The sequence below is a fragment of the Hyla sarda genome, chromosome 4 (assembly GCF_029499605.1).
Source record: "Hyla sarda isolate aHylSar1 chromosome 4, aHylSar1.hap1, whole genome shotgun sequence".
Taxonomy (NCBI): Eukaryota; Metazoa; Chordata; class Amphibia; order Anura; family Hylidae; genus Hyla; species Hyla sarda.
Window position 1 is genome coordinate 320,799,808 of NC_079192.1, and position 72,089 is coordinate 320,871,896.

The 72,089-nt window shown below is 41.5% G+C and overlaps 1 long non-coding RNA gene across 3 annotated transcripts; it reads left to right on the forward strand.

Annotated features, from left to right (window-relative positions):
* Positions 1-5,873: 5,873 nt before the first annotated feature.
* On the forward strand, positions 5,874-55,075 carry LOC130369545 (uncharacterized). Of its 3 annotated transcripts, XR_008892808.1 has the most exons (4): positions 5,874-6,136; positions 15,788-15,966; positions 52,939-53,070; positions 54,888-55,075. It is a non-coding gene; the product is annotated as an uncharacterized LOC130369545 (long non-coding RNA). The 3 variants fall into 3 exon arrangements; XR_008892809.1 differs by lacking the exons at positions 52,939-53,070; positions 54,888-55,075 and adding an exon at positions 20,192-20,284; XR_008892807.1 differs by lacking the exons at positions 52,939-53,070; positions 54,888-55,075 and adding an exon at positions 18,626-18,704 and having other exon boundaries at positions 5,877-6,136.
* Positions 55,076-72,089: the final 17,014 nt, after the last annotated feature.

Here is a 72,089-nt window from a genome sequence, read left to right on the forward strand (position 1 = left end):
TGTAACAAGCATTTTTCATAGACTTCCAAGGGACTTCAAACAACCCCACCCTTGCAAATGCGGGTGGGTAAGGGTTGATTTAACTATCCTATATTTTTTGTTGACATAAGTAACATGTGTACCAAGTTTGTCTGCAATATCTCCAGCTGTTCGAAAGTGATACTGGAACATACATACACACGCACGTTGGGGGAGATTTATCAAAACCTGTCCAGAGGAAAAGTTGCCCAGTTGCCCATAGCAACCGATCAGCTCGCTTCTTTCATTTTTAACAAGGCCTCTGCTAAATGAAATAAGCGATCTGATTGGTTGCTATGGGCAACTGGTCGACTTTTCCTTTGCACAAGATAGATAGATAAATAGATAGATAGATTTTACATTACATAGAGTACAGTGAAAAACTTTTAATGTTTTTGTTAAAAAAACAAACAGCATATGAACTTATTTTTATTCAGGGCTTGTTGATGTTAGTACCATTTTAAAGCACATAACATTTTTCAATTTCATCTTAGAGAAGGTGGAGGGAACTAAAAAAAAATACTGCTGCCGGCGGGGCTGCGGCTCACATCGTGGGACGTGCCCGCATGCAAATCCCAGACGGCACTCACCCCGGTCCTCTGCCACATCCTCTCCTGCCTCTCATCTCCGGCACGCGTGTGCCCGTCTCCTAGGGCGCACGCGCACCGGAGCTTTAAGTTTTAAAGGGCCAGTATGCCCTTAATTATGTGTTCACCTGTGTCTCCTCTATAAGTTCCTGCTCCTCCCCCACATCCCTGTCGGATCTTTGTTGCCTTGTTACTGTGTTTTGCCTTGCCTTGTTACTGACCTCCTGCTACGTTCCTGACCTTGCTCCTGTATCACCTGCCTACTGACCTCCTGCTTCCTTTCTGACCACGCACCAGTGCCGCCTGCCCAGACCTTCTGCTATCCTGACTATGAGTTGCTGTTCTCCTTCTGTACCTTGAATCTCCTCAGCCGCCTGTGGGGTCGAGTCGTGCCAGGGATAGCGACCTGGATGCCGCCTGCCGCAGCAGGTCCATCCCGCTTTGCGGTGGGCCCTGGTGAAAACCAGCGGCACTTATCTCATTAAGATAACCCCTTCTTTAATGACAGCTGCAGGTTCAGCCCATCTCTTGAAACTTGTCTTCACGTATGGTTGACCATGAAATTCCTCTTGCTTTGCAAAATCATTCAAACTGTTTCTTTGAATTTAATCCCTACATATTGAACTTTCTTTGACAATTTGTAGGTCCCCTATAAGTTCCCTACAAGTAGTTGATTTACCAGGGATGAACTTGTTTTTGTTTGGGTCCACAAATGAGTGAATGACTAAGACCATGTGCTTAGTGAAATATTAGCCAATAGACAACTCTGCCCCCCCCCCCCCAAACGAGCGTCAGCTGCCTCCTACCCCCTTCCAAAACCCTTCTATCTTCTGTGTCCCCTTCCTGCCACCTTTTGTCATCCAAGTTTCTACTCTCACAGAGTCCCTATTACTTTTACCAGGCTCTTTGCCTCATCTCCTAAAGTGACCCTAACAACTTTTGTCTTCCAGATTCCCGAGCCCCTTAGAACTTCTGTCACCTTCTGACCCCACCCACACAGAACCCTTGCCACCTGCTTCTGTTCCCATCCTCAAATTCTTCGCACCCCACATACAACCCCAGAGAACCCCTGCAACCTTGTGTTTTCCTTGTCCTCTGCTCCCTACATTAACCCAGAAGATGCCCCATTTCCTAATGAAGGCGCTTTAACCTTTTGCTCCTGATAAGTTTGACAATAAATGCAATGTCATGCTGCCTCTCTTCACCAGGGAAACTAGAGACCACTGACACCTATCTACTAAATCCAGCACACTGTTTTCTCCATTTGCTTCAGTGGAGAAATAGCTGAACACAACTCTTATTGGAGTGTATGGAAAATGTGCTACCAGAGAGGTAATACGTGAGTCCTAAGGATAGGCCAAAGATGTCAATAATAAAGACATGCCACAAGGGTAAGTTTTGGGGTCTAGATGTAAATGTAAACGGATGGGTTCTCTCAACCAAGAATACTTTAGATAGTGCCTCTTCCCCAAACCGTTCTGTCAAACAAGTTAGGATGAACTACCCTATTTGGAGGCCTCTATTCCCTTAGAAAGTCTTACACAACAAAGGTTAACTACAATATCAGTTTACCACATCTATTAGCTTATTGCTATTGTCCATGTTCATTTACTGTTGGTTAGTGGTTTCCTGTTTATCAAAGGTCACTGTATCCTCCAGTTTTCAAGCAGTATGCCACGTGTAACATTTCTCTTAACTTTGGCAAATCATATTTGATCTTGTTAGTATCAGCCTCTAATACCCCCACCTGGGCAGTTGGGCTTTCAATTAAACATTTTCTTGTAGCGTATGTAAAATGTCTTTTAATGGAGAGTGAGCTACCTTTTTATTAGAAAAATTCCCTTTCCACTATTTCTGTCTCATTCAATACCTGTATTTTTTATGTGGTGGTCATTGTTTAATAGTGTTTGGTCTTATAAATTGTCAAACAGTTATTATTTTAGTGAAATAAATTAAACCAAACATTCAGCTGACACAATTGAAACATTGGGGTTGACAAATTTATACTTTAAATCAAATTGACATTAGTAACATAACTTTCTTTTAAAATGGAGCAATCACAGGTTTGGCAAGTTGATCTAAACAAACCCTAAAATTGTCTTCCGACAAATCAGGCTGGTTTTACACTGCATAATATCCTGCTGGTTTGAGAGATTCCAACTGTGGGCAGCGCCGACTGAATCAGTTGGCGCTGCCCACAGTTGGAATCTCTTCATCTGGCCGGAGATTATGCAGTGTGAAATCGGCCTGATTTGTCGGAAGACAATTTTAGGGTTTGTATAGACGGCAGTGTCTGTGGAGCGGAGATCCACCAGAACATTGAACAAGTCCGCCTTGAAAACTCAGCCTTGAAACCAGGCTTTTAGGAACTAATCAGTTTCCTCTGGGTGTCCAGTGTTCTTGACTGCAAGAGTTTTAAAGTGTTACTGTCATTAAAAAACTTTTGATATGTCACACATACATGTCTAAGTCTTGATCGGTTGGGGTCTGTAATGGAGCCTGCCTCCTGGAATGAGTGCCGAGCTGTAACGTAAGTCACCCTGCCGCACACGTCACATGGCTGTGTCTTTGGATCGGTGAGGATCTCCGTAAAGCCTGCATGACATGACAAAAGTTTTTTTTAATGACATTAATGCTTTACATACTCCAACTGGAGTAGTTTTACAAAATGTATACAACCTGGAAGAGTTTATAAAGAAACACTATTAGCTGGCACTCCAGCGCACTTACAAAGAGGGACATTGGGGAGTCCTCCTGATAGTATAAGTCTGTGTGATACATACAGTATATGTTTAAGTAGTGGTAGACATTATGCTAGTGTTACTTTTATGAGAAAGTGGTTTCAGAGCTGTAATATGGAATTAACAGCTTCTAGGGCGTGTTCACACTTTCAGTCATTTAATTGCAACAAAGCCAGGAATAGATCAGAAGTGGAGGACGTGTATAATAGAAAGCTTGAGACTTCTCTTCCTTTCAAATCCATTACTAGCTATGTAGTAATGGATTACCTGAAAGTGTGAGCACACCCTTAAAGTAAAGGATAACTACTACATAGCTTCCAAACAAATGCATTTATACTAAAATATTTGATGCTTTTGGTGAAATTCAGATACTTTTCTCTCTGTATATATCTCTGTATATATATTTATGTAGATAAATACAGAGGCAAACATAAATGAGAAAGCAGTAGACCAAGAGGAAATGAGACATTAAAATTTGGAAATAGAGAGGAAATTATAAAAGCATAAAGCTGCCGTCCCTGAGGGAACAGCTGTGCATGCTAATCCCTCCTGGGCTTCTCCCGTCGGATTCCCCTTCCTTCCTCCTGTCCTCCTCTAATAGCTCCCCTGTTTCTCAAGGACAAAACTAGCCCTTTGTGCTTGGTCTCGGAACAACATTAAAAACAGGAATGGGGAAATTGTAAACAGGAGGCTTTTGGCCTACAAGCCAAGGCACACGCAGGCCTCTGAGGCCTACTGCATGCTAAGCAAAGAAACAGATCTTTGTTGCTGAAGGGATTAAGGCTTCAGGATTTCCAGGCACTGTTAAGGCATTCAGCTGGCCTGAAGTAAGGGCTTTGTAAAGAGATACCTGCATTATATATCTGCGAGCGGAAATCATTCATACTATTTATACAATCTGAGTAATGTGATATTGTCTGACTGCAGAGGGGCCTACCTCGCTCAAATGATCCATTTTGCAGCTAGAGATGCTTTTAACCCTTAAATAGTAGAGTTCCTCATGTTGATATGTAAAATAGTATATAGAAATACATATAGAAATGTGTATAGGCACAAAAATACTTAAAACATACAAAAATACTTAAACATACAACTTAATAATAAGTAATAATAATAATAATAAAAATGCATCATTTTATATTTGTTTCATCAGATTATATCCATTTATAATACGGATTATTGTTTTCATTCTTCAAATGACATATTTTTAGTAAATCCTTCCGTCAGTGCAGCTACTTGTCACCTAACTATGCACTTAACAATTGACTCCAGTGGAAGCTGCAGTGCACTGAATTAATCGAAATAAATTATTCCATTATTAGGGTATTCTAGTCATTAACACTTATCCCAATTTCCAAGATAGGGCCTGAGTTTATTTTTTGAGGGGAGTATGACTGTTGGGGCTCTCCGTGAGCAGGGGGGTCCTAAATCTCCTGTCTGAATGGAGCAGCTATTGTACATTTGAATTCTTACTACATTCATTGTCTATGGGAGTTGCTGGAGATAGCTGAGCACTGTTCTTGGCTATCTCTGGCAGCTCCCATAGGCAAAAAATGGAGTGAAAGTGCACATCAACAATTGCTGCTCCATTCTGAAGGAAGACTATGGACCCCTGATCTTGACATTGTGAACAATCATACAGTTATCCCTTATCCTGTGGATGGAAAAAAGTGTTAAAGGAGTATTCCCATTTCAATTAATGTAGTTAAACCTGTAGGACAAGTAAAATATTTTTGCAAGTACATATATTTAGCAAATGTTGTATCCCAGAGCAGGAACACCTTCACTACTTGAACTCTGATTGGTTGGTGGTCTGTCTCTATTATAGGCCTGAGCCCTTGTCGTTCCGATATAAAATGTGTTTTTGGGTACATTCACACGTACAGGATCTGCTGCATATTTTGTGCAGCTGATTTTGCTACCCATTAACGTACCCTCAGTGTTATCAGCATACTGTCACTTTAACTGCTGTGAACAGGTTAGGCTGGGTTCACACTACGTTTTTTAAATACGGTTACCCTATACGTTTTCCGCTAAAAAACCTATGGCAAAAACCGTATGCAACCGTATGACTCCAAATAAGTTTTTTCCCCATATACGGTTCCAAAACGTATGTACGGTTCAATGCGTTTGCATCAGTTTAATAAAGTTACTATTGTTCTATTGAAATTCCTTCTGCGCATGTGTCAACTCCAAAAACGGATTAGAAAAACCGTGTGCAACCGTATTCTGAAATTCTGTGTACGGTTCTCATAGACAACAATGTTAAAAGAACCGCATACGGTTCGCATACGGTTTTCCAACCGGAGGCAAAAACGTGGTCGACAGCGTTTTTGCCTACGGTTGAAAAATCGGCAAAACCGTATCCGAGGCAAAACGGATGCAACCGTACACAACATTTGGAATACGGTTTACAATGCATTCTCTATACATACAGTTTCGGATACGGTCGTATACGTTGTTTTGCGGAAAACTTATACGGTTACCGTATTTGAAAATCGTAGTGTGAACCCAGCCTTATCTGTTTTCATCTGTCGGAGCTGGTGAATGGCCATGTCTCCCTCAGCCAAACATTGAACTCATACTTGTAGCTATCCTATCCCTCTGGAATAAGAAAGAAAATCTCAACTGTCAGTTAGTCACATGTTCTCTGCAGCCAATCAGAGAAGCCATCCTGTTTGCCGCCCTGCACCTCTGGGATAGGGAAGAAGTTCTAACAGTTGAGAGTCTGGCTTTGGTCAGTAAAGATGCAACAGCTCCTGTGTCCCTCTCCTCTTACCTCACAGAGGGGTTTGTATTTCCACACCCTGTTCACATACCTTAAAATGGGGATACACCCCAAACAACACCACTGCTGATCCAGACCAAGCTGAAGTCCTCTCTGTCAGACCCTGCTGCCGAGATAGGACCACAACTTAAGTGGCATCGTTAGGGAAGCTTTTGAATGAAGGGTTAGGTAATCCTCTGGGCCGCACCTATCCCTGTGACGACTAGCGTCTGGGGTCCCTTTGTCTGATCTCTCCAGTCATTGAGTTCCTGAATGCTGTGTGCAGGCTACCGTATTCATGCCCACCCCCTTGTGACATCACACCCCGTCATGTGACGTCACGTCCCACCCCGCCCCCTCAATGTAAGTCTATGGGAGGGGGCATGAACACGGTACTTTACGGTACTTTACTTTACCATCATGTTGGTCTGGTGGGAGAATGTTTAAAAGTCCTTGGCAATCTCTGCATTCTGAGAGTAACTTGATTAGGAGATGTACCGGAAGTCCCATAGACTTGCATGGGACCTGAAAGTAAAAACCCCACCCTTGCATAAGTGTTCATTTAACTCTACAACATTTATGTATTTATATATGCTGAAGATATATAGTAAGTTCACTTTTCAGCATGAAGAGGGCTGTGTACATTAGATTGCAAAGAAGAGTGGGAAAATATTACCACGTTAAGATGTACCATGATAATAGACTCCTACCCAAAAAGACTGACTGCTGTAATAAACAATGTATTAGTGCAAATAGAAGAAACAAAAGCGGACAGCAACTCACTTTTCCACAGTGTCTTTATTAAAAAGGCTGGGTGCATACAGCTAGTGCGTTCCAATAGAGCGACGTTTCGCGGTATACGCTTCTTCCGGCTCACCGGAAGAAGCGTATACCATGAAACGTCACTCTATTGGAACGCACTAGCTGTATGCACCCAGCCTTGTTAATAAAGACACCGTGGAAAAGTGAGTTGCCGTCCGCTTTTGTTTCTTCTATCTGCATTGGGACAGCTTTCTACTACCTTTGGGACTAAGCACCGCTCACGGATTCAAGGCTCTGGGCAGTAACGCACCCATAGGGGGAGTGGCAGAATTAGGTTGGACTTAAGAGAGGTAGTGCCACTGTCACTTTAAGCATTAATAACTCAGAGATGCTTTTACTTTTCATTCTGATTCCGAGAATTTATTTTTTCGTGACATATTCTACTTTATGTTAGTGGTAAATTTTTGTCGATACTTGCATCATTTCCTGGTGAAAAAATCCAAAATTTGATGATAAAATTGAACATTTTGCATTTTTCTAACTTTGAAGCTCCTTATAAGGAAAATAGAGATTCCAAATAAATTATATATTGATTCACATATACAATATGTCTACTTTATGTTTGCATCATAAAGTTGACATGTTTTTACTTTTGGACTCTTTTCTCTCGAGTAAGGAAATACCTCATATGTGTATGTAAAGTGTTTGGCGGGCACAGTAGAGGGTTCAGAAGGGTAGGAACAACAATGGGATTTTGGAGAGTGAATTTTGCTGAAATGGTTTTTGGGGGGCATGTCGCATTTAGAAAGCCCCTATTGTGCCAGAACAGCAAAAAATAAAATAAAAACACATGGCATACTATTTTGGAAACTACATCCCTCAAGGTACGTAACAAGGGGTCCAGTGAGCCCACAGGTGTTTGACGACCTTTTGTGAAAGATGGTTGTGTAAATGAAAAAAAAAGTGCAGTTTTTTCCCCAAATTTACCATTTTTACAAAGGGTAATAGGAGAAAATGCCCCCCAAAATTTGTAACCCCATGTTAGGGAAATACCCCATGTTAGGATGTAAAATGCTCTGTAGGCAAATTACAATGCTCAGAAGAGAAGGAGTCACATTTGGCTTTTGGAAAGAAAATTTTGCTGAAATGGTTTTTGGGGGGCATGTCGCATTTAGGAAGTGCCTATGGTGCCAGAACAGCCAAAAATAAAAAAAAATGAATGGCCTACTATTTTGGAGACTACACCCCTCAAGGAACGTAACAAGGGGTGCAGTGAGCCTTAACACGCCACAGCTGTTTGACGACTTTTTGTTAAATTCAGATGTGTAACTGAGAAAAAAAAATTTCACTAAAATGCTGGTCTTTCCCCAAATTTTACATTTTTAAAAGAGCTAATAGAAGAAATGGGGTTACAAATTTTGGGGGCATTTTCTCCTGAGTATGGAAATACCCCATATGTGGAGATCAAGTGCTCTGCTGGCGCACTACAATGCTCAGAAGAGGAGGAGCGCATTGAGCTTTTGGAGAGAGAATTTGTTTGGAATGGAAGTCAGGGGCCATGTGCATTTACAAAGCCCCCCGTTGTGCCAGAACAGTGGACCCCCACATGTGACCCCATTTTGGAAACTACACCCCTTACCGAATTTAATAAGGGGTGCAATGAGCATTTACATCCCACTGGCGTTTGACAGATCTTTGGAAACTACACTCCTCATGTAATGTAATAAGGGGTGCAGTGAGCATTCCGGCCCCACAGGTGTCTGACAGATTTTTGGAACAGTGGGCTGTTTTCACGGACCACTGTTCCAAAAATCTGTCAGACACCTGTGGGGCTGGAATGCTCACTGCACCCCTTATTACATTACATGAGGAGTGTAGTTTCCAAAATGGGGTCACATGTGGGGAGGGGGTCCATTGTTCTGGCACTGTGGGGGCTTTTTAAACACACGTGACCTTAAATTCCGGACAAATTTTCTCTCCAAAAGCCCAATGGCACTCCTTCTCTTCTGAGCATTGTAGTGCACCCACAGGGCATTTTACATCAGAACTGTTGTAAAATCAGCCACCCCTGTGCAAATCACCAATTTAGGCCTCAAATGTACATAGTGCGCTCTCACTCCTGAGCCTTGTTGTGCATCTGCAGAGCATTTTAAGTCCACATATGGGGTATTTCCGTAGAAATTGCGTTACAAATTTTGGGGTCTTTTTTTCCTTTTACCTCTTGCGAAAATAGAAAGTATGGGGCAACACCGGCATGTTAGTGTAATATTTTTATTCTTTTACACTCACAGGCTGGTATAGACCCCAACTTTTCCTTTTCATAAGAGGTAAAAGGAGAAAAAGCCTGCCAAAATTTGAAGTGCAATTGCTCCCGAGTACAAAAATACCCCATATGTGGCCCTAAACTGTTTCCTTGAAATACGACAGGGCTCCGAAGTGAGAGAACGCCATGCGCATTAGAGGACTAAATTAGGGATTGCATATGGGTGGACAAAGGGGTATTCTATGCCAGTGATTCCTAGACAGTGATTCCTAAACTCCCAGCATGCCTGGACAGTCAGTGGCTGTCCGGAAATGCTGGGAGTTGTTGTTTTGAACAGCTGGAGGCTCCGTTTTGGGAACACTGCCGTACGATACGTTTTCATTTTTATTGGGGGGGACATTGTAAGGGGGTGTATATTTAGTGTTTTACCCTTTATTATGTGTTAGTGTAGTGTAGTGATTTTAGGGTACATTCGCACTGGCGGGGGTTTACGGTGAGTTTCCCGCAGCTCAAACTTGAAGCAGGAAACTCACTGTAAACCCACCTGTGTGTATGTACCCTGTGAATGTACCCTGTACATTCACATGGGGGAAGGAAACCTTCAGCTGTTTCAAAACTACAACTCCCAGCATGCACTGACAGACCGTGTATGCTGGGAGTTGTTCTTTTGCACACTGGTTGGAAAACACTGGTTGGAAAACCTTCAGTTATGTTCTGTTACCTAACTCAGTATTTTCCAACCAGTGTGCCTCCAGCTCTTGCAAAACCACAACTCCCAGCATGTACTGATCGCCGAATGGCATGCTGGGAGATGTAGTTATACAAGAACTGGAGGTACGCAACTACAACTCTCAGAATGCCAAGACAGCTGTTTGGGCATGCTGGGAGTTGTAATTTTGCAAGATCTAGAGGGCCACAGTTTAGAGAGCACTGTACAGTGATCTCCAAACTGTAGCCCTCCAGCTGTTGCAAAAACGCAAATCCCAGCATGCCCAAACAGCAAACAACTGTCTGGGCATGCTGGGAGCTGTAGTTCTGCCTGCCGCCCACCATCAATCGCCGATGGTAAGTGAACCTCTGGCTCCGGTCACCGTCGGTTCCCCCGTTCTGCTCGGACTACTGTGGGTGGGCAGAACAGGGGAACTGAACTTAACCCCTTAAGGAGGCAGGGTTTTTCCGTTTTTGCATTTTCATTTCCTCATCACCTTCTAAAAATCATAACGCTTTAAATTTTGCACATAAAATTCCATATGAATTTCATTTTGTAAATTTTGGCGGCTTCCGTTTCTACGCAGTGCATTTTTCGGTAAAATTAACACCTTATCTTTATTCTGTAGGTCCATACAGTTAAAATGGTACCCTACTTATATAGGTTGGATATTGTCGTACTTCGGAAAAAAATCATAACTACATGCAGGAAAATTTATATGTTAAAAATTCTCATCTTCTAACCCCTATAACTTTTTTATGTTTCTGCGTAAGGGCCGGTATGAGGGCTCATTTTTTGCGCCGTGTTCTGAAGTTTTTATTGGTATAGTTTTTGTATTGATCGGACTTTTTGATCGCTTTTTATTCATTTTTTCATGATATAAAAAGTGACCAAAAATACACTATTTTGGACTTTGGAAATTTTTTGCGCACACGCCATTGACCGTGCGATTTAATTAACAATATATTTTTTATAGTTTGGACATTTTCACACGCGGCGATACCACATATGTTTTTTTTTATTTACACAGTTTTTTTTATGGAAAAATTCTAACTTTTATTAGGGAAGGGATTAAATGGCCTTTGTTAACTTTTTTTTTTCTTGCAGTGCTATAGCTCCCATAGAGAGCTATAGCACTGCACACACTGATCTCCTATGCTGATCCCTGCAAAGCCATAGCTTTGCACGGATCTGTCAGATAGGGTCTTGATTGCTCAAGCCTGTAGCTCAGGCTTGGAGCAATCAATCGACGATCGAACGTCGCGGAGTCAGGAAAGGAGACCTCCGCCTGCGTCCCAGCTGATCGGAACATCGCGATGTAATCCCGATGTCCCGATCAGCCCGACTGAGCTGCCGGGAAGTGTTTACTTCGTTTTCAGACGCGGCAGTCAACTTTGATTGCCGCATCAGAAGGGTTAACAGCGCACGGCACAACGATCGATGCTGCGCGCTTTTAGCCCAGGTTCCCGGCTATAATTAGCAGCCGGGACCGACCCAGTGTTTTAAACACCGGGACCGGGCGTAGGGCGTACCGGTACACCCTACGTCCTTAAGGAGTTAAACACCCCCCCGCCCCTGATTTGCTATTGGTCGGTCGCTTCTGACCGACCAATAGCAGGGATAGGAGGGGTGGCACCCCTGCCACCTCACTCCTATCCCTTCAGGAGGATTGTGGGTGTCTTGGACAACCCCGATCCCTCTTATTTTCTGGGTCAATGGGGATCCGTATGACCTGGAATCGCCGCAAATTGCCGGTGTGAATTCACCGGCAATTTGCGGCGATAGCCGACATGGAGGGGGGTCTCAGGACCTCTCTGGGCATTGGTACAGGATGCCTGCTGAAAGATATCAGTAGTCATCTCGGGCCCCGCCAGGCGGGGTTTGTTTTGCAACTGAATTGTTCATGTTATAGGTCACATTAAAAGTCGAAAACGCTATGGCATGATTTTTCTTTGTCTCATTCTTTAACATCACAAGAACCTGTTATTTTAAAAGGTGTATAAACATTTATAGCTATTGTGTATATGAATATGGGAATGTTTACTGGGAGAATGCAGTTATCAGGGTTTTTAATTAAAAATTTTGTAAAAAAAAATGTTTTTCTTTTTAAATGAGCTTTATTTAACTGGTCTAGGGTAGGGTAAGGTTTGGAGACAATCCTGCACGTCCCGGGCATGTCAGCATACTGGGCCTCCAACCTTACTGCACTCACAGGGCTGTGGGGTGAAAGCCCTGTGCGTCTGCTCATAGCAAAATGCACAGCGTAGCAGATTTCTCACAGCCTGAAATACATTGCGTAAGCACTATATATGACTATACCCTTACTCTTTCTAGTCCCACTATGGCACCTGACTGTTCGATCTTCTGATCGCTTTAGTAATACACTGCAATACTCCAGCACTGCACAGTCTACTACTGCATGTCAGTAATCAAAGGTTAATTATACTATCAGTGGTTGATCAATATGATGCTGATTATTTGGCTGGGATCAGAGTGGTCACAGCTGATACCCACTGTTGATTGTGCGGGCACAGCACCTGAGCCTGTGCCATCAATGTAATGTAACTGTACAATGGATACTAGGGCTAGCCACCAAGTTGAACAGAAAGGAACTAGGGACCTGCCACGCATATACGGAGGGCAGCCGCAGCAGCAGTAAGCTCAGCGAATGGCTTCAAACTTTGTAGTCAGAGAAATCATTATAAACGAGAAATTATATTATTTATAGTCTCTGTGAAGTTTAGCATGAAATGCTATTTCTTAGAAAGTGAAGGCACTGTTTTTGAATGTGATACCATGGAAATGTGTAACAAGGTTTAAATGAATCTGGAAAGCAGGTGAGAAATACTTTATGTTCAAAGAAGTAGAAACAAGTTAAAAGGCAAAATAAGTTCAGTTAAATATTGACTTTGTGATCTCTGCACAAAGTCCATGTCAAAGTGCAGACAAGTTTAAGATTTATTATATGTTATACTTCCACCCAGTAACTTTGTTACTGAACCTTTTGGTAAGCGGATTGCACATGCACAGTTCAGCAGACCATTTTTGTGAAACGGGAGATACTTTATCTGTTTTGAATAGGAATTTCTTATTTTTTAGCCATTCCATTTTCAAATAGAAAGCACCCTTACACAGTAGACTGACGAAAGGAGCAATGGCAGGAAAAGAGCAATCCACATTTCTCTGCCTGCCAAGCCTAGGAAGGCCTGTTCAGAATCTCCGAGCTGTAGTCATCTGGAATGATTTGAAGAAAATAAAAATGTTCACACAAAAAAAAAATCGAACTCTTTGCACCTTTCTGTTTTCACTCAGTTTGATACTAAACAGATTGAGATATACATGTGTAGATATACATAAAAGAAAAATCTAAACTTTGTCCTACGGACATTTCACATACTGTATTATAGGAGCCCTTGCAATCAAACAGGTTGACTTCTCTAAGCATCTTTGTGGCCAATGTATGTGGCTTCTCATTTTCTCAGCAAAATAGCCCTGTAGTAAAAACATTGTATTATATTGTGTACATTCAATTTGTAGAGAGTAGGGCAGAACAGAATGATCAGCAGGAAGTAGCATAAAAAAAAGTTAAAGCACATATCAGTACAGGAAGGTAATACGAATGACATAGCAACCCACCATTTGATGAGTGGAACTGGAGATGATGGACTCAATAATTATACAAACTAATAATAATGACATCAGCCAGAACTGAAATAGAAGATGATAAAACAATGATAAAAGCAACAATAGACAAACAAAACCAAGATCCAATAAAGATAGCACAAACACAAGAAATAGACAAGAAACTAGGACAACAACATAGAACTTGAAAGCTAACAGAGAAACACTTAGACAGACATGGCATGCGCTATAATCCAAAAAGACTGCACAGAAATGGATCTTTTAGAAGGTAACATTTAAAACTCGTCCCAAAACTATCCAGCTTAAAGGGGTACTCTGCCCCTAGACATCTTATCCCCTATCCAAATGAACCCAATGCCCCCCCCCCCCCATGATCTCCGGGCCAGCACCACAGCGTTCTGAACACGGAAGCTTGGAGCTCCCGAGTTCGTAACGTCACGCCATACCCCCTCCATCCAGTCTATGTATTAGCTGTCACGTCCCCTCCCTTAGACCTGAATGTGATGTGAAGTGGAGCTCGCAACGTGCACAGCATGAATGGGGTGCTGCGGTTCCCAACCCCCTGACCCCAGCCATCAGACGTCTTATCCCCTATTCTTTGGATAGGGGATAAGATGTTTAAGATTGCTTTATCTATTGCTTTGGAACAGGCTATGAGACAGATACAAAGCAAATCCTTCAAATAGACTAATAAAAAGGAGAGAAGGAAATAGCAGGAAGATCCCTGTTATAGGTAATAGTAATACATGATATCTTAAAGAATGCCCATACAGAAGGTGCTTTTTTGCAGTAACTTTCAGCTCTGATTCAAACAGACCTGTACTAATCGGGAATATGGAGAACGGTTTTCCTAATGGACAATATAGCTTTCTTTTTTAACAAATCTCCTTCTTGCATCCACATGTATTACAGAGATAAGACATTTAAAGGGTTATCCAGGAAAAAAGTTTCTTTATATATCAACTGGCTCCAGAAAGTTAAACAGATTTGTAAATTACTTCTATTAAAAAATCTTAATCCTTTCAGTACTTATGAGCTGCTGAAGTTGAGTTGTTCTTTTCTGTCTAAGTGCTCTTTGATGACACCTGTCTCAGGAACTGTCCAGAGTAGAAGCAAATCCCCATAGCAAACCTCTCCTACCCTGTGCAGTTCCCGAGACAAGCAGAGATGTGAGCAGAGAGCACTGTTGCCAGACAGAAAAGAACAACTCAACTTCAGCAACTGTTAATTATTGGAAGGATTAAGTTTTTTAATAGAAGCAATTTACAAATCTGTTTAACTTTCTGAAGCCAGTTGAGATATATATATATATATATATATATATATATATATATATATATATATATATATAAATATATATATATATATATATATATATATATATAAAAGTTTTTTCCTGGAATACCCCTTTAAGTGTCTAAGACTTTATTCTAAATGGTGCCCATGTCTCCTGGAAAACATTGGGGGGTCCAAGCAGTGGGATGCCTTGTAACCAGCTAAATTTTGAAGATATCTTGTAATGAAAAGAGGAAACCTCACAAAAAAATAAGTGCAGCAGCTAGATTTACCAAAATATGGAAGCTTATGCAGAAGGTGTCTATAAACCAAACAGGAAGTTTATCAGTCTAGAGCTTTATGACATGTCACAGAATGAGGGGGGGGGGGGGGGGGGGAGGGGGGGGTATTTATATTGAATCACAAAGTTGCATATAGAATCAAGCAGGATGTTTATCTTGATGAGATTCATTTGGGAAGCAGTAGTATAAACTTGACCTAATCTGTAAACCCATGCTTCCTTTATAATATAAAATGCTCTAAAAAGTCAGTTTTGTGTTAATAGATCAAAATTGTGCAACAAGATATAATAAAAATAAAAGTAATCATTCATGATATATAGAATATAATATTTTCAACTAACTAAAGCCTAACCACCTAGGCAAACACTGAGACTTCCTGAACAATGTTTTATAGACAGAATGTGATACTGTATAAGCTGTAAAGCCTGGCGGTGCACATGTTAGTTTTTAGGGCTGCTTTGCTGTTTCGGAGCCTGGGCAGAATGTAAATTTAAGCAGTGCCTGCCAATACATAGTGGTATAGGGCCTGAATGGGTTTCAGGAAAGCCACTCAGAATTCATGAAACCTGAGGGTGTTTGAGGATTATGTAAAACTACTTGTCTGAAGAAGAGACTAAACTAAATGGGTTGCCTGGAGATAAAAAAAAATATATATATTTTTATTTTTTTAAATGCCGGCAGCTTCCAAAATAAAAAAAATAACCAATACTTATCTGTGCAGATGCCCTGTCATCCTTTGCACTTTTGCCTGCTTCCGAGGACATCAGAAACCTACAGGAACTGACCAATCACTGGCCTCAGCAGTGACTCGCCTCAGCCTGTGATTGGCTGAGCATCCATTTGCTGCAGGGCGGGGCTAAATGGAAGAAGCATGAAGCCTGGGGACAGAGCGCTGTACATGTAAGTTGTGTCAGTGTTGTGACATTATAATATAGTACTACAAGAATGCCTTCATGATAGCATAGTTTTTGTAACAAAATCTCTACTTTTTGCAAATGTATTTTACATATAAACCAATTTTATTAAAATGTAATTTGTAATTATATTAGATACTGGACAGCAACACACACACAGGATGTATACACAGCATCCTTTACATTTAAATTACTTTACTATGACTCTACAATACCCGAAAGTCCAAAAATCTGTAACATTTAGCCCCTTTACTCCGATATCAGATACCAGATAATTAACATAAATGAGATTAGATTAAACCTCAGCCAAAAACCATATTCAAATATTAATTTTCACACTGCCCAGTTGCAAATACAAAAAAATAAATAAAAATAATAATAATCTGTGGGTTGTTGGGTAGGCATTTTCCCATTCAGGATAAACTTCCTCTCAGGGAGGCTAATTCAGGCCTTGGAGGAAAGGATGCGGCTTTCAATGAAAATAACACAGCAATTGTCATTCTGCTCAAAGGGGAACCATAGTCAGTGACATTCCTGTGACTAAGGCATTTCCTGCCTCTTCAAGAGGTTTGCTCTGGCGTGGAGAAATGAAAACAAAAATCAATGGCACATGGGAACTTTTGCACAAGATAAAAAAATAGCAAGAATAATATATAGGCATATAGCCAGGGTGTAGCTGGAAGTGCACTAGAGACTCTTCATTCTAGTGATCTGTGGAGGTCTCAGCATCCAAACCCTCTACCAGTACTATCTTCTGAAATACTGGTCAGAAGACTATCATTTCGACCTATGCTATGATGCACTATGCTTCCTAGTTTCTAGTAGTACAGTATAAGAATGACCACTTATGGAAGTTTGCCCTACACCTAACCAACTTAAAAATGATTCCATGGTGATCTTATTTGTCATATGACATGTAGGAACTCTCTACCATACCCTGAAACAATGCTACAGAATATTAGGCGGTATAATACCAATTTTAAGACCAATACACTTATGCACTCATATGCATTGATTTTTACATAGGCATATTCACAAATGTCAGCAAATATATTACACGGACCCAAAAATGTTTTTTGCGGTTTGCTGTCACATAATTTCCTCTTTACCGCACTGGTCTCTGGGTACAGGATAAGGAAGCAACATGCGAGACTGTGTGCTATTAAATTAGTATAGAAAAATAAGTCTTTCAGCTCACCTCCTCCACAATCTGCAAGGACTCGAGCCCGGCCCGGCTTGATACTTGTGAGTAAAATGAAAAATAGGTGGTCCAGCAGTGCCTTTAAAATGTAGATCCTTTATTGAGCTTTTCTTTAAAATGCAGAGCACACACCATACACCTTCACCTGGTCAGCAAACCTCTCCTACGAACGCGTTTTGAACGCATGCGCGTTCTTGATCACCAAGATGATCAAGGTGGTGATCAAGAACGCGCATGCGTTCGAAACGCGTCCATAGGAGAGGTTTGCGGACCAGGTGAAGGTGTATGGTGTGTGCTCTGCATTTTAAAGAAAAGCTCAATAAAGGATCTACATTTTAAAGGCACTGCTGGACCACCTATTTTTCATTTTACTCACCGCCGGGCCGGGCTCGAGTCCTTGCAGATTGTGGAGGAGGTGAGCTGAAAGACTTATTTTTCTATGCTAATTTAATAGCACACAGTCTCGCATGTTGCTTCCTTATCCTGTACCCAGAGACCAGTGCAGTAAAGAGGAAATTATGTGACAGCAAACCGCAAAAAACATTTTTGGGTCCTTGTAATATATTTGCTGACATTTTAAAGGCACTGCTGGACCACCTATTTTTCGTGCTATTAAATTACATGAAAACTTATTTCTAAGATGAGAAAATAGAAAGACGAGCCCTGATGAAACCCCCCCCCCCCCCCCTACAGTATTTTTTATTCTTTTCCTCCCGTTCCACTTCTGTTCATTATTGTCACCATTGGGTTACTGGTGACCCAATGTGTTTTTGCCTTTCTTTTGGCTGTGCCGGTCTTGCTTATTGGTGTTGACTTTCAGCCTGGCTGCCCCAATTGGATGACAGTTAGAGGAGGAGAAGCCCAATGTTAGCCAGGGTGATTCCCTCTTAATCGCCTGCAGTGGGAAGTGCCTGTACCACCTCCACATTACTATTTCCACATTAGCATGTTGCAGGACATATACATAGGTGCTTCCAAATCTCAAGAATTACCAGTACCAGGATAAGGAACCATAGAGAGATGGAAACCCTAAGAAACAAAAAACAAAACTTCAAGTTGTAAGGAGAACACTGTATATATATATATACACATTAAGGTGTGCATATACATCAGTACACTCATTTCACTGTAGGAGGGATGGGAACAGCTGTCACATAAATCCCCTTCCTAGTTTTCTCCTCAAAATGACATCATAGGCATCAATTGTGATTCCCATTCAAAAACTCCTACAATATACTGAGAATTCTGGAAATTACATCTCTTCAACTTTGACCACACTCAATACGTGTTCCACTGTTGGACCAGGACTCAATGGATGAGGCTTCCTCTCTAATTGTGTTCCACCAAGTCCTTCTACTTACTTTCCATGTCCCCATTGGTGGTAATACATAAATTATATGGCTCAAATTTACATTAATCAAAAATTTATTCTGCTACTTTATAGGTTGCATGAATTTCCCTTTTACCAATTTGTTCTGCTCTAAATCCACAATTATATTTATTCATACTGCAATAAACAGTGGGTATTTCTTGTTTTTCAATATATCATTTATTATATAAAACTTGTTTTATTTTAGAGGCATTGAATGACTGCTGTGTACCTATCGGGGTTATATATACCCAAATAGCACCTATGTATAATTGCTGGAAGTATCTTATTTTTATCAATCACCAAATGTATATTAATTTGAATCATATAAACAAACCTGAAGCCAATTCCATACCCCTGTATATGACATTCACCTATAGCTTAAACAACAAAATAAAAAGAGCACATCAAAAGTTGCAAAGTTGCAGTGTTCTTTTCAGTTTCCCCCCACAAATGAAGCAATTTTTTTTGGTTAGGCTAGATTTCCCCCCCCCCCCCCCCCCTTTTTTTTTTTTTTTTGTGCAAAAACACCAATAAAAATGCCCATTCTGCCACATGACTTTTTTTTGTGAAAAAACGCTGTGGCCAGATGTTAGCTGCAAGTCAATAGGGAACTGCAAAATGTCATATCTACTTTGCGTTTTTCAGTTTGGCATTTGTTTTTTTAATCCTTTTGCCGTTTTTCTGTTATTTTTGGCTCCTTGGCAGTTTTTCAACAAACGACCTCTTGTTGAGGCTTTGGTGTATTTTTTTTTTTTGGAAAATCTTGGCGTTTTCCTCTCATAGAAGTCGATTGGAGTGAAAAAACACCAAGAAAAAAAGCCATGTGTGTATTAACTTTGGCGTTTTTACAGGCGGTTTTTATTCTCTTTTGGACCTCTATTAGCAATCCAAAAAAGTGATGGAGATACCTTTTTCATTAAAATTTCATAGGATACCATTAAATAAAAAAAAATAAAAAAGATACAGTAATGATGGAAAAAATTGTACTTAACGAAATTTATATTTTTATAACAAAATTTGTATTAATATTTAAACAGGGGTCAATTTATGTGGGTGGGCAGGGAACTAAAAATTTTGCTGACAATAATAAAAACATCGAAAGGGGCCATTTAAATGTAAAAATTATGTATTTAAAAAAAAATTTTTTTGTTAAAAGGGTACTCCGGCGGTAAGACATCTTATCCACTATCCAAAGGATAGGGGATAAGATGACTGATCACGGGGGTCCTGCCACTGGGGACCCCCGTAATCCTTCACGCAGCACCCCATTACCATCAGCCCCCAGAGCTGTCACGCACCCTCCCATAGGCTTGTATTGAGGGAGCGGAGCGTGACGTCACACAGGGGTGGAGCAGTAATGTCACAATACTACGGCCCCGTGATCGGCAGTCATCAGACCCGGAGCAAACATGCTCTGGGGCTGATGGTAACGGGGGGCTGCGTGAAAGATCACGGGGGTCCTCAGCGGTGTGACCCCCGCGATCAGGCATCTTATCCCCTATTCTTTGGATTGGGGGCAAGATGTCTTAGCGCCAGAGTACCCCTTTAAACTTTTTATTAGTAATGTATTTTAATAATATGTTTAATAAGTGTGTGTGTGTTTTTAACTTTTTTTTCTTTTTTTTTAAATTTTTTTAGGTAGTTCTAATACTGAAGATTTTATAGTAAAATGAAAGGTGTTATTACAAAGTACAATTGGTCCAAAATACAAGCCCTCACATGGCTCTGTAGATTGAAAAATAAAAGAGCTTTGGCTCTTAAAAGGCAAGGGGGAAAAAAATGCAAAAATTTAAAGTATCCTTAGGGACAAAATAGGCTGTGTCCTTAACCCCTTAAGGACAATAGATGTAAATGCACTTTCTGGTGTGGTGGTTCTTAACGCACCATGACTTACATTTACGTCCTGTACATGACGTAAGCACCTGATCGGTGCTCGCATCATGCACGGCAAGTCCCGGCTCTATCAGCAACCAGGGACCAGCCGGTAATGGTGGACATCAGCGATTGCACTGATGCCATTAACCCATCAGATGCCGTGATCACTACAGATCATGCCATCTGCGGCAATGCGGGCATTATATTGGATGATCTGATCGCTCATGGCACGGCCGCTGGAATCAGATCAGCCAAGATTGTGGCTGTAGGACCCCTCACTGCCGCTCTCCCGGGATCTTCTGCTCTGGTCTGAGATCGAGCAGACCAGAGCGGAAGATCACCTATAATACTGATCAGTGCTATGCCTATGAATTGCACTGAACAGTATTGGCAATCAAAAGATTGCTATAATTAGTTCCCTATGGGGACATAAAAAGTGTTAAAAAAAGGCACAAAAAGGTAAAAAAAAATTACTTTTAAAAAAAATTTGAAAAATCTCCCCCAATAAAAATGTAAATCACCCCTTTTTCCCATATTTCCCCCAAAAAGCATAAAAAAATAAGCATATTTGTCATTGCCTCGTACGAAATTGTCCGAACTATCAAAATATAATGTTAATGATCCCATACAGTGAATGGCATATACGTAAAAAAATTAAAATAGTCCAAAATTGATGCTTTTTGGTCACATCTCATTCCCCAAAAAATTTATAAAAAGTTAATAAAAAGTTATATATAAGCAAAAGTAGCACTAAAAAAATTACAGGTCATGGAGCAAAAAATTAACCCTGATACATGGCCGTATATGGAAAAATTTTATAGGTGGTCATAATAGGGCAATTTTAATCATACTTATTTTGTAAAAAAAAAAAGTTTGAAATTTTTTAAAAGCAGTACTATAATAGAAAAGTACGTAAACATAGGTATCATTTTAATCGTATTGACCCACAGAATAAAGAAAACATGTCATTTTTACTGTAAAGTTTATAGCATGAAAACAAAACCCGGGTGTAGCGACGGATCGGCGCATGCCCTGTTACGCTGCACAGAGTGGCTCTCCTGACACACAGCTCTCACATCATCAGGACGTGAGAACTGGGTAAAAACTTCAGAGAATGCGCTCTGCAAACAGAGCGCTGCGCCCAGGGGAGAGAGTCACTAGGATGTGGAACCCAAAGCATGACTGCCGGCGGGGGACACGCCAGCAGAGCCCAACTGAGGAGGTGAATTTTGGAACATTAGAGGACGAAAACTTGACGGCAACAAAACCAAAAAATTTAAGTGACCCCTGTATGGACTCCTGTTCACCCACACTATAACCCAGTGTATTGGGTTTAGTATGGGTGAACAGGCTGACAGTTTGCCTTTAAGGTGTTAGAGAGTACCTCTCATGATCTTGTTAAATTTTATAATCCTCACAGTTCACTGAAAAATAACCCCCTGCCTTTATTTTGATTATTTTTTAGTTTTCTACCTTGATATTGCTCTGTATTTTCTACTCAGTCACATTCACAGACCGGGACAGTCACATTCACAGACCGGGAAGGGGTGTTACCCAGCAGGCATGACATCATCTGAAGCCATACAGGGGAGAACTTCCTCCCTCACTCTGCTACACACAGCCCAGATCAGTTAGCTCAGTGTGAGATGAGCTATGATTGGATAAGGCTGCAACCCCCCCCACCTCAGCACTTCAGAATGCATTCCTGATTTTGGAGTCCAAAGTCTGTGCCAGAGATAGGGGGAAATGTGCTCTGGACAAATAGGGAGACACGTAGTGGCAATTTCATTTTATTTTATTTAAACAAAGATTTTCTATTTACCATAAGAAGTGAAATATCAAAAATGTGTTTTAATGAGAGTGCCCATTTAAGGGGTTAACCCCTTAAAGGGGTATTCCGGACAAAATTTTTTAGCCCCTATCCAGAGGATAGGGGATAAGATGTCTAATCGCGGGGGGGCCACTGCTGAGACCCCTGCGATCTCCCTGCAGCCCCTGCATTCTACGTGGGTGCTGAATCTCCAGTTTCGGAAACCTCCGGGTTTCCGGGACTGGGGACGTGACGTCATGCCACGCCCCCTCCATTCATGTCTATGGGAGGGGGCATGATGGCCGTCACACCCCCTAAAAAAAAAAAAACACCCCCTAAAAAATCTGAAACTGGAGATTCAGTAGCAGGCCCCCCCGCGATCAGACATCTTATCCCCTATCCTCTGGATAGGGGATAAAAAAAATTGCCTGGAATACCCATTTAAGAATCAGTGTATAAAAAAGAAAAAATCCAAAACATTTGCCTATTGCATCATTTTCTAAAATTATAATTTCCTTTTTAGGATATACATTTTAATAGGCAGATTAAAAATTCCAAGATAGGAGACCATGCTTGTGAAAAGATAAAATGCAAATGTCGCAGAGAAATTGAAGTAGGTAGAAAACATATTAACATAGAAATGGAGAATGTTCCAAACATAATAAAATCACCGCTAAACTGCAAATCTACATATGACATTTATTTGATAACAGGCCCATGTAATCTAAAATATATAAGTTGCATAATTAGGTTTTTACGTGAAAGAATGAACCATCATAGATCCAACAAGATCAGAGGCTATCCGAATCATTGTATATAACAAAACTATGCAGAAAAACACTAATAAATCTGTGCGGACATTTCACTGACAGCGGAGTGTCAGCAGAACAGAACATCATCTCATAGACAAAGCATTTCCTTGTGGAATCCACAGAAATTCTGCGGACGCAGGAATTGAAAACATCTGGCACAAAAATTCTGCTGTATGAACAGTGCAGCAAAATTCCATTTACTGGATATCTGCTGCAGCGGAATATCTGCACAGAATTCCTCTGCGGAATTCCGCACGGAAATGTGAGTCTTACAGTCTTGAATGTTCAGTGTGGGCAGAAAGTAGTGAACAGAGTGGATAGCTATCCCAGCAGGGGCGGACACAGACAACAGAGGGCCCCTGTGCAAAGAATGTGACTGGGCCCCCCCCCCCCCAAAAAAGAAAAAGTAATATGCCATAAAATTGCACTGCAACTCACATTAATCTGCATTAGATAGGCAGCAGTTCCCCCACATTAGGTAGCATAGATTCCCCACATTAGGTAGCATAGTTTCCCCACATTATGTAGCATATATTCCCCACATTAGGTAGCATTGCATAGTTTCCCCACATTAGGTAACGTAGCATAATTTCCCCACATTAGGTAGCGTAGCATATATTCCCCACATTAGGTAGCGCAGCATATATTCCCCACATTAGGTAGCGTAGCATAGATTCCCTACATTAGGTAGCGTAGCCCCACATTAGGTAGCGTAGCATAGCATATATTCCCCACATTAGGTAGCATGGCATAGAGTCCCCACATTAGGTAGCGTAGCACATATTCCCCACATTAGGTAGTGTAGCAAAGATTCCCCACATTAGGTAGCATAGCATATATTCCCCACATTAGGTAGCATAGATTCCCCACATTAGGTAGCATAGCATATATTCCCCACATTAGGTAGCATAGATTCCCCACATAAGGTAGCGTAGCTTAACCCCAACAAACAAACACACACACACACTCTCACTCACCCACACACTCTTACCTGGCCTGCACTACTTACATCTGCCCATGGGGACTTCCTGGCAGAGGTGCGCGCTATAAGTGACATCATCGCACGCTCTGCGCTGGACGTCAGCGTCCAGGTGCTTGCGATGACGTCACTCACTGCACGCACCTCAGCCAGGAAGTCCCCATGGGCAGATGTAAGTAGCAGTTTAGTGACTGGGCAAGACTGGTTTCCCTGTCATATGTGCACTGGCAGGGCTGCCATCAGAAATTTCGGGGCCCCTTACACAACTCAAGGCCTGAGACCCCCACCGATCACCTCGGTTGAAGTGGTTCTCCAGCTGTTGGAAAGCTAAAACTCCCATCATGTCTGGAGAGCCTCAGGCAATGGGAGTTGTAGTTTTGTAACAGCTGAAGAGACACAGATTGGACACAGTTTTACCCATCATCACTGCAGAACTTACAAGTGACTACAGCTCTGATGGGACAGTCATAAGAACACACAATGATGTCAGTGACCTGAGTGACGTCTTCTTTTCTTCTTCATCTCGTCCAGAGACCAGGTCTTCCCCCAGCTCCATCTTCTCTGCAAAGTCTGACATGCAGACATCATTGGCTCCTCACTTTGTCAGCAGATCCTCATCCTCTGCATGAAGACAGTAATCATTATAACCTTGCCAGAAAGTGTAACCTAAATAAAATACTGCCCCACACTGTACCCTGAATATAATACTGCTATACACTGTACCCACTAAATATAATACTGCCACACACTGTACCCTGAATATAATCCTGCCACACACTGTACCCTGAATATAATACTGCCACACACTGTACCATGAATAGCATACTGCCATACACTGTACCCACTAAATATAATACTGCTATTCACTGTACCCACTAAATATAATACTGCCCCACACAGTACCCTAAATAAAATACTGTCACACACTATACCCTAAATAAAATACTGCCCCACACTGTACCCTAAATATAATATTGCCAGACACTGTAACCTGAATACAATACTGCTGTACACTGTACCCACTAAATATAATACTGCTATACACTGTATCCACTAAACCTGCATCTCTCATCACCCCCATAACCCCCCTGCACCTCTCATCACCCCCATAACCTCCCCATGCACCTTTCATCCCCCCATAACACCCCCTGCACCTCTCATCCCCCCATAACACCCCCCTGCACCTCTCATTACCCCCATAACACCCCCCTGCACCTCTCATTACCCCCATAACCCCCTGCACCTCTCATCACCCCCATAACCCCCTGCACCTCTCATCACCCCCATAACCTCCCCATGCACCTTTCATCCCCCCATAACACCCCATGCACCTCTCATCCCCCCCATAACACCCCCCTGCACCTCTCATTACCCCCATCACACCCCCTGCACCTCTCATTACCCCCATCACACCCCCTGCACCTCTCATCACCCCCATAACCCCCCTGCACCTCTCATTACCCCCATAACCCCCCTGCACCTCTCATTACCCCCATAACACCCCCTGCACCTCTCATTACCCCCATAACCCCCCCCCCTCTCATCACCCCAAGCACCTGTTCCCCTGCACCTCTCATCACCATTGTAGTCTGCAAACAACATAGCCCCCATCCACCCCCCCCCCCCGTTCACTCACCCTGCCGGGGTTCGGTGCAGCTGCTGCTCCTGTCAGAGTGTCACTGCACGGGGAGGATCCGTCGGGAGGCTGCTGGACTGGAGATCGCGCCGGGACAGGTCAGGTGACTGGAGTAGACGTGCGTGCCTGCGCGGGGCACGTCGACTCCCATCAGCCCCTGGCCTGTCCGGCCCTGCCGTACTTCTTAAGGGGCCTGCGCCCTAGAAAGAGCGGGCCTCATAGTCCTGCGGGTCCTACGGGTACCCAGCCAGGAGTCAGTGAGTGACAGTCGCAGTCACTCACTGACTAGCCGGAAAAAAAAAAGTACAGGGACGTCCGGGCCTCCCTGAAGCTCCGGGCCCCATACAAGTGTATGGGTTTACCCCCTGATGGCGGCCCTGTGCACTGGGTCCGATGGTAGGACCGGCCCAGCGTGTGAGGGCGGGCCCAGCCCTCCTCCCACGCTGGGCCCCTGTGCAGCTGAACCGGCTGCACAAGCGATATGTCCGCCCCTGTATCCCAGAACAGGCTTATTGACCTAGCTATACAGAGTAAGTGTACTGATAGGACCTAAAAGCGTACTCCACCCCTAGACATCTTATCCCCTATCCAAAGGATAGGGGACAACATGTCTGATCGTGGGGGTCCAGCCGCTGGGGACCCCCGCGATCTTGGCTGCGGCACCCCAGACATCCGGTGCATTGATGTGACCATGTCCGGTGCTTGTGGTGCATGCCCCACAATGACAGTCTATGGAAGGGGGCGTGACAGCTGAGATCGCAGGGGTCCCCAGCGGCGGGGAAATCACGGGGGTCCTCAGCGGCGGGACCCCCTTGATCAGACATGGGCAGAGTACCCCTTTAATGGGACAAGTACAAGAGTATTATTCCTCCTCCTTAGTACCATAGTATAATGTGACATTTGAAGGTTAACATAGTCTGCTACAAAGATGCATCCCACATTGAGTATTATTGGTATGTTGCGACTGCAGTTACATTTCAGCTGTCCCTTAAAGAGCTGGTACTCCATTAATCATAACTTGGACTGAAAAAGTATCTGCCACCATTTATCTTAGGCTCTTCACTCAATGTGCATGTTGTAAGCTTGTAACTGTGGGTAGATGGGATCCATAAAAAAGGTAGTAGTGACCACTAGAACCCATGAAGGTGCAGGGCAGTGCCTGTAAAGTGACTGTTACAGCTCTGTGAGTTGCCTGTAGAGGGGACAGAAGATCCACAGTGACATGGTAGGAGCGACTGAGAATTGTCACTTCTGCACAACCTGACCTAGCAGGACCTCTGATGGAGATCAATGTCCGATGCAAGGACCAATCAGAAAAGCCACCGTTTAATGAATCATGTTCTTTCAAGGGGTATTCCAGCAAAAAAAATTATTTTTTATATCAGCTGTCTCCAGAAAGTTAAACAGATTTGAAAATTACTTCTATTTAAAAATCTTAATCCTTCCAATAATTATCAGCTGCTGAAGTTGAGTTATTCTTTTCTGTCTGAGAACAGTGCTCTCTGCTGACACCTCTGTCTGTCTCTGGAACTGCACAGAGTAGAAGAGGTTTGCTATGGGGACTTGCTTCTACTCTGGAAAGTTCCCAAGACAGGTGTCATCAGAGAGCACTTAGACAGAAAAGAACAACTCAAATTCAGCAGCTCATAAGTACTGAAAGGATTAAGATTTTTTAATAGAAGTAATTTACAAATCTGTTTAACTTTCTGGAGCCAGTGATGTATATAAAAAAAGTTTTTCCCTGGATAACCACTTTAACACGTGTGCTGTTTTAAGGAGGCCTTCTTGCACATATGTTTCCATGTACATAGGTGGTCATGTATTCTGATGTAATTATTTTTATGTTGGCATTTGGAGACTGATTTTTGTTCTAATTATTTAAAAATACAATAATTTTTTTAAGCAAACAGCTTCCCTACAGCCTAATAAAAAGGGATGTTATTGATGGAATTAGCTTTCAGTAACCCTTTTGAGGCAGGAAGCATCCCATATCACAACCTATTCTGTTCTCTTGTAGTTAAATATCAAAGGAAGTGAGATGTGGTGCTGTGATCATGGTAGATGAGGGCTTGTTAGTTCATCTTGTTCTCATCTCAATTGTGATCACCTGTTATAATTACTAAGCTGTTCTGCTGCCAAATATGAAACAAGAAGAGGTTTCATGAGACAGTACCACCTCTGTAATGCCATCCGGTCATTACATCTCAGGGCTCACCTTTGATGTTGTAGCCAGATAGCAGTGATAGGGACAGGATTATTCAGTCGCAAAGCACACACTTAGGAGTTAAGAATAGTGTGTGTGTAGGATATAGGATATAAATATCCTATATCCTGCACACTCCAGAAGTTTCAGTCTTGCACCTTTAATTCATTAACTTCAGGTGTTTCATTCAGTCCCATAGCGCCAGGAATATGAGGTCCTGCCCTACCAATGTCTCCATTTGTGATAGAATGGGGTGTTTTATAGGGGTACTCCACTCCCCAGAGTTCGGAACATTTTTTTCCAAACACTGGGTGCGGGCTTCGCGGGTTGCCATGCCCCCTTTGTGACGTCACGCCCCCTCCCATAGACTTGCATTGAGGGAAGGGGGCATGGCGACCCCCGAAGCCAGCACCCAGCATTCAGAACTAAATGTTCAAAACGTTGGGGAGAGGAGTACCCCTTTAAAGAGGAGCAGTGGAAACATTTGGAGTGAAGAATCACAATTCTCTATCTGGCAATCTAATGGACAAATCTGGGTTTGGTAAAAGCCAGGAGAACGTTCCTTGCCTGACTTCCGTTGTGACAACTGCAGAGTTTGGTGGAGGAGAGATAATGTTATAGGGATTTTTTTAACCATTGTTCAGAGAATATGAATGATAACACAAAATTTTTCTTTCACTCATGGTTAGTGGTTGGCTGAAGCCATTTATTGTCAAACAACTGTGTTTACTCTTTTTTTAATCATAATCACAACACAAACTACCCAAATGACCCTGATCAAAAGTTTACATACCCCAGTTCTTAATACCGTGTATTGCCCCCTTTAACATCAATGACAGCTTGAAGTCTTTTGTGGTAGTTGTGGATGAGGCTCTTTATGTTCTCAGATGATAAAGCTGCCCATTCTCTCAGACTGTGATATAGCTACGGGCCCAGTTGGGCGTTTACCTTCCTAGCCCTTAGAGTTCTCATACGGTGTATGGCTCTGTATGCTGTAATGTCTAAACCTTGCTGCCTGACCTGAATGCCTTTTATATTTGTGCCAAGTTGGCTTGCTTGACTGACCAGTGTTGACATTTATCTTATTCTGTTTTACTGTTTAATACTGGCATCTTTGAAAACGTTTCAATAAAAACTTTACTTTGAAAAAAAAAATAAGCTGTCCATTCTTCCTGACAAGCCTCCAGTTTCCCTAAATTCTTGGACCGTCTTGCATGAACTGCACATTTGAGGTCTCCCCAGAGTGGTTCAATGATATTGAGGTCTGGAGACAGAGATGGCCACTCCAGAACCTTCACTTTATTTTGCTGTAGCCAATGACAGGCCGACTTGGCCTTGTGTTTTGGATCATTGTCATGTTGGAATGACCAAGTACGTCCCATGTGCAGCGTCCTTGATGATAAGTACAAATTGTCTGCCAATGTGGTAGGCCTCAAGGGTAGGGGTAATGTAGTCAGGGTATTGCTTCAGTATATCAGGGGTTAAGGTTAACCCTATTGTTCGTGACGCCAGGCTGAGGGCTAGTATGCTGAGGTAATTCTCCGGCCTATCGACGCCCTTCCCAGTAACGATAGGTGCATACATAAAATGACTGAAGGTCCACAAGGTAGTTGAACTTGAACTTGGATAAACTTTACTTAAAGTCTTGCGGTACATCCAATGAACAGTAACAGTCTCAGTAATACAGTCTCCATACACTTCAGTGACTGACAGTTGTTGTGGACCTTGACTTTTGATAGAAGCCTCTGAATTTAGGGTTAATTGCGAAGATCTGTCCGGATTTAGGGGTTAGATAAGGTCCGGTGATCTTGCAGAGTGCTTAGGGATTGATTACACTCACAGTTTTTTAAAGATCACTGATGACAGCAGCTCAGATCCTTCCCTGTCAACAGCCCACAAGGAAAGAGAGAGAGAGTAATGGCCGCCGCTCCCTTATATGGGCAGGGCCATTTTGGATTGGTCCAAGTCAGCTGTCACTCACCGTTACATAGCCTGATGGGTAAACACCTGACTTCCTCCAAAGGTCCTTGAACTACAAACCATAGAGTCTTTGGAACGCATCACGTGACCCGCAGGTCCTGCGACGCTAACTAGGCAAGTACACTTACTATATAAATATATACATTAAATTTAGATAATTTTAATTACAAAAGGGGTGACAAGGCGCTAACTAAGGATGAGGACCCCACCTACACCTAGGGACTCTGACTTTGGGGACCTCATCACAAGGCAACGGATGCAATCCGGTGCCGGGACACCACACCAATACAGTGTTGATACAGAACAGAGACAAGCCTCAAACCTTCTGGCACAAAGTTTCTAGAGATGAGACTAAAATTGAACTACCATAAACGCTACATTTGAAGAGAAGTCAACAAGGCCTATGATGAAAGGAAGATGGATGTGTGAGCTACAAAGGCATTGGAAATTTGGCCAGAATTGATGGCAATATGAATGCAGTAATGTATCAACAAATACTGGCGGACAATTTGCACTCATCCTCCAGGAAGCTGCGCATGGGACGTACTTGGCCTTGTGTTTTTATGATCATTGTCATGTTGGAATGTCCATGTCGAAATGTCATTGGCTACAGCAAAATAAAGTGGAGATTCCGTAGTGGCCATCTCAGTCTCCAGACCTCAACATTGAGCCACTCTGGGGAGACCTCCAATGTGCAGTTTATGCAAGACAGCCCAAGAATTTAGGGTAACTGGAGGCTTTTTGCCAGGAAGAATGGGCAGAAGGTAAAGAGCTTGAACCACAACTACCACAAAAGACTTCAAGCTTTAACTGATGTTAAAGGGGGCAATACGAGGTATTAAAGGGGTATTCCAGGAAAAAAAATATTTTTATATATCAACTGGCTCCAGAAAGTTAAACAGATTTGCTAATTACTTCTATTAAAAAAATCTTAATCCTTCTAATAATTATCAACTGTTGAAGTCGAGTTGTTCTTTTCTGTCTGACAACAGTACTCTCTGCTGACATCTCTGTGTGTCTCAGGAACTGCACAGAGTAGGAGAGGTTTTCTATGGGGATTTGCTTCTACTCTGGACAGTTGCCGAGACACGTGCCATCAGAGAGCACTTACACAGTAAAGAACAACTCAACTTCAGCAGCTCATAAGTACTGAAAGGAATAAGCTTTTTTTTAATAGAAGTAATTTACAAATCTGTTTAACTTTCTGGAGCCAGTTCATATATATAAAAAAAATGTATTTTTCCTGATTAACCCCTTAAATGTCTCATCTCTGTAATACATGAAGATGCAAGAAGGAGATTTGTTATAAAAGAGAGCTTAAAAGAAAAGTTTTTACCTGGATAACCCCTTTAAGAACTGGGGTATGTAAACTTTTTATCAGGGTCAGTTCGGTAGTTTGTATTGTGATTATGATTTAAAAAGAGTAAACACAGTTGTTTGACACTAAATGGCTTCAGCCAACCACTAACCATAAGTGAAGGAAATGTTTTTGTGTTATCATTCATATTCTCTGAACAATGGTTAAGAAATCATGAATTCTGCAAGGGTATGTAAACTTATGGGTACAAATGTATATTCCATGTCACTAATGTAAATTATTGCCTGCAATTTGCAGCAAATTATTCACTTCAGTTACATAGGCTGCAAAATATTCCATCCTGTTTATGGCACTGGATGCGCTCCCATATGCTGATTTATTGGTTTTCCATAAATTAAAGATTGCCTGCGACACATTAAAAAGCTGCAACGTTTCCTAATCTAATTCTCATAAGTAACATGTTTATCTAGCACAGGGGTGTAAATGAATCGGGAATGTGCAATGTTTAAAAACAGTGCAGGCTGTTAGGTGATGGACGGCAAACACAAGGTACGTGTGAAGTACGTGCAGAGAGCAGGCAGGGTAAATACAGCAGAAAGCTAACTCTAGGGGTAAGATATGTTTCTGAATACACTGCAAAACAAAAAACAACCACAGACGACTTCACAGGCCTTTAATTGTAAATTGGCATTTTTTTAAGGACTGAAGTATCTGGGTGCAAACAAAATGTTCAGGTGATACTGGTTACAATCAAATGTCTTGAACCTTATTCTGTGTATATGGCTAAAACAGAAAAACAGGAACTCAAACGAAAGTTCCAACTTATTAAAGGGGTACTCCCGTGGAAAACTTTTTTTTATTTATTTTTTTAAATCAACTGGTGCCAGAAATTTAAACAGATTTGTAAATGACTTCTATTAAAAAATCTTAATCCTTCCAGTACTTATTAGCTGCTGGAAACTACAGAGGAAATGGCTTTCTTTTTGGAACACAGAGCTCTCTGCTGACATCATGACCACAGTGCTCTCTGCTGACACCTCTGTACATTTTAGGAACTGTCCAGAGCAGCATATGTTTGCTATGGGGATTTTCTCCTACTCTGGACAGTTCTTAAAATGGACAGAGATGTCAAGTTATATACCAAATGTGTATTTACAGGCTGTCTTTAGCTCAGTTTTGTAACAGTCTCAGTTTTATAGACTGGAGCAGGGAATTTAAAGGGGTACTCCGCTGCTCAGCGTTTGGAACAAACTGTTCCGAACGCTGGAGCCTGCGCCGGGAGCTTGTGACATCATAGCCCCTTGCATTGAGGGGGCGAAGCTATGACGTCATGAGCTCCCGGCGCCGGCTCCAGCGTTTGGAACAGTTAGTTCATAATGCTGAGCAGTGGAGTTCCCCTTTAAGGCTGTGGGCTGGTATTATTTCCAGATATAGATGGTCTACTCTAGATTTATACTCTAGAAAAACAATTATTATGAAAAATACAATGGGGGAAATTTATCAAAACCTGTGCAGAGGAAAAGTGAAGCAGTTGCCCTTGGCAACCAATCAGATTGCTTCTTTAATTTTTAGAGGTCTGATGACCACTTACCTGTCCTCGGGGCTCCGGCGCGTCCTCTTCGGGATCCCTTGCATCGTTGGCGCTCTCCATCGTCGTCATCACGTCGATGCACACGCCGTCCTGTCATCCACTAGGAGCGGCGTGCATAGCGACGTGATGACGGCGACAGAGAGCGAGGATGCCGGGGAAGCAGAGGCCTTGCCGGGGCGTCGGGGACACCCCGGGGACAGCGATGGAGGGCGACATCCAGGGCAGCGGTGACGAGCGGTGACGGTCCGGAGCGGCGGGGACACGTGAGTACAACCTCCAATACCAGTGGTCTTCAACCTGCGGACCTCCAGATGTTGCAAAACTACAACTCCCAGCATGCCCGGACAGCCGTTGGCTGTCCAGGCATGCTGGGTGTTGTAGTCTTGAAACATCTGGAGGTCCACAGGTTGTAGACCACTGTCCTATACTTTACATTGCACGGATCCCTCAACATACGATGGTTTCAACATACGATGGTCCGTTTGGAACGGATTACCATCATATGTTGAGGGACCACTGTATACGTATATTAAAGGGTTATTCTTTTTTAGTATACCTATATGTGTGTGACCAACTCTCATTTTTTTCCCAACTGAGATCCAGCTCTGAGATGTTGTACCACAGGCCCCGTCTCATCCGATGAAATGACCACTGACAAACACCATCTCTGAAACCACCTCATAGATCACTGCTCATTTACTGAGCCTTTAGATGGCACAAGCATTGTGCAGAGAGGGCTGCAGGAGCGATCGCTGAATCGTTCATGTGGCCATTTTCTGTCCACAATGATTAAAGGGGTATTCCAGGAAAAACCTTTTTTTTTATATATCAACTGGCTCCAGAAAGTTAAACAGATTTGTAAATTGCTTCTATTAAAAAATCTTAATCCTTTCAGTACTTATGAGCTCCTGAAGTTCAGGTTGTTCTTTTCTAAGTGCTCTCTGATGACACGTCTCGGGAAATGCCCAGTTTAGAAGAGGTTTGCTATGGGGATTGGCTTCTAAACTGGGGGTTTCCCGAGACACGCGTCATCAGAGAGGACTTAGACAGAAAAGAACAACGTTAACTTCAGAAGCTCATAAGTACTGAAAGGATGAAGATTTTTTAATAGAAGTAATTTACTAATCTGTTTAACTTTCTGGAGCCAGTTGATATATAAAAAAAAATTTTTTCCTGGATAACCCCTTTAACCCGATAACGACCATGGACGAGTATAGACGTCCAGGTTGGCGGGCGTTCCCGCACCTGGACGTCTATACTCGTCCATTCTTCTCGTGGGTGCTGCCCAGTGCACCCACGAGATCGCGGCAGGGACACGGCTGTATCACACAGCCGGGACCCTGCTGCACTGCCAGGACCGAAGTAAACTTCGGTCCCGGCAGTTTTAACCCTTACAGCCGCGGTCGGAAGTGACCGCGGGCTGTAAGTGTTATGACAGAGGGAGGGAGCTCCCTCTGTCTCCTCTGCAGCACCCCGCATCGCGATCACGGGGTGCTGCGTGTAATACGCAGCTGGCCGGGGCCTGCCGCACTGCCGGAAGTGAAGTTCACTTCACTCCCGACAGTTTAACCCTTACAGCCGCGGTCAGAAGTGACCGCGCGCTGTAAGGAGTTTTGACAGAGGGAGGGGGCTCCCTCTGTCTCTTCTGCAGCACCCCGCAGCGCGATCGCGGGGTGCTGTGTGTGGCCGCACTGCCGGGAGTGAAGTTCACTTCACTCCCGACAGTTTAACCCTTACAGCCGCGGTCAGAAGTGACTGCGCGCTGTAAGGAGTTCTGACAGAGGGAGGGGGCTCCCTCTGTCTCTCCTGCAGCACCCCGGAGCATCGCAGGGTGCTGCTGCATACCTGGGCAGACGGGGGTCCTACAAAGACCCCCAGGTCTGCCCTGGGTATTGCCTGCTAGTGAAATATGCTGCCTGCTAGTGAAAACTGGCAGGCAGCATATAACTGCAATGCTTTGGAATACCCAAAAAATTAATAAATAAATATAAAAATAAATAAATAAATAAAATAAAAGTGTAAAAATAAATAAAAATGTAATAAAAGTGTAAATATATATATATATATATATATATATATATATATATAAAATACATTTATTAAATGAATCTAATAAAAAAAAAAGCATAATATGCTGCGGATGTCCGCCACGTGATACTACACATTATGTAGCAGTCACGGTAATGAGCTCGCTGCTGCGGCTGGATAGCTTTGTGCGTCCACTCATAGCGGCGGATTTTCCGCCAGCAGTCATGAGCGGACACACTGAGCTGCCCAGCCGCAGCAGTAATGGATATATTCGCCATGAGCGGGTGCTTATTCCCACAACATGGCGGATATATCCATCAGGAGCCTTAACTGTCACAGACAGACGCGTTATACTGCCAGCCGACCAAGGACCAATCAGAGAGGTTCCTGGTCCAGCCAATAACTTGTAGGGGTGCGGTATATAAATGGGGTCACTTGTGGGGGTGGGGGTACTGTTCTGCCCTGAAAGCCAAATGGCGCTCCTCTCCTTCTGAGTCCTACCACGCGGCCAAGGAACCATATATGGCCAAAGCGGGGGTATTTCCGAACATGGGACAAGCAGCTAAATAAAATATAGGGTGCATTTCTTTCAATATCAGAAGTGATGTACAAAAAATATGCCCCCCAAATGATGCATTTGTGAAAAATTGCAATTTTCGAATTTTTAACACTGACTTTGTAATAATTCCTGCCAAAAAAGTATGGTGTTAAAATACTCACTGTACCCCCTAGCGAATACCTTGAGGGGTCTAGTTTTTAAAATGGGGTCATTTGGGGGGGGGTGTTCCTATGTTCTACTACCTTTTAATTTCTGCAAACCTTGCATAGCACATAAAAAAAGATGTACTTTTCAAATTTTCTAAATTTTCAAAATTTCAAGTTAAATTGTTAGGCTTTTAACTCATTTAAAATGTTAATTAAAAACTAAAAAATGACGTCTAAATAAAGTAGACATCTGAAAGTATAAGTTTCATAAACTATTTGGTGAGTATGTATAAATATATGCAACCAATTAGTGTTAAAATAGCAAAAAATCTTAATTTTTTGTAAAAATTTCATGATTTTTTGCATTGTAAAAAAAAACTACAAATGATATCGGCTTACTTTTACTATGTACATGAAGGACAACTTGTGACAAAAAAACAATGTCAGAATTATCGTGATTGGCAAAACGTTACCAGAGTTATTCTCTAATAAAGACAGACATCCCCGATTTGAAAAAACAGGCCTGGTCTTTCAGGGGCGTACAGGTTTATTTGCATTGGTCCTTAAGGGGTTAATTACACGTCCCCTATTCCACAGGAAGATATGTGACAGTTCAAAACGACACAATCAGCCAATGAACAAGTGTTTGCTCTTTCAGAGCTGATCGCTGGTCCTTTTACACAAGCCGTTGTTTGACCGAGCATGCAGGGAATTGTAGTTTTGCAACATCTGGAGGAACACTGTTTAAAGACCACTGGTCTAAAGGCATCACATACAGAGACAGAAGATACAGGAAATAGGGGCAGTGCACGCTGAATACAGAATGAGCCCAAGCAGTATAGAGGAGATGGGTATTTTATTATGTTTGAATGCAGAAATAGAAGGGGATTGTTAGATGAACTGTGGTATGGAGTTTCAGTGAAGGACAAAGGAATAGGAGAAGTCTTTGAGGTGAGAGTGTGAGCTGAGAGATGAGAGAAAACGTGAGAAGAAGGTCATATGTAGAGCAGAGGTTGCACAGAAGGTAGGTGAGGATTAGTGAAGAGACTATAAAATAGCCAGGTTCTGAAAAGATTCTATATTAGGCTGGGTTCACACTACGATTTCACTCTACGGCTTCTGGATCCGGTTGGGGGGAGCGAAAATTGGGTGCTACCGTATCCCAGCCAGTCCCGGTCCGTATCTAATTCATTTCAATGAGCCGACTGGAGTCAAAAGGTGACCCTGGTCAGCACATTTTTGCTCCGTATGCTGTTTTCTGACTGGACCTAAATGCGTGGAATGCCGCAGTCGGCTCATTGAAAGGAATTAGTTACGGACCGGGACTGGCTGGGATACGGTAGCACCCAATTTTCGCTCTCCCCAACCAGATCCGGCAGCCGTAGAGTGAAATCGTAGTCAGAGGTTTAAGAAGAGAATGAGAATCACATTTTAAGCACTCGAGGTTGATGTAGTGATCTAACCCTGATAATAATGCAAAAGCAGTTTTGTTATATCTTTCTAATGTACAGTCTATATCTTGAGAATGTGATCCTATCTTAACATTGGTTTAACTGATGATCCCATGGATTCTTGCCACCAAAATTTTAAAACCCAATAAAGATCCTATTGAATGTGCTTGATAAAAACTCATTATGGGATTTTGCCCATCGTATATTATGAGCAGTCGGAATTTGTGCCCACTAAATCTACTTCAGATAGTATTCAGAGGGTTCAGGTGGTCACTTAGGTGGGCCTGTCCTACCAAAAAGGTTGGTTACTGTAGCTCACGTTCTATACTCTTCAATGGGAGCTGAGCTGCAGTTACCCAAAAGGACCGCTAAACAATATACAGAGTCGTCTTCTGGTCAGTTCACTGAAGATGTTACAGCTATGGGAAACACCTGATTGGTCGAGGTATCGGGTGAAAGTGAAAGTCCTACAAAAGTCCTTCAAGTTCCCCAATATCTTTCAGTTTAGCTATAAAATTTTTTGTTTCTCAACATTAATTCTAATTATTTATGACCAGGAATACTCTTTCATTGAGATATATAAATTGGCTGCACAGCCGGCTACTATCACTGTATTTTACTGTCTCAAGGATAGCAAGGAGAGAAAATAAAAGGAGTAATGCTTCACTCCTGTTCATGTCTGTTGTTCAGCTCCATTAAAGGAGTGTAACAATTAAAATGAGGGTAATGCAGGGTCTATCACATGACAGGCACCAATAGTACCATTGAGCATAATAGCAACCAGTTGAGTCATTTGCATGCTGCTCTATTTGGCCCAGAATTTTTGAAGGAATCTATGACAATGTATGTGTGTATGTATGTGTGTATGTATGTATGTGTGTATGTGTGTATGTATGTGTGTATGTATGTATGTGTGTATGTTCCAGCATCACGTCCAAACCGCTAAAGATATTAACATGAAACTTGGCACACATGTTACTTATATGTCAACAACAAACATAGGATAGGTGATTTAACCCTTACTCCCCCTCCCCCCATTTTCCAGGGGCTGGGTTTATGTTTAAAGTCCCATACAAGTCTATGGGAAATATAACTTCCAAACGGCTGGAGATATTTCAATAATACTTGGTCACATGTTACTTATATGTCCACTTAAAATATAGGATAGTTAATTTAACCCTTAACTACGCCCATTTGTGAGGGTCGGGGTTTTTGTTTAAAGTCCCATGCAAATCAATGGGAAATGTATGTTCCCACATAACTTCCGTACGGCTGGAGATATTTCAATACCTGGTACACATATTACAGGTCAGGATATGAGGACGGGATGGGAGATCTGGATATGAGGTCTGGATAGGAGGTCGAGATAGGAGGACGGGATAGGAGGTCGAAATAGGAGGACGGGATCGGAGGTCGAAATAGGAGGATGGGATAGGAGGTCGGGATAGGAGGTCAAGATAGGAGGTCGAAATAGGAGGACGGGATAGGAGGTCGGGATAGGAGGTCGAGAAACAAGGACGGGATAGGAGGACGGGATAGGAGGACGAGATAGGAGGCCGGGATAGGAGGTCGGGATAGGAGGTCGGGATAGGAGGTTGGAATAGGAGGACGAATAGGAGGTCAGGATAGGAGGTCGAGATAGAAGGAAAGGATAGGAGGTCGAGATAGGAGGTCGGGATAGGAGGTCGAGATAGGAGGATAGGATAGGAGGACAGGATAGGAGGTCGGGATAGGAGGTTGTGATAAGAGGTCGAGATAGGAGGACGGGATAGGAGGTCGGGATAGGAGGTCGAGATAGGAGGACAGGATAGGAGGTCGGGATAGGAGGTTGTGATAAGAGATCGAGATAGGAGGTCGAGATAGGAGGACTGGATATGAGGACAGGATAGGAGGTCAGGATAGGAGGTCAGGATAGGAGGACGGGATTGGAGGACGGGATTGGAGGACGGGATATGAGGACGGGATAGGAGGTCGGGATAGAAGGTCGATATATGATGACGGGATATGGGGATGGGATATGACAACAATATATGAGGACGGGATATAAAGTCAAAAGCTTCCTCCTTTGTTATTTCCTCGCCAACAAGGATTAGGAAGGAAAAACCGGGCAACGCCGGGTACTCAGCTAGTAGCAAATAAAAAAAAGTTTTAAAAGCCTAAATTCAGGATTCTAAGGTAAAGGAAATAATTTAGACAGAAGACCAGTTGTAACTCTATTTGCTGTTATCATAACACATGCAAGACATATCATCAGAAAAGTATAATGGGTTATTTGTGAAATGGAACCTAGAGCTAAATTTTTAGCTCCAAAGTCATCTCCAAGCTAAATTTTCTTCCACTGAACCTTTGAGAGCCCTGTTGTAACAGGGCCCATTATTTTGTCAGCCTTAAACAACGGATGGATGCTCTTCTACTTTTGTGAGACAATGGCATCTTATTAATAAATTATTTTAGGCAAAAAAAAATATATAAACAATAATAATTATAATATTAATTTGGAGCAATAAAAAATGAATGCAAAAGTGCACATGGCCGTTATCCTGTAGTATAGAAATAATTGAAAAGCTTCTGCTTTGAGTCACACACAACATTGTGTCCATAACCCCTTCCCGCAGATGGACGTATATTTACATCCACTGCAGGCTCACGCTGTATGACGCGCACTCAGCAGCTGAGCGTGCATTATACCCGGTAGGTCCCGGTTGCTATGAGCAACCAGAACCCACGGCTAATGCCGGACGTCGCCGACCGGCTGATGTCTGGCATTAACCCTTTAGACGCAGTAAATCCCATTCCCAGCTAGCTCAGTGGGCTGATTGGGACTGCCGCGGAGAAACCGCGGCATCCCGATCAGCTGAGAGGACGGCAGGAGGTCTCTTACCTTCCTCTCTGCCATCTGATCGGTGCTCCAGCCTTGCAGTCAGCTATGCCAGATTGAAGCAATAACACCGATCAATGCTCTCCTATTGAGAAGCATTGATCAGTGTATGCAATCTAAAGATTGCATGTTATAATCCCCTATGGGGACTAAAAAAAAGTGTAAAAAATTAAATAAAAAGTAATAAATATGCATTAACCCCTTCCCCTTCCCTAATAAAAGTTTAAATGACCCCCCCCCCTCCTTTTCCCATTTTTCAAATAAAAAATTTAAAAAATAAATAAGCATAAGCATGTGTGGTATCACCAAGTGCAAAAATGTCCAAATGGTCAAATGTCCGCCTTTGACCATGCAGTGCAAAAAATAAATCGTCATACATCCCTATATGCGGAAAAATAAAAAAAAGTTATTGGGGTCAGAAGTGGACAATTTTATGCATACAAATTTTTTTACAAAAAGTCAAATAAAACAAAACCTTTATAATTTGGGTATCATTTTAAGCATATGGCCCTACAGAATAAAGATAATTTGATGTCATTTTTACCGAAAGATGCACTAGGTAGAAACAGAAGCCTCCAAAAGTTTAAAAATTGTGTTTTTTTATTTTTTCTATTTTGCCCTACAAATAATTTTTTGTTTGTTTCACTGTACATATGGAGGTAAAATGTGAGATATCATTACAAAGTACAATTGATGGCACAAAAACGCAAACCCTCATGTGGGTCTTTAGATGGAAAAATAAAAGACTTATGTTTATTAGAAGGCGAGGAGTAATAAAACAAAACCTCAAAAAAATGTTTTAAAAAAATGGCCCGGTCCTGAAAGGGATAATATGCCCCTGTGTTACCAGCCTTCTTGGAAGGCAACATTTCAATAGCAAATAGAGTTTAGGGGTACAACTCCTGGAATATGACAGTTTACTTATAACACTTAAACAAAATGTAATGATAAAAAAGAAACAAAAACAATCCAGCTTTCACAAAGTGAAGTCATAGATAATTATGACATTGTCTCTTGTTACAGGAGAGGTTTAGTCATTTTCCTCAATCTGGAATGTTAGCAATCTCTTAGAGGTTATTCTATGCTTCCTCTTGGTTTTTCCCTGTGGATGTCCTGTTTCTGCCACTGTATCACTAAATGCACAACCGTACCAAGGCATTGCTTCATTTCCATTGAAAAGGAAGTGTTCCATATGGTGAATGCCCCAGGGGATTTTCTGTCTTCCTCTTCGGAGTCTAATCAGACTACATAATCAAACCTTTATTTAGGAGCCTCCTCGGCAGAATTTTCTTGAGGGAGGATCTGGTGGCAGGATCCGCTGAAATATAACACTACAGCATTTTTCCCTCATCGTCTACTCACTTTGGAAATATAATATGTGTCCCTTATTCAATTTACTGAAAACTGTCTGGTAATGTAATGACCTTTATTAATCATATTATCATCAATTACATTCAAATATTAAAGATATACAAAAAACGTTAGGTATCTTCTGCCAACTGTTGTTAGGCTGCAGCACTCAGCATGTTTGGATGGACTTCATCACTTTAAAACATTTAAAAAATAATAAAACATATAATATGCAGGAACAATATATGAATATAAGAGAATATTTTGTAACATGCGGAGATACTACTCCACTATTAAGTTTATAAATATTGTATAGATCATATAAAATTAACAATGTTTACCATTTACATGCTGTTAACCCCTTAAGGACCGACCCATTTTTTACCTCTATGACCAGGCTCTTTTTTTTTTTATTTGACATGTATCTCTTTAAATCATAATAACTTTAGAACGCTTTTTCTGAGCAGAGCGATTCTGAGATTGTTTTTTCGTAACATATTGTACTTTATATAACTGGTAAAATTTGTTGACACATGAAGCATTTTTTGTGAAAAACTTCAAAATATTGTGAAAAACTGGAACATTTCTGGCGTTTAAAAAAAAAATTTTTTTAGGGTGTACACTGTGCGGTAAAATTGATGTTATATTTATTATGTGGGTCATTACAATTATGGTGATACCCATTTTATATGGCTTTCTATGTTCTTTTTCCTTTTCTGAGCAAAATTCTTTTTCTGCCATTCATTTTCCAACAACCGTAACTTTTTTATTTTTTGTTCATTGAGTAAGGGCTTATTTTTTGCAAGGTGAGCTGTACTTTTTATTGGTATCATTTTTGGGCTACATGCTACCTTTTTTTATTCCGTTATTTGTACCAAAATTGGCGTATTTTGCGCTTTTTTGGATGTTTTTTTCCATCTGAGCGTGATAATTTACATTATAGTTTTATAGTACACGACATTACGGATGTGGCGATACCCATTATGTATATGATTTGTGTTTTTGATCTTTTTTGGTGATAATACAGGGCTTTTATTAGGAAAGGGGCATTTTAATTTTTATTTTTTTACTTCATACTTTTATTGAAGAACTTTTTATTTAATTTTTACAGGTTATACTATTCTGCAATACATTTGTACTGCAGCAGAGTATGACCTGATGAGCTGCAGACACTACAGCCTGTGCGATCCAGCCTCTGGCTGGATCTCACAGGCTTACATAGCAGGCATACAGGAGGTCTTGATCTGACCTCCTGCTGCCATAGCAACTAACAGCAACCCACGATTGTATCGCGGCACCGCCGTTGGAGAACAGTGGGAGAGCGCTCCCCCTGTCAACACCATAGATGCCGTGATCAGGATTGATCACGGCATCTATGGGGTTAATGCTGCCGGGACCGGCGCGATCGTGGCTCCGGCAGCTGCAGCAGGACTCCGGCTGTCATTGACAGCCGGGTCTCGTCGTCGATCTCCTGAGCTGCCCGCGGCAGTGCCGGAGATCGCTATGATGTATGCATACGTCCAATTGCGCGAATGTGTCGGATGATTGGATATATGCATACGTCCTATAGCGGGAAGGGATTAAACAACATTCAACAAAGTGTTATGACATTTACTTATATAGTATAGCACCACCTGGTGTTCTAGGTGTATAGAAATATGCACATCCACCTACTGAGCTGTGTACTTGTGGACATAGTGATCCTCTGTGCACTGGATGCCATGATTAAGGGTTTAATTACCTGAAACGCATTGGCGATTATGTGTTCTGCCTTCACATTAAGAAAATTAAGAAGTTCCTGTTTTCACTGTAACCGGGTGTCTTTTTTCTTATGGACATTTGGGTCTAGATGCAGCCCACATGCACAGGTACGTAGGAGGAGTAAGAGCGGTGAATTCCTTTTCTTCTCTGTTCACACCAACAGCCAACAGAAATAGCTTTCTACCCTGCTGGTCAGGCAAGGAGGCATGGCAGCATAGCTAAGACCCTTCTGAAGAAAGAAGAGCTATGTTGACAGCTGCCAGAAGGGGAAGAAGACTAATTAAGCCCATAGTCCACCCTCAGCAACACCAAATGGAAGAAAAAAAAAATATATATATAATTGGTTATTTGTGATGATATCTTTAAACAGCTAATAACTGAGTTTTAGGATTTTTGGTATGAAAATTGTTCACTAAAATAATTCTTGAAGTTTTGTAGATATGTCCCAAGTTCTGGAAAAATACATATTTTAAAAATATCCAGATTCTCCTCAATAAGTGAGAATGAAACCATAGACATATAAAGCAATAGGAACCGATAAGCTATAAGTACCTCAAGTACAAGTCACCCCACAAAATTACAAATACAAGTCATCCTGCAAAAAATCAAGCCTCATACAGCTTTACCAATAAAAAACTAAAATGTTATCGAAGACCTGGAATATTAAAGTGAAAAAAAAGAAGCTTGGTCCTTAAAGGGTATTGGGTCAAGGGGTGGTATCTGACTGCCGGGACCCCCTGCAATCTCCTGTACAGGACCCGGCTCTTGCCGCACAACTTACCAGTCAGCGGCTTCTCCCCTGAGCTCTCTGGCCCGTACCTTCAGAGATGCGGCGGTGCTGAACAGCAGTAACAGTCCATTCTCCACAATCATCAACTGAGACGGGTCTGGGCTCAGTATAGGAGACTGCAGGGGGGTCCCAGTTATCAGACCGACTGCAACCAGACATGAATTCTCTATTGACAGCCCCAGAATTTTTTTTTCAAAGTGAGTCAGGGTGACATAAAAATAAAAAGATGCAAGTGCAGAGAGAATGGTTTTCGTACCCTAATCCAGCACAGTAACCATAAGCTACATTTTGTTCTATGTAAAAGTCACTTCAGTTGTATAGGCTAAGCACTGGGATCTACAGGCCATATGAAGCAATGTGAAATGAATAGACTTCTATTTATGGTGTCCAGAAAACACTCATTCTCTGTAGACTTAAGAAATAAGAGTCAAACACATCATGCCTTCCAGCTTTAGCTTATTAATTATGGTGTTACATAAAATTATAAGACTACACAACCTCGCTCACATTACAGGACATAAAATTTCTGGATACGGAGGTGCCCAATGGAACATACTAAGCGTTATCTTTGGCCAACGAACAAGCAGACAAACATTCAACAAAGTGATTGGTATAAGTGGTACCAATGTCAACATGGTTGCGAATATGATCCAGGATCTTATGGAAAGTCACTGGAAAGGGGGCACAAATATGCACAAAGATTCCCTATTACAATTTTTCACACTTCCTTTTTACACTGGAGAGTGCTTATTGCCTGCTCATAAATATAATCTATTCTTGTTACAGCTTTATTCCATTAACTTTATCGAACAATGATTCTTTTACAAATGTCATTTCGTTTGCTGTAACAGACCTATCGTAAAAGCACCAAAAAAAGCAACCAAAAATGAAAATTACTACTTATGAGGGCCCCTTGACAATAACCTGATCACAAAGTGCCCGGTTAACTAAAAAAAATTTATATAACGATCCAGTCCGCATCTTCCTCACTGCCCGCTGGAGGTCTGGATGTTGGTGAGCAAAAGCTTCAGCCTTCTATTCCTTGCGTGAGGACTGGGCCAATCCTTTGCTCACAATTGTAGCTCACACCCTCACCTGTTTTCTCATTCTGTGACTTGTAGTCCTCCTGATTTGACCTCTGCTTGTCCCATTGCCGATTGTTAGTTCTGATTTTGTACTTTGCTGCTCTACTGGTTTGATCTTTAGCTTGTACCTTGACGTTCCTGTGGATTTTGTCCCTGTAGTGTCTGCCTGTTGCCAACCTGGTTTGTCTGACCTTGCTGATGCCCAGTACTTACTTAGGGTAGGGACTGCCACCGTGGTTGCGATCATCCTGTTAAGTAAGTGGACAGCCCAAAAAGCAGGGACAGAAGTTTGGGCGAGCTTAGAGCTATATTTATCTCTACCCAATGTGATCTCAAGGTTCTAATACATTAAGATGAGAAAAAAGAATGGGTTACACAATGGATTCTTACTAAATGAACTAGTGAAAACTAGATGCAAATTTCAAAGTGATGACAGTCACCATCATTACAATGTAACTGAAGAAAAAAGTAAGTATACATGGCCAAAGACTGGATTCATTAAGAATATTGCTCTTGTACAACACTTCATGCTGGCAGGAAGATGGGAATGGAAGGAAACTTTTTAAATGCCAAATCTTGTATTCCCATCATCCTCCATTTACTCTTATCTGATTTCTGGCATTGTGCTGCTAGAGTAAAGCCAGTAAATGAAGCTTGTAAAAGACCTTATTCTATTGAAGTTCACTGACAACTTAAAAGGTCACAGTGAAGGACAACTTTCTAGTTCACATGGACAGGAACCAGTATATCCAAATAAATGTCATGGGCTACATTCTTGGGGGGAAGTTTGTGCAAGGGAACATGACTATATGAGCATGTTAAACCTGTTAACCAGAAAAACACAGTAACTTGTTTAAAGGGGTACTCCGGTGCTAAACATCTTATCCCCTATCAAAAGGACTCCGTACCCTGCACCGCCTGTCATCAGCCACAGCTCACTCTGTTCAGCTGAAAAACAGGGGTGCTGCAGGAGAGATCGTGGGGGTCCCCAGTGGCAGGATCCCCGCGATCTAACATCTTATCCCCTATCCTTTTGATAGGGGATAAGATGTTTAGCACCTGAGTACCCCTTTAATATTATTTAACCCCTTTAGGGTTTGTGTTTTGTTTTTTTCCTCCCTGCCTTTTAAAATCCATAACTCTTTAAAGAGGTACTCCGCCCCTAGACATCTTATCCCCTATCCAAAGGATAGGGGATAAGATGTCAGATCGCCGGGATCCCGCTGCTGGGGACCCCCGGGATCTCAGCTGTGGCACCCCGCTATCATTACTGCACAGAGCATGCTAGCTCTGTGTGTAATGACCGGATACAGGGGCCAGAGCATTGTGACGTCATGGCTCTGCCCCCTCGTTACGTCAAGGCCCGTCCCCTTAATGCAAGTCTATGGGAAGGGGGCGTGATGGCCGCCATGCCCCCTCCCATAGACTTGTATTGAGGGGGCGGGCCGTGACATCACGAGGGGGACGGAGCCGTGACATAACAATGCTCTGGCCCCTGTATTGCCCGTCATTACGCACAGAGCGAGTTTGCTCTGTGCATTAATTATAGCGGGGTGCCGCAGCGGAGATCCCCGGGTGCCCCAACAGCGGGACCCCGGCAATCTGACATCTTATCCCCTATCCTTTGGATAGTTTATAAGATGCTAGGGGTGGAGTACCCCTTTAAATCTTTCACCTACAGGACCATATGCAGGATCAATGGTGCTTTGCAATTACATCAATTATTATACCACAAAATCAACATCGAGGCCCCCAAAAAAATATATATAAATATTTGTGGAGCAAACTTGAAAAAAAAAAGCTATTTTGCAACTTTTGGGGAGTTTCATTTCTCCACAGTGTACCGTACAGTTAAAATGACATGTATATTTTTTCTGTAGGTCAATATGATTACAACGATACCCAGTTGATATAGGTTTTGTTTTATTACTTTTCACTACTAACAAAATGAGTATGCTTCAAATTGTCACCTTTTGACCCCTTTAACACTAGATGAAGTGACCAAAATCTGGCCTTTGGTATTTTTGTACGTTTACGTCATTCAACTTATGCTTTATTATGATTATATTTTAATAGTTCATACATTTCTGCACCCGGGGAAAATGGGAAAAGGGGGTGATTTAAACTTTTACAAGGGGAGAGGCTTATTCACATTTACGCACATTTACGCATTATTCACGCAGCTTCTGCACTAGCTTCATAGACTATTAACACTAAATGATGTAAATATACATAATTTCGTTTTGTTTTTATTATTACAAATCACATGATTTTTTGATCACATGATTCAAGGATTTCTCTTGAAGAATGTGAAAAACAAGGCATTGAAGAACAAGCCCCTTCAAACAGTCTTGCCATCAAGCAAAGAGGCCCAAACATGCAGATATCACAATTCAGTAGTCAGTAGTATTTTTTTTAATAATTCACATACAGCAATAAGTTCCACTTGAAAAATGTGACATAACATAAACTTAAACATCCTTCACATCAGGTTCTTTACATAAACATAAACTTCTGAGCTTCTCACCCAAAACTCCTCTCTGCTGCTCTCCGGCAGTGCTCACTCACCTGTGAGATCAGGTTCAGGAATCCAACACACACACCAGAAATGAAGTATGGGAGTGACTTGTTCAGAACCTTCAGTCACTCCCAAAATCCAGACCTAAACTCCAGTCTTAAAGGGGTACTCCAGTGGAAAACTTTTTTTTTTTTTTATGAACTGGTGCCAGAAAGTTAAACAGATTTGTAAATTACTTCTATTAAAAAATCTTTATCCTTCCAGTACTTATTAGCAGCTGTATGCTACAGAGGAAAGTCTTTGCTTTTTGAATTTCTTTTTTGTCTTTTGTCCACAGTGCTCTCTGCTGACACCTCTGTCCGTGTCAGGAACTGTCCAGAGTAGCATAGGTTTGCTATGAAGATTTTCTCCTGCTCTGGACAATTCCTGATACTGGCATCAAGTGTCAGCAGAGAGCACTGTGGACAAGACCAAAAAGAAATTCAAACAGCAAAGAATTTCCTCTGTAGCATACAGCTGCTAAAAAGTACTGGAAGGATAAAGATTTTTTTTATAGAAGTAATCTACAAATCTGTTTAACTTTCTGGCACCACAAAAAAAAAATGTTTTCCACCGGAGTACCCCTTTAAGTTTCTGAGACAAGAAGCCTCAGTGATACATACCTCCCATCCACCATTTTAGCAGATGCTTAAAGGAAAACTGTCAGCTTTCTCCCCCCGCACTAACCAGCAGTACTGGCTGGTAGTGCAGGGAGGCTGATCAAATTGATGCTTACCGTGCCCGGATCCACAGCGCCGTTTGGGCATAATCTTCTATTTTTGGTATATGCTAATGAGGTGCTAACTGGCACCGGTCAGGCTAACTGGCACTCTGACATCATTGCCACCTGCCGCAGCGCCGCCCAGCTCATCAATATTCCTCCCCTCTCTCTTCATTACAGAGCAGGGAGAAGAGGGAGAGGCAGAGGGAGGGGAGGAATATTGATGAGCTGGGAGGCGCTGCGGCAGGCGACACTGATGTCAGAGTGCCAGTTAGCACCTCATTAGCATATACCAAAAATAGAAGATTACGGCCAAACGACGCAGTGGATCAGGGTATGGTAAGCATCAAACTGATCATCGCCCCCCACACTACCAGCCAGTACCGCTGGTTAGTACCCCCCCCCCCCCCTGACAGTTTTCCTTTAAACAGAGTGGAGCCTGAAACAAGTCAGAACACAACAGACACTACCGGGTCTTAACAGACCCCATTAACTTGAATAGGGTCCGTCAGGATCCCGTTGTATAGCGGAGAAAAAAATAGTGCTAAGCTCCCGTGATTCTGATGAAATTGCTGGAAGAATGCTGAATAGCGAAGTCCGACGGCAATGTGAAGGAGGCCTAACATCTGGCCACCGTGTTTTTTTTTTTTTTTTGTAAAGAAATTTCATGCATTGTCCATGGTTTTTTTCTGGTGTTTTTACAGAAGAACATCATGTGTGAAGTAACCCTTATCATGGTATAGTGTGGAACTAGAGCATGGCAAACCTAGAAAAATAAGCCTTCTGGTCCTTTGTTATCTCGTCAAGATATGCTGATCTAAAAGCGTTACTGCCATTAAAAACAACTTTTGACATGTGGATCAGACATTATTCCTGAGACCCACTGCGATCATGAGTTGTCGACATGCCAAAAGTTGTTTTTAATGATAGTAATGCTTTAAAAAAAGTCCATGAGCACTTGGTCTCTTTTACTACAGTACTGAATATGACACATCCTATTTTACAATCCAAAGACCAAATTTATCAATAACAGACACTATAACCACACGTTTCCTCTTTATTCACTGGGTAGTGAAACATCGATAAACTCACCAAACTTCTTCAGTATCTTATGAATCACTGCTGTGGTTCCAAACAAATGGGGGAAAAGCCACTAAGCTATCAGCCTGCCAATGTAACATCTGGTGTAAAACCGCAAAAGCTACTCAATGATTTCCTCTATTATTATTATAATAACTATGTGTCCGCTCAACTTCTGAACACCTACAAGTCTGTTTATCAAACTAAATGCAGTGTTTGAAGTACTGTTGTTTGAAGGAGAATATCTAGTGGTGATGCCCCTCTGACTAAAACTATAAGTTACTTTTCCAGGCCCCATTAGATGTGGCTAAGTCCAGTTACTGGGATTATTCTGATTTTCAGACTTCTCTAGTATAGGCAAGGGTTCAGTTAATGATAAAAAACTGTTTTCCAGTATAAACAGAGATGGCACAATTTGTGGAAATGAGTACCTACTTCTATTTTTCCTCTAGTTGTAAAATTGTAAAAAACAAAAAAACTGTTTACAGGTAAAAAAAAAAATAAAGGAAAATCATAATATTTAGTAGTCGTCAATGATTGCCAATGATTTCTAGATTCACAAAACATTTTACTGGAAATGTTTTGCAAAAGTTAATATCCTGCAGAGGCTGGGAGAAAATAGAAAATGAGCGATACTCACCTAGCCCTGGTCTCTTCAGGTTTGCTCTGTCAGCTTCCCTGATATTTTGTCTTCTTCCTGCTTCCAAGAGAAGTGCTTGGTGCAGGACATGCTTACTTCGCCAATCACTAGACGGAACAACACCTCTATGGCCAGTGAATGGCTGGGCTCAATGGGGGAGATTTATGAAAACCTGTGTGGAGGAAGAGTGGTGCAGTTGCCCGTGGCAACCAATCAGATTGCTTCTTTCATTTTTCACAGGTCTTCTTACAAATAAAGTAAACAATATGATTGGTTGTCATGGACAACTGCACCACTCTTCCTCTACACAGGTTTTGATAAATCTCCCCCAATGTGTTTTAGACACTTTAGAGATACACTTACTAAGGGGGCATAACTTGCTGGTAGATTTGGTGTCACATCAGTTAAAAAAAAAAAAAAAGGGCTTAAAGGAAATTTGACAGCTACTTCACCCAATACACAGGGTTATAGTTCGGGTGAACTGAATTAAAATGATGTATCACTTATCTGGATCAGTGCTGCCATTCAGGAGGGGCATTAGCTTCCGTTTCTAATATTAAAGGGGTATTAAAAGTGGAACACAAATATTTACAAATCAACTGGTGTCAGAAAGCTCTACATATTTCTTAATTACTTCAATTTAATAATCTTAACCCTCCCAGTACTTATCAGCTGCTGTATACTCCAGAGAAACTTGTTTAGTTCTTTCCAGTCTGACCACAGTGTTTCCTGCGGCCACCCCTGTCTGTGTCAGAAACTGTCCAGAGTAGGAGCAAATCCCCATAGAAAACCTCTTGTGCTCTTGAAATTTTTGACATGGACAGAGGTGTCAGCAGAGAGCACTGTAGTCAGACTGGAAAGAACTACTCAATTTCCTCTCGAACATACAGCAGCTGATAAGTATTGGAAGGATTAAGATTTTTACATAAGTAATTTACTACTTTGTTTTACTGTCTGGCACCAGTTGATTGGAAAACACTTTTTTTTTGCACTGGAGTACCCCTTTTAAATGCCCAGCTTTGCACAATGGAGGCACTTGCCTCCATCCCCTCTGCGCTGATACGCCTGCCCACCTTGTGAATATTCATGGAGCCCTTCGCCAATGTGAGCACGAGGTAGGCAAATAGGAACACGACAACAGAGCAGACAGATGAAGGAGTTCTGAGTATGCTGGGTCCTACTTCCCTTGTGCAAAGCACAATGGGGGAGATTTATCAAAACCTGTATAGAAAAAGAGTGGTGCAGTTGCCCATAGTAACCAATCAGATCGCTTCTTTCATTTGTTAAAAGAGAGAGTATAATCCCAACCTATTGTTTTGTTCTCACTCCCAACTGGTTCAGGTGGGATGAGACATTTCTTCTCCCGATTCTTGGTAAGTGTTAATGGACGGAAAAACAGATTTAATGGGACAAACGTTTTGGTGGCTCCTTTGACAATCTGGAGCAGTGAGTAATCTTATCGCTTCCTTTTTTTTTTTTTTTTTTTTTTTTTTTTTTTTATTGGCTGTGTCACAATCAATGGAAGATTTTTTTTATGGGATACTTCTCAGAGACAATTTTTTCAAGACTGAATATTTAAGACTGGAGGAATCCTAACGCTTATGCTTGTTTACTCTCTTGCATGGCTGTCAGATAACAGAGGTAAACCCTTCTATTAGCTCAACACGTCAGAGAACTCCTTCCAGTAACAATTCATTAAAATCCTTTAATTACAGCGAAGACTCCCTTGGCATCTGGAATAATTTAATATTGTCACATGACTGTATTGAACCTTCTCTCCCCCTCCCTTAACCCCATCAGTTTATGGCTTTCTATTATAGTGTGCGCTAAGCTTGCAGTGTCATAAAGATGTGTTGGTTTTTTATCTAATTTTACACGCAGTCCTATGGCTATTTTTACACTCCTCCAATTCTCACTGTGACGGCACCAAGATACACTGTATCCTTCCTGTAAATCCGAAGTAAAGAATGAACCCACAGAACAGGATGATCTGTCCATTTCTATATCAGGCATTCTGGTTTGAGTCCAGGATGTGTCCACTCATATTTCCCTGTTTGTTTGTGCACCGTACAAGTTATATATTCAGGTGTCAACAGGAAAAGTTCTGACATCTGCCAGAGAAGGCTTCGCCAAAAAGCAATGACCAGTATAAGGGATACATTCCCGTGAAGTCTTTTTTCTTTTCCTTTTAGAGACTGTTTATATATAGCCTTGAGTAATGTAGTAAAATCTTACAAGTATTAACCGTGATTTTTTAAGGAATTTCATTGACGATGAAGACGTCTATAGTGACGTAACTGCTCATAGACAAAAATGATCAGATCTTTTCCATTCCATTATAATCCTGTCCTTTCCCCCACAGGGAAGTGTTTTGCATGACTGAGACATTTTTGCCTTAATAGGAAAGTTTTACAAGTCCTTAATAAAACTTGCATCATTGCTTCATCAGGAATACCGTTACTTTATTTTCAGGAAAGTGTAGGATAAACATGAAGTATTTTGAAGATTTTAGATGCTTAAATTTGGATTGTGAAACATAATTGCCTCAGCAATGAGAAACAGCTGTCCTGGGGAATATGTCATATCCACTGACTAAGAAATATTAAACATAATGTTCTTAGATCTTAATGTTCCGATCATTCACTTGGTTTATTCTATGAGTAAAATTTACAAGTCATGATGGTGTCACGTGCCATAGGTGCCAGGTTTTAAGTAATACAAAGCTTTATATGTGGAAGTGGAAATAACATTCAGGCTTTTAATTTGATGAATAGACTTGTTTAGATTAATAATATTATTTAGGTTACTAAAGTCCTGTTCACACCACATGATAGGTTTTCATCTGAGGTGAGGTTTCATCAGGGGGATTCCCAACATGTATCTCCAATTGAAGGCTGCAGCATATTCCACTGTAAAGACATGTATACATTGTTTTCTTCTAGAGGAAAGCCCTGGGGATGCTCTGCTGATGTAGTTCTCTATATATGAACAGTCTATACATGGTAACTTCCTAAATATGGACAGCTACATCATCAGAGCTTCCCCAGGAAAGCCAGTCAGCTTTCCTCCCCACCTACAGAGCTCCTGTTAAAAGCATAATCTGCTCCTATGTAATTCCATACTTTATTTTTGCAGTATACTGACATGAACCAGCAAGTCGAAGACCAAAAGGACACTCTATCTGATATGGATGCCTATGGACACGTGCAGCCATTACAACAGGAGCTTTCCAGACTTGCCTGCTAAATGTGGTGCCAAAACCTAATGGTATCTCCCCTAAGGCTCTCTTCACACATTTTCTTTCAAAGTAATAGTTGCTAAGTTGGATTCATTTTCTGAGAGATTATTGACTTTAATAGAGTTAGGCTGGGTTCACACTACGTTTTCTCCCATACGGGAGTGCATCCGGCAGGGGGGAGCTAAAACCTCGCGCTCCCGTATGTCACCGTATGCGCTCCCGTATGTCATTCATTTCAATGAGCCGGCCGGAGTGAAACGTTCGGTCCGGTCGGCTCATTTTTGCGCGGTATGCGCTTTTACAACCGGACCTAAAACTGTGGTCAACCACGGTTTTAGGTCCGGTTGTAAAAGCGCATACGGCGCAAAAATGAGCCGACCGGACCGAACGTTTCACTCCGGCCGGCTCATTGAAATGAATGACATACGGGAGCACATACGAAGGTATACGGGAGCGCGAGGTTTTAGCTCCCCCCTGCCGTATGCGCTCCCGTATGGGAGAAAACGTAGTGTGAACCCACCCTCATTTGGGTTTCTGTACTTTTGATGGCAACAATGTTGTCGGCAGGCTGTGCTGTTTTTGCCATTCCAAATAACAGAAAGCTTGACAAACAGTGGTGTGAACAAAGTACACCTCCTTCTTAAATCATTCATCAAAATAAAATGTACATTTCTACATGCAGTTTACATCAAATAACTTTGCATTAGTGGTATCACCTATAGGACATATCGGTTGTGTATAATTTGCTGCCTTGATACAGTTTTCTTCCTGTTTATGAAATGCCTTTAATTAAAGATTCCATAGATGCCTTGGCTGTGTTGTCCAGCCTAACATAACCTAAAATTTTTGATCACGGGCGGTGCAATCATTGGAACCCCTTAAGATCTTCAGAATGGGCCCTGGCTCTCTTTGGATCCTAGAGCTGCAGACACCATGTCACCCATTCAGTTCCATAGGAGCATCGGAGATGGAATGGAATGGCTGGCATGGTGACTGCAGCTCCAGGATGTGCGGAGTGCTGGAGCCCCATTCTGGAGAAGACAGGATGTTCCTAGCAGTTGGACCCCCCCCCCCCCCCCAACTCTGGTTGTGTAGTAAAAATAATAAAGAAATTATACTCTATTTTACTGAAATTACTCTGAACTTACAACCTGTTTCACTCCTCAACTGCTGCAGTCCCTACGGCTTCCAGTCCTCGATCCTCTTGGCTTCTTCCTGGTTCCTGTGACAGCATGACCTCAATCACTAAATGAGGTGGGACACCATCTCGGCCACTGATTGGATGAATGGGACAGTTCCAGCACAGTTCCTGCGGGACAGGTTACAGCATTACAGGAAACAATAAGGTGCAGAGAGAGTCGGGTACTGGGAGCCACCGGGACCACAGTGGTGGGAAAGTGGGATAGGTAAGTACAGATGGGTTATCCTTTTTTACTACACGATCAGACATGCAGAATCTTTTTCCCCTAAACAACCTCTTAAAAAAAAAAATATATATATATATATATATATATATATATACTGTATATATCTTTTTTTTTTTGCATGAGTACATATGAGAATCATATATTTGAGTTATTTGCATTCAGAATAGTTCAAACAAGATTATTCTTTCAAGGCTGCTATGCCAGCACAAGACTAAATCCTTCTTAGAGAAAATCCCTAACCTTGGCTTGGTCTTAGAATGTCTGGAATTGCCTAGTTGCTCCAGAAGTTTTGTGGAAAGGCCTAACAAATAATCTGTAATCTAGTAGCAAGTGATTCAGAGTTGTGGTTTTACTCTTTAGATAGAGTTGTTAATATTGAGCACTTTTTGTTTTTTTTTCTTTGCTTTCTTTTTTGCAAGGCCGGATCTTGGCATATTCCATACTTATGAGGCTTTTGGCTGCACCCTTTGTACATTTTGGTTTCTGAACTCTTTGTCTACAATAAAAAGAAAAATCACTCACCTTGGGAGTTCATAAAATGCAAGTTCTGCATTTAACTCCTATTTAAGTCCTATATAGACTACTTGTAAATTTACTAAATTAAACAGTGCATGCACAAAATAAAAACCATTAAAAAAATGGAAAAAGTTCTTACTTATTTGTATACATGTAATCGAACAGGATCGGATGACAATAGACCCATATTCAGGCTGGGACTTAAAGCCTTAAATCAGTTTTCCAGGAAAACAAAAATAGAACTAATTTCTTCCAAAAACAGCATCAAACCTGGCTACATTTACTTCAATGGAACTATGCTGCAATTCCAAACACAACCTGATAAGAGATGTGGTGCTGTTTTTTTTTATTTTTATTTTTTTAAAGAAATCAGCTTTTTTTTTCTAATCCTGGATAACCACTTTAATATGAATGTAAGTATAGAGGCCAGGTGGACCAGCACTGCTGACTTGAGTAAGGCAGGTAGGAGCTACACTATGGCAAGTGCACTAACAACTGTCCCAAACACATGCAACAATCCTGTAACAGATGGTGCTCAGTCAAATGCAGCAGCAGAATCTTTATACAATAATAACAGGAAGACGGCACTCACCGGGATTCAGGGAATCTTTATTCTTCTGTTGCAGAGAAACACATAAAGGTCAGGGAGTAACACAGACAACGGGGGGCGTGCGGATCATTTTGTGCGTAATGACGTACTTCCTCTAACAGACGTGTCGGCTAGAGGAAGTGCGTCATTACGCATGAAGCGTTCCGCACGCCCCCCCCCCCGCGCTGTATGTGTGACTCCCTGACCTGTATGTGTTTTTCTGCAACAGAAGAATAAAGATTCCCCGATTCATGGTGAGTGCCGTCTTCCTGTGTTTATTGCATTAATATTAGGCTACCGAGTTCCACCACAGATAACTAACCACAGATAACTAACAATTGGCCATTCTAAATTCAGCTTATTGCTTGTGGACTCTACTAAAATAAGAGGATTGTCAAAAATGCACAACCACCTTAAATAATAAGAGGATATGTATACCTGTAATTTATGGATAAGTCCACTTAAACATTTCCTTGTCTGCTGCACTTCCAGTTGATGTTTTAAAACATGTTTTTTATTCATTTCTCTAGTTTGCACCAATGGTCATTGTGAGACCTGTTTCCATGAAGGAGGTTGTTATGGTAGTTTTAGGTTCCAAACCACATTTCCTTATTTTGTGCCCACACCTTAATTTATATAGTTTGAGAATACTAAGAAGATATATACCACCTGCTGAGTTCTAGGAACACTATAGTATTTGAGTTCCTCAAACCTCATTTAACGCCTCTGCTCCACCCTTTGCCTGAGCCGCAGTCTTCTCCTAGCTTATCCCAGAGCTTTCGTCTACCGCGTCCAAATATATAATTTATCCCCCTTAAATTCATTGTTGGCCTGGCTACAGGTCATTCGGACCCGCAGTCATTCTGCCCTTGTTCTAATGGCTCCAGCATTTCCTTTCCTGTGTGTTCTACTGCCAAATTCTAGGTTGGACCTATTTTATTTTCTTCAAAATTTCCAGGAAGGATCAAGTAGTAACATGATAATTGATTTTCCTTCATTGAGGTTCACAGGTTTACTATTTTCTTAAAAACAGAAGCAATCGAACGTTTTAAGCACAAAACTCAAAAGTTGAAGATAGTTCCAAAGTCCCATAACTCTTAAGTCTTGAGGTTAATGTCACAGAAAATGTAACTATATACTTCTGAATGATTCAGGCATTGTTATTTTTATTATAAAACCCTTTTCACACTGTGTGCTGCATTATTGCTACAATGTTCTACATGTCCAATGTTTCTTAAAAGAGGTAATATGCAGTCTATACATCTGTACAGGGGCCCTGTGGATGAGAAGACTCCCCATTGTTACAAAAAAGTTTACCACCGTACCTCTAGTTGTATATTAGACTGCATATAAGGGTCTTAATGAACTTATTTGGCTTTGTTTAAAAGAAGGAAAATACAGAGCGACATTGATGAGAAAGTTTACTGGACTTTATCATATACAGTGGTACGGCAATCTTAGTTGGTGCGATTCTTAAAAAAAAGGATAAGAGTAGTGGTTGCTTTCACACATGGTGACACTTAAACAGCCCAGGAAAATGCCTTAACAAGAATATAACTGTTTGCAACCCCTTGGCTTAGTCTTTGGATCCTGTTGTCTTCATACAAGCCTCTATCTCATCTGTGTTGCTTCACACAGGGCCACACCTATTGGCACTTATCGCCTTTCGCTTAGAAAATACTTTATTATATCAAATCCTGTCCTGAAGGGCATTGACCCAGATGTAGCTTTCTACCAATTTAGTGTCTGTAAGTCAATGACAAAATATTTACAATTTGCCATATGAAAACAAAGTGGAAGATTTATCAAAACCTGTGCAGAGGAAAAGTTGACCAGTTGCCCATAGCAACCAATCAGATTGCTTCTTTGATTTTGCAGAGGCCTTTTTAAAATTAAAAAAAGCGATCTGATTGGTTACTATGGGCTAATGGTCAACTATTCCTCTGCACAGAAAAATCTCCTCTAAATTTCTTTGGGGTATTTATAAGTCAGTCTTAGTTAAAGGGGTATTCCGGGCAAAAACCTCTTATCCCCTATCCAAAGGATAGGGGATAAGAGATGTCTGATAGCAGGGGGCCCACATTCTATGGGAGGGGGCGTAACGGCCGCAACGCCCCTCCCATAGACATGAATGGAGGGGGCGTGGCGTGATGTCACGTCCCCGTCTCGGAAGCCCGGCGGTTTCCAAAGCTGCAGATGCAGCTATGCATAGAATGCGGGCTGCTGCAGGGAGATCAGACAGCTTATGCCCTATCCTTTCGATAGGGCATAAGATGTTTTTGCCCGGAATTCCCCTTAAAAAGCACACAGAAGTACATTTTTTTGTTTATTGGGAAAAGGGGGGTTTTATTTACTTTTTTTAAAACTTTTTTTCTTACACTATCTTAGTCACTATACACTGATCAATGCTATGTCATAGCTCATTTTAGTTTAGTTTTAGACGGCGCAATCAACTTTGATTGTGGCGTCTAATAGGTTAATGCTTGGCATCACCACGATCGGTGATGTCTGCCATTAGACATGGCAGCAGATAGCCAACGGGACTGACCTGCTATGACCCACGCTGAGCTCCTGAGCATGCGTCATAGAAGGGGAGTGGGACGAGGGCGTACAGGTACGCCCTCTGTCCCCAACAGGCTAAAAGGATTATCTAGGAATAAAAACAGAGCTAATTTCTTCCAAAAACAGCACCACACTCAGACTCTATGCAATATTACAACTCTGCTCCATTTACTTCAATGGAACTGAAGACAGGTGTGGTGCTGTTATTTGGAAGAAATCAGCTCTGTCTTTCTACTTCTGGATAACCCCTTTAGCTATGTCTGCTTTTAAAAACAGTTTTTTGAAAGATCTATGAGAGGAGAGATGTTTTATATATGTTTTGTATATGAAGGACATAGTTGAAGATTAGTGTTGATCGTGAATATTCGAAATGCTAATTTTTACCGCGATTTTCTGCACTTATATTTAGAATATAGCGTTATATATTCGTAATTCCGAATATTCATTTTATATTTTTTTTCTTCCCAGTACACATCACAACAATGATGTGTACTGTGTAAAAAAAAAAGTGATAGTGTTAGATAGGGTAGGTTAGTTTAGCAGTGTAGGGTAAAGTTGAAAGATATAATCGCGCATGCATACTATCCAAATTTCATTATGATTTTCGATTGGAAAAAAAAGTGAATGAACATAGCGAATATTCAGAATTTGTGAACATAGGACAAATATTCACAAAATATTGTGAATTCAAATATGGCCCCTGCCGCTCATCACTATTGAAGATTAGCTTTCATTCTGTAGACTGGAATTTTTTAAGACGTCAATTGCAGCCATACATTGGAAGCTTGAGAAGGAGTAACTGTGTACTCGAGACTTGGGACAATTGTTACCACCGGAAGATATCGGTGCTGGTAGGGTGCTATATACATTTATAGGTTCAGAGGCTCAAGTTTTCACAAGCCTTCTCCACACTTAGGGACCACCGTGGCGAAATCAAGGAGTCCTGATGAGCTGAGAGGACAGATGGAGCTCACTTGCCATTCTTCCTTTCATCCGATTGGTGCTCCAACTGTGCTGGCAGCCTGTACAAGTTGAGCACTGATAACACTGATCAATGCTGTGCTATGGCATGCTTTAAATAAGTGACTGTTCACTTGCTGCCTAATATATCCCCCACCCATTGTCAGGCATAATTGTCTTGCTTATAATTGAAAATTGGCATATTTTAGTATGAAAGGGCTACCTGAATTATTTGTTTGCATGGAATTTGTAAATATAGTAAAACAATTTGATTGAAAAAGGAAATACAATAATCAATATACTCACATAAGGTTGCGGTATTTAGAGTGGTCTGAAAATCTATAAGTGACTCTGTTAAAAAGAATATGTGTTCAAAAACAAGTTTTTAAAATCTAAATTTACTAGCATTAGGTAAAGACACATTACATTTGTTAATACGCATATAGTTTTGTAGGACAAGGCAAAATGTTTTTGTCGCAGTCAGTATTATTGGAATCAAAAAGCTTGGTTTACGCTTACTGACAGCAATATTGTAGCATCTCTTTCACACTAATCACACTATTTTACTATTGAGAAACAAAATGACTACATAAGGCTTCTAATAAGAATTCCAGACATGCATGTTTTATCTCCATAGTTCTTTCCGGTGCTGAGATATATGTATTTTTGATGATATGTAAAAAAGGCTCAAGTGCTTTCCTCAGCAAGGCAAGTGTCCTGGATTAGCTAGCCTATCTCCTCTTATTTACAGCCTCCATGCCTTGTATCAATCAAAATGGAATAGTCATATGGAAGCAGGCATGACGGCGGTGAACAAGAGGTGATGGGCTGGCTAACTCTGGGTTCATTTGGCCAAAGGCTATTTCTCCCAATTTCCCCAAACACTGTTTAGTGTATTTAAGTGGGGAGAGGCTAAAAGTCACTACCAAACTCCTCTTGCAGCGATTTTTTTACTTGAAACATGAACAAATAAGTATTACTTGGTAACTGGTGTGCTATGGTGGTAGATGTCCATGAGCTATTACTTAGTCCAATTTAAGGTGCTGTATGCTTAGTAAATATGACTCTTCATGGGATGATCAAAAGTAGCTGCTCCAGAGTGTTCAGATTTAATCTTCTGTATAGATTGCCATATAAACAGTTCCAGATTACCACAAGTTATTGTAAAAACAATAATATAAGCAAACAGTAGTGCCAGCTATATGAAAAAGATGGCAAAAGATTGCCAAATAGACATAAAAGGGCCACGGTATACACCTCTTACACACCAGAGCAGAGGGGCATCTGTTGCTGTTCTTCTGCAGATGATAAAATGTTGGGAGAGCGCTATAGCAGAAGTGCACTGTATTGAAGCAAGTCTTCTCTCCTGCATATTTTTGGAAGTTACAGCAAGCTTAGTGTGGTGTGAGAAAAACGCGGGTAACTCATTGGCTATTGGTAGGAGATTTAATTTTAATTACTGATCCTAAACTTTCCTTACAGTGGTTTTTAGTGGGAATAAACTTGGTTGTACATTCTGGATATGTACTTTTGCCAATAATTCATAAGCTGGACATGTTTCGGAACTAGCATTGCTCCTTCCTCAGCATCATAATATACTAGTCATATGACCATTATGCTATGCTTCTGAGGAAAGAACAATGTCAGCTCTTCTCTCCCCTGACATCATCAAATAATTGGCTTGATAATTGGCTAGTCGAATTTGGGTTTTGCCAACTACTTTCTAATATGTATGGGACCCTAAATGCTTTTGCTGTTCTAGAGGATCATACAATGTAATTTACTATCCCAAATACACACACAGGGGCACACCCAACAGAAATTTACGACTTCCAGGTCTGTCCCTCGCTCGCCAAGTGGGTAGGGTCTCCTTTGTGCTGATTTTTCTGTAAGCAGGCATAAATTGTAGCAAAATGTTCGCCAGCTCAGAACTGGTGTAAATTTCTGAGGCTTCTGCACAGGCAGCCTCAGATGTGTTAGATTTACAGAGGTGTGTGCCTCTCGATAAATTCAGCATGCATAAGCGGCACTTTACAAGACCGACATATGGAAAAGAAGGTCTTGGTAAATTCCCACCACAGAGACAAATTTTCATCAATTAATTAGTATCCCAGTATTTTTATGGGAATGTGAGGTCATACGGAGGATCCAAACATAAAACCTATGTACAGTATGCACAAGGAATATATACCCACAACAAAAAGTGCTCAGACTGGAGTCAAATCTGTGACCTCACTGCTTCAATACAGCTTATCAAACCATACATAATATTCAGATCAAGGTATTTACTAAACACTGCATATCTTTATCCATTCCCTGAAGTATGGTGACAAGATGATACCGCTCATTGTATGGTAATGTTGATATGTCCGGAATAAAACATTAGCCAATTAAAACACATCAGTGTATTTCCTTTCCTTATTCACAAGGCACCCCTAACAAGAATGTAAATATTTATATCTCTCTGCGCCCTCCTCCCCGAAAAAAAAAAAAGTTTCCAAATAACAACATAAAACTGTACCATATGTGAAGCCAAAGGCTCTGCTTTACCTCACATACAAAAGAGATTTTTAAACAGCCTCCTTCCAGCTTCCTGGGTGGAAAATCGCAGTCAGCATTTGTATATAAATATTATTACCCAGCTTGAGTTAACAAGCCAGGAAATAGCTTCAGCAGCACTGCTGCGGGTTCTGTTCAGGGGAAATAACTCTTCATAAAATGTCATCTTTGTAGAAAGTTTATCTCTTCTCCCTGTTTGATGGGACCAGCTGTACAATAAGGGACGATACCAATTTTAAGATCAAGTCAATTTCAAAGCTTTTCTTACTTTATTTCCTAGTCAGTAATGTACAAGGGTTCTGGGCATTGTCATTGTCCCCTAGGATCACTCATACACCAAACAAGTATTATCTGGGGTCAAACAATAAGTATTTAACACCCCTACTGTATTCTTAGGGGAAGTATTTGATATAAATATAGTTCACAAATATGGAATCTAATAATACATTTTTCTGGATTTTAGTTGATCATATTTAATTGGATTATGTGGTCAATTTTAGGCCATTTGATCAGCGTTCTTGCTCCTTTCTGCTTTAAATGAGAACTTTAGAGAACATTGTATTAGATGCACTTGTCTTTTACTAGGTAGTACAATATCTTCTTAAAAAGCTCAATTCTATGTGTCATGGTTGGAAATATTTTTAACAGATCTGGGTCCATGCTGACACGATGACATCACTCCACTGTTGCGGGTTTATTGTCTGCATTTTCATTTTTGTGAATCACCTTCCCCACCAGATCCCAAAAGTGCTCTATTGATTTGGTATGATGATGGTGCTTGTCTTTAGAGTCAACAAAAAAATTCCAAACACCACACCTGGAAGAAATCCCAGGTTGGGAGTGGAAAACCCCTTTTATAGTGCACCCTCCCTTTTTGTCATTGGAGTCAGGCAGCATTTAAAAGGGTTGTCCAGAGAACAAAACTATTTCTGTAAGGCTGGGGGTGGTATAAAAATAATGAACAAGCTATACATGTCCACTGGACACTGCTGGTAGACGCAGCAATGTCCCGTCTCATTCAGTGATTGGCTGAGCAAGGAAGTTCCCATGGAGTTGGCGCATCACACAAGCTAGGAAGAGGCAGTGACCAGCAAAGAAATGGGACTGGGGAAGGTGGATATAGCTTGTTTATTATGTTTACACCATTTTAAAAGAAAATAGTAGGGCAAGTGATTTTATAAGATGTACATCACTTGCAACATTTTCGCTAACACACACTATTGATGAATGTGCCAGTCTTTGGTGGCTACATTAGAGACTGTGGCACTTACAAGAGGTTAAAGCATGACCATATTTTTTGTTATTGATATATCTATCACACAACAGTTGGATTGAACAGAAGGAAATACTAAATATCATGTAATGAGAAAGTAAACAAGAGTAGAAAAATCTACAAACTCATTCAACTTAATATTATCTTACTGTTCTCATCTCCCAAAGCAAATAATGAATTCCATACCTCATTGTATAGAATTTACTGAGGGTGGGGCATGTTACTTTCCAATAGGCTTTCTTGGAACGGGTGGTCCTAAATGGTCTCTAAATGATCTGCTTGAACTTACATGCCCCCATTCCGTATCCTGTGTAATGAATTTAATTATCAACATGAACATTCCTTCAATAATGACTCGGGCTCATCTGCGGAGCACATTTATTGTACCTCTCCTTGTACAAATCACATGTGTGTCATGGCCAAACAAAAACCAACGGCTTCTGAATATATAGCAAAGAAGTTTGCTAACAACAACCTCAGCACATAACAATTTTATCAGCATATCAAGTGAGCTTGCAAAGGACTTATTGGAGTTTTTTGGCTTTTGGATATGTAGAATCCACTGTGAAGTCAGAGATGATAAGAATAGAAAGAATAGCTATAGGTGGTGTAGAGATTGAACCCTGCCTGGCCTAAGCAGACCCATCCTAAGAGAAGAACCTAGTCTCGCCCTGCTTTATTACACGTTTGGTAAATACAGAGCCCCCAGCTCTCAACAATATACATATATATATGTATACACACACACACAGATATATATATATATACAGTATTTAACAAAGCTATAAGTGGTAAAAATAAAAACTGAAATAAGTTATATAAATATGCTCACTGTGACTCCACAAGGCATTTCAGCTGATTTGTTTCAAAATCGCATAGCCCCATAGCCCCCATAAACAGTAGCCAGCTGAGAGCTGCAAAGATAAATGGGATACACGTAAAAAAATCAAAAATACAAGTCCAAAATTGTGTATTTTTGGTCACTTTGTATACCCTAAAAAAATTATAAAAAGCGATCAAAAAGTCCCATGAAAAAAAATGGAAACAATAAAAACTTCAGATCATGGCGCAAAAAAAATAACCCTCATAAAGGCCTGTACAGAAAAATAAAAAAGTTAAAGGGGTCCGAAGAGGACACATTTTAAACATTCTAATTTTCGTACAAAAAGTTACAATTTTTTATAACAAGTAAAACAAAACAAAACCTATATAAGTTGATTATAATTTTAATCGTGTGGACCTACAGAATAAATATAAGGTGTATTTTTTACCAAAAAAAGCACTGCGTAGAAGCTCCCAAAAGTTACACAATGGCGTTTTTGCTTTTCAATTTTGCCTCACAAATATATATATTTTTTTGTTTTCGCCGTAGATTTGGTAGTGAAATGATTGACAGTATTACAAACTAAAATTGGTGGCACAAAAAACAAGCCCTGTAGTTGGAAAATTGAAAGCGTTATGATTTTTAGAAGGGGAGAAGGAAAAAACTAAAATGGAAAAAAAGGAAAGTGCAAAAATGAAAACAGTTTTAATATATTGTTCATTATGTAATTATAAGACACTTTGCAATTTACTTGCTGTTCAAATTCTCAGCCTATATATGTTTTTAATGTGATTAAAAAAACAGCCACTGCACAGTTGCCTGCACAGGTCAAACAGTTAGTTTGGTCTCCTCTTGGCCTGGCAGGAGACCAACCACAGGAAGTGCATGAGGGTCATGGCAAGGCACAGTATTTGCAGGCTTCAGTGACGTCGCGCCTGCTGGGGAACACCCACTTTCTCCTGACAGGAGCTCACACAATGTGAGCAAGGGGAAAGGTGAGATACAGTGCTTTTTAAAGCTCAGAAAAAAATTTTAGGGGAAGGAGGGGTGTTAGGAGTAGTTTGGGAATAGAATCTGAGTTAGTTTAGAAAATATGGTCTGATGACAGGTACTTAAAGGGGTACTCTTGTGGAAAACTTTTTTTTTTATCAACTGGTGCCAGAAAGTTAAACAGATTTGTAAATCACTTCTATTAAAAAATCTTAATCCTTACAGTACATTTTAGAGAAATCCAAAAAAGAAATGCATTTCCTCTGATGTCATGACCACAGTGCTCTCTGCTGACCTCTGCTCCATTTCATGAACTGTCCAGAGCAGTAAAAAATCCCCATAGCAAACATATTCTGCTCTGAACAGTTCCTAAAATGGACAGCAAAGGTCAGCAGAGAGCACTGTGGTCATGACATCAGAGGAAATGCATTTCTTTTTTGGATTTCTCTTTAGTATACAGCCCCTAAAAAGTACTGGAAGGATTAAGATTTTTTTTAATAGAAGTGATTTACAAATCTGTTTAACTTTCTGGCACCAGTTGATTTAAAAAAAAAAAAAAAAAAAAAGTTTTCCACAGGAGTACCCCTTTAACATCTGCAGCTACGGTATATGAAGGTAATTTTATTTGGATGGAGTTCTCCTTTTATAATGCAGAAATAATCATCCTGGAGAAGATGTGAGGTTTTTGATGGAAGCTTTTGATCCACTTGATTTGAATGTTTTAAATTTAAATACTGAAGTAAAACGTAACATTAAAATATAGGTATGTACATAGGCTCGGGCCTATAAGACTCCCTTAACTTCCCCATCAGGAGAAACACCACCATCCCAAATTAATGTATAGGATAATACATTTCTTACTTTTACATGACAAGAATATTATAACCAGTAAGCTCTGAGATTATGCATGAGGTAGCATGTTGAATGCTTTAATAACATGGCACAGAACTCCAAGATTACATTATTCTTTATACTACTAATCTCAACTCGCTTGGTCACTTCCATCTTATAAAATGATGACATATTAACAGGATGTGTCATCACTTTATGACCACTGTGGGTCTGACCTCTGGGACAGGAAACCCGAGAATGGCTCTATTTACAGGTCTGGGACACTGTCATGCAGGGCAAACAGTGAAGGAACATTTTAAGGATTTTCTCCTATTTATATGCCTTGACGTTATAAGATGGGAATAGCTTTTAAAAAGGAAGCTGGCGTTTTCTTTGAATCACTAACTAAACAACATAAAAAAGCTTTTTAAAACTGAGCAGCAGGAATATGGTCCAAACGTGCCCGCCATTGTTTCCCCTCCATACAATGGCAGCAAAAATGCACCCCTTCATGCAGTGCCAAAACTGTATCCCCTAGTCCAGTGGTCTTCAACCTTTATTAAATCATGAGCGACTTTCTAATATGACAGATAGTGTTGAGCCATGATGAATTGTAAAAGTGAAGACTCTTATTCTATTCCTGGCCTATTGATATGGCCTTTACCATGGTGTTAACTACAAGTGATGGTTTTGACCCTACTGCCAAGTTATGGCAAAATATGACAAATCTGGGAACAATAATGCACACGTTTCTAGAGCTACCAACAGTTGGAGAGCCACATGCATGGGGCCCAGGATCCACAAGTTGAGGAACACTATCCTAGTGGCTTGCCCAGTTTACCCCTATACTATGCTAGCAGGAGGAAATTCTTTCAAAAGTTCTTTGTAACAAATCCTTTCTGCCAGGTTAGTGGTTTGCAGACTATTATCTGAGGTCAAAATGAAACAAACCGTAAAACTGTCCTAAATGGAACCTGTGACCAGTTTTATGCTGCCCAAGCCACGGGCAGCACAAAACTGGTACAGGAAGCACAATCCCGTCACATTACAATTTACTCGGAAAAGCTTGGGTATTTCCGAGAAATTATAGTTTAAAATGCCAATGGAACCCAGGTAACTAGTCATTGGGGTGGGTCCCAACAACTGGACTCCGCCCCCCCAGTGATGAGTCATGCATCTCTCCCATAAGCATAAATGAATTTTGACTAAAACATCAATATATATATATATATATATATATACATACATGTGTGTGTGTGTGTGTATATATATATATATATATATATATATATATATATATATATATATATATATATACACACACACACACACACACACACACATACTGTATTTTTCGCCGTATAAGACGCACTTTTTCTTCCCCAAAACTGGGGGGGGGAAAAGTTGGTGCGTCTTATGCGGCAAATACCTGCGGCCATCAATGGCCGGGACCCGCCGCTAATACAGGGCATCACCGATCGCGGTGATGCCCTGTATTAACCCTTCAGACGTGGCGATCAAAGCTGACTGCCGCGTCTGAAGCGAAAATAACACTAACCCGGCTGCTCAGTCGGGCTGTTCGGGACCGCCGCGGTGAAATTGCGGCGTCCCGAACAGCTTACAGGACACTGGGAGGGACCTTACCTGCCTCCTGGGTGTCTTCTCCGTGCCGGGATCCCCTGCGCTCTCCTTCGACTTCATCACGTCGTCGAGCACACCGTCATCCAATAGAAGCATTGTGCGTAGCGGCGTGATGACGGCGACGGAGAGCGTGGACCCCGGGGAAGAAGAAGTCCGGAGCTTCGGGGACACCACGGGGACGCAGCAACAGCAATGGAGCGACATCCAGGGCACCGGTGACGCGTCCGGAGCGGCGGGGACACTTGAGTACTACCTCCTATACCAGTGGTCTTCAACCTGCGGACCTCCAGATGTTGCATAACTACAACTCCCAGCATGCCCGGACAGCCAACGGCTGTCCGGGCATGCTGGGAGTTGTAGTTTTGCAACATCTGGAGGTCTGCAGGTTGAAGACCACAGTTGGGGTTCAGAATCTTTATTTTTTCAGATTTTGCATCTATAAATTGGGTGCGTCTTATACGCCGGTGCGTCCTATAGGGCGAAAAATACGGTATATATATATATGAGAAGAACAGCAACATAAGGCTTTACAGAAATCAATAGTGTTGTCTATAAAAATCGGAAACTTTTTCAAAGTATCTTTGCCGGGGCAACAAATGCAAATTCACGTCATATCCTATTTAAATTCTCCATGTAGTCTATAAAAGTATTTGTAGTCCTTTGTGCATAGCTTTTTATAGACAGGATCTTTTTCTAATTCCTCAAACTAGAGTGGTAGGAAAATGTGAATGGGCCGTGCTTGCTTTATAATTCGTGAATTGTTAAAATAATAAAAGGCAGCAAGGGCAGAAAAAGCAATATAATATAAATACAGAACAGGAGTTCCAATAAAAGTTGACTCCAAAGAAGAAAGCCACTGATTTGATCAATAATCAACCATAATCTGCGCCACTTCCTGGTACCATTCTAGAGCGCGCCAATTAATGGAATACCTGGCACTTCAAAGTGGGGAAGTCTATTGAAGTCTGTGAAGCTTGGTGTTATGAGGACTGTCTTTTTGCTGAACTAGCTAGACTTGTCAGCTCACCTACACACATGTAGCCATGTTAAACAGTAGTCTGTGCATAGCATTTATGAGATTAGCACAGATTAGGTGGGAAGAACCCATTAACCTGTTTCTAACCTGTTCTAGCACAGATCATCATACAGATTGGATTTTAGTAATTGCGTACTATACTGTATTGTCAAGACAAAATAGAGTTAACAATAGCTTTAATTGTACATGTTTCTATTGCTGAATTATCTAATTTTAATTACCGTATTTATCGGGGTATACCACGCACCGGCCTATAACACGCACCCTCATTTTACCAAGGATATTTGGGTAAAAAAAGTTTTTTACCCAAATATCCATGGTAAAATGAGGGTGCGTGTGTGCGCGTGTATACCCCGATACACCTCCAGGAAAGGCAGGGGGAGAGAGGCTGTCGCTGCCCGCTTCTCTCCCCCTGCCTTTCCTGGGGGTCTAGAGCCCTGCTGCCGGCCCTTCTCTCCCCCTGGTTATCGGCGCCGCTGCCCGTTCTGTCCCCCTGACTAACGGTGCCGGCGCCCCATTGCCGGCGCCGATAGCCAGGGGGAGAGAAGCGGCACCGACAGCCAGGGGGAGAGAAGGGGCAGCGGCACCCATTGCCGGCGCCGCTGCCCCGTTGCCTCCCCCCATCCCCGGTGGCATAATTACCTGGGTCCGCGCTGCTGCAGGCCTCCGGCACGCGTCCCCTGCGTCGTTGCTATGCACGGCACGGCGCACTGACGTCATGCGCCGCGCCGTGCAGCGCATAGCAATGACGCCGGGGACGCATGTCGGAGGCCTGCAGCAGCGCGGACCCGACCCAGGTAATTATGCCACCGGGGATGGGGGGAGGCAACGGGGCAGCGGCGCAGGCAATGGGTGCCGCTGCCCCTTCTCTCCCCCTGGCTGTCGGCGCCGCTTCTCTCCCCCTGGCTATTGGCGCCGGCAATAGTCAGGGGGAGAGAAGGGCCGGCAGCAGGGCTCTAGACCCCAGGAAAGGCAGGGGGAGAGAAGCGGGCAGCGACGGCCTCTCTCCCCCTGCCTTTCCTGGGGGTGTATCGGTGTATAACACGCACATAGACTTTAGGCTAAAAATTTTAGCCTAAAAAGTGAGTGTTATACCCCAATAAATACGGTATGTATATTAAGGTTGTTAAAAAGGGTTGTCCGCTTTGAATGATCCCTTTTTTTTTTTTTATTATTATCGGTACCATTTTTGTTTTGATGGAACTTTTTGATCGCATTTTATAATTTTTTTTTAGGGTATACAAAGTGACCAAAAATATGCAATTTTCAACTTTGATATTTCTTACGTATATGCCATTGACCGTGCAGTTTAATTAACAGTATATTTTTTATAGTTTGGACATTTATGCACGCGGCGATACCACATATGTTTACAGTCATGGCCGTAAATGTTGGCACCCCTGAAATTTAAAGGGGTATTCCAGGCCATAACTTTTTTTTATATATATATCAACTGGCTCCGGAAAGTTAAACAGATTTGTAAATTACTTCTATTAAAAAATCTTAATCCTTCCAATAGTTATTAGCTTCTGAAGTTGAGTTGTTGTTTTCTGTCTAACTGCTCTCTGATGATCCACGTCCCGGGAGCTGTGCAGTTCCTATGGGGATATTCTCCCATCATGCACAGCTCCCGGGACGTGACATCATCATTGAGCAGTTAGACAGAAAACTTCAGAAGCTAATAACTATTGGAAGGATTAAGATTGTTTAATAGAAGTCATTTACAAATCTGTTTAACTTTCCAGAGCCAGTTGATATATATAAAAAAAGGTTTTGCCTGGAATACCCCTTTAAGTATTTCTCACAGAAAAGGATTGCAGTAACACCTGTTTTGCTATACACGTTTATTCCCTTTGTGTGTATTGGAATTAAACCAAAAAAGGGAGGAAAAAAAGCAAATTGGACATAATGTCACACCAAACTCCAAAAATGGGCTGGACAAAATTATTGGCACCCTTTCAAAATTGTGGAAAAATAAGATTGTTTCAAGCATGTGATGCTCCTTTAAACTCACCTGGAGCAAGTAACAGGTGTGGGCAATATAAAAATCACACCTGAAAGCAGATAAAAAGGAGAGAAGTTCACTTAGTCTTTGCATTGTGTGTCTGTGTGTGCCATACTAAGCATGGACAACAGAAAGAGGAGAAGAGAACTGTCTGAGGACTTGAAAACCAAAAATTTGGAAAAATATCAACAATCTCAAGGTTACAAGTTCGTCTACAGAGAACTAGATTTGCCTTTGTCCACAGTGCGCAACATTAGCAAGAAGTTTGCAATCCATTGCACTATAGCTGATCTCCTTGGGCATTTTGCCAAAATGAACTTGAGTAAGCCAAAATCCTTCTGGGAAAACATCTTGTGGACAGATGAGACCAAGACAGAGCTTTTTGGTAAAGCACATCATTCTACTGTTTACCGAAAACGGAATGAGGCCTACAATGAAAAGAACACAGTACCTACAGTGAAATATGGTGGAGGTTCAATGATGTTTTGGTGTTGTTTTGCTGCCTCTGGCACTGGGTGCCTTGAAGGTGTGCAATGCATCATGTAATCTGAGGATTACCAACGGATTTTGGGTCGCACTGTACAGCCCAGTGTCAGAAAGCTGGGTTTGGCGTCTGAGATCTTGGGTCTTCCAGCAGGAAAATGACCCCAAGCATATGTCAAAAAGCACCCAGGAATGGATGGCAACAAAGCCCTGGAGAGTTCTGAAGTGGTCAGCAATGAGTCCAGATCTAAATCCCATTGAACACCTGTGGAGAGATCTTAAAATTGCTTTTGGGAAAAGGCGCCCTTCCAATAACAGAGACCTGGAGCAGTTTGCAAAGGAAGAGTGGTCCAACACTCCGGCTGAGAGGTGTAAGAAGCTTATTGATGGTTATAGGAAGCGACTGATTTCAGTTATTTTTTTCCAAAGGGTGTACAACCAAATATTAAGTTAAGGGTGCCAATAATTTTGTCCAGACCATTTTTGGAGTTTGGTGTGACATTATGTCCAATTTGCTTTTTCTCCTCCCTTTTTTGGTTTAGTTCCAATACACACAAAGGGAATAAACATGTGCATAGCAAAACGTGTTACTGTTATTCTTTTCTGTGAGAAATACTTAATTTTCTTGAAAAATTTCAGGGGTGCCGACATTTATGGTCATGTCTGTATGTTTATTTTTGTTTACCTATTTATTTATTTTTTAAATGGGAAAGGGGAGTGGTTCAAACTTTTATTAGGCAAGGGGTTAATTCACATTTATTAACTTTTTTTCTTTTACACTATTTGTTAGTCCCCATAGAGGACTATGACATGCAATCTTCTGATTGCATACACGGTTCAATGCTATGCCATATACATTTACATACATGTGAAGACTTTTGCTGAACTATCCATCAGGTAGATATTTTCTCCCCATTAAGTAGAGCTGCCCCTAGTGAGTTTTATCTAGTAGTTAAAGTTGCCCTTTAGTAGGTAGATATGCCCCTCAGTAAATAGAGCTGCCCCTCAGTAGGTAGAGATGCTTAAAGTAGGTGAAGTTGTCCCCCAGTAGGTATAAAGTGCCCCCAGTGGGTAGAGCTGCCCCAATGTAGGTATAAAGTTGGCCACAGTAGTTACATAGTTGCTCCCAGTAGGTATAGCTGCCCCTCATAAAATAAATAAGCAAATATATGCGGAACATAAACACAGCAGTCAGCCTTATTCTAGGTAGTAAGCATTTATCTGTGGTGAGTCTCTAGCACGGAGTAGACGATAAATGCATCAGAAGGGGGCTCATCTAATATTGCAGTCAACAGTGTGAATAGTGGTAAAAAGAATGTAGAGACACTCACCGCTTCTGATGCTTTGTAAGGT